This window comes from Rhipicephalus sanguineus, chromosome 3, assembly GCF_013339695.2.
Source record: "Rhipicephalus sanguineus isolate Rsan-2018 chromosome 3, BIME_Rsan_1.4, whole genome shotgun sequence".
Classification (NCBI taxonomy): Eukaryota; Metazoa; Arthropoda; class Arachnida; order Ixodida; family Ixodidae; genus Rhipicephalus; species Rhipicephalus sanguineus.
In genome coordinates, this window is record NC_051178.1 from 169,473,029 (window position 1) to 169,539,145 (window position 66,117).

Sequence of the window (66,117 nt, forward strand, 5' to 3'; positions counted from 1 at the left end):
GTTTGTCCCTATCTGGAAACATTCTTCGTTGGTTCTTCAGGTAAAGCCAGGTCTCCGTGAGTATTATTATGTCTGCATCACTATCATCTAATATAGAACACAATTCATCCCCTCTAGGGCGGTAATGCTTTGAATGTTAGTACGGACACAGATAAAGATGGTGACTTCGCTGTACACCGCTTACGCGTGCGCGTGTTAACCTTAGAGCTATCTCATGGACAGCACAACTGCGTTGCTAGAATGGATAAAAAACATAGTGTTTGTGTCAATGCGCCGCTTATCATGGATAGCTTAAAGGTTTGTTTTGAGCCTCGCGTATTCAGAAGCTTACGGCGAGCTTGTCGCCGTAAGCTGGCGCCCATCTTGTCTACAGTGTTCTTTGTCTCGTCTTCTTTGCACCTAGATGTTTGCACCAGTGCTCAAAGAGGACACAAGAAAGTAGCTTTGAAATGAAATTTCTACGAGTTTCCAAAAGAAGATCAAACCTTCAGATTCTGGAAAACGACTAATGCAGTTAAAGGAGCTACTGTAGAACCAACACACACAAAGGAATCTTACAGTGGGAACCACTTATTGATTTTTGTCACAGCCAATGTGTATAGCATTGTACTTACCTGCACCATCCATATTCGACCGAATGGCGCCTCGACGATACGCCGTGAGCGCTGTAAAAAAACGCGCCAAGCGGGTCAATGCGTTTGCTTGTAGGCGGGACGCTTTAAGGTTCTATTACGCCTGGTGACAATATGCACCTGTGCTCAGTATATGTATACACCATCTGAATTCGGTAATAGAGGCCCAGGGTTCAAATCCAGTTGTCAGAGCATTTATCCTATTTGTAAGTTTATCCCGTGTAAATGTGCGCTAAGGTGACGTCACTCACTCACTCACTCACTCACTCACTCACTCACTCACTCACTCACTCACTCACTCACTCACTCACTCACTCACTCACTCACTCACTCACTCACTCACTCACTCACTCACTCACTCACTCACTCACTCACTCACTCCTCACTCCTCACTCACTCACTCACTCATTCACTCACTCCTCACTCACTCACTCACTCCTCACTCACTCACTCACTCACTCACTCACTCACTCACTCACTCACTCACTCACTCACTCACTCACTCACTCACTCACTCACTCACTCACTCACTCACTCACTCACTCACTTGTGGCTCTAACTTAGTCTTTGGGAAAGCGTGAAACAGAGGCGATAAATAACATAAGCACGACGATCCCATGGCGCAGCAGACGTCATGGAAAGCTTCCGCGGAGCGGCGCCAGTTGCTTGGGGAGTAGAGAAGCGGGGTGTTCGCGTGACTCGGCTTACCGACGTCTATACGGATCGAAAACCACACAAAGAGAGTGAAAGCATGGCTGTGTATATAATCATGATAACCAAAGAAAATTGAGTGAGCGGTGAATTAATTATGGAAGGCTGATCTGTCGCCGGCGAGTCGTCTTAGGCGAATGCATAGGACACCGTGCGAGTAATTTTTTTTTTTTTTGTGGCTAGGTTTCAGGAGGAGCGCGTGAGTGTCCTGCATATGTGTATGTCACTGCGTCAAAGTGTAATAAAAAGTTGATGCAGAAAGAAAGGAGGCCACTAACTGTTTTCTTTTTTGCTGCTCTATTTGAGATGGCACTTACCCACTGCGGAGATCGTTCAAGAAGCTTGCGGTGGAAATGTAGTGGAGAGGTCAAGTTAGGAAAAAGAAAGTAAGACATTTACTATGAAGATTTCAAAGGTAATAGAGGTAGAGTAGTTATAGAGATCCTTTTGAAATATTCTGGTGGCTGCTTGCTTCTTCTTTTGCTTCATTCTGGACCGCGACACGCGCCTGCGTGGTCACGATTTCGACGGCCAGGGAACAGTCGCAGGCAGCCATCACCAGCGTCGGGCGAGCGCAGGGAGTGCGACTGAAGCGGTGACCTCGGGGCCTTGCTATCAGGACCTGCGACTGCGAGACGCTGAAGCGTCGGTCCCTTGTCGACAAGCTCGCCTGCACCTAGTCTCGGAAAATTCCTAGGGACGTCGCCTCGCTCGCAAGGCTTCGAGTTCTCGACGGCAGCAATGAGTCGTTCTGCGCAGAACTCGGAGACGATCATCTTCCTGACGGCAGCGCCTCGCGATGAAGAAGAGCCACCAGTCACCGAGACCAGGCGACCCAATAGCAGGAATCAGATGTCGCGCAAGGCCGTTTACAAGATCGTGCAGCAGGCGCCGCCCCCCTCTCCGCCGTCGCCCGAAGAGGACGAAGAGCAGCGCGAAATGAGCGTGAGCATCTCCCTGGAAGAGACCAACGCGCCGACGGGCAAGGCGCCGGGGCTTCCGAGCGGATCGCAAGTTCTGCGTGTCCTCCGCAGGGCGCTAGCATTGTGCTTGAGCAGGTAAGCACTCAGTCGCCGCCGCGTCCACCGTCCTCGTCGATGCCTCCGAGGCGCAAATCCCTTTTGGCTTCGATGCCGCCCAAGAGCCCCAAGCCCCAGTCTCGTCCGCCGTCTAGGTCCAAGTCGCGACCGCTCTCCCCTCCCATCATCGAAGTTGTCCAGAAGCAGAGCTGGTACGAGAGCAAACCCGAGACCGAGCCGGAGCCGGCGCCCGAGCCAGAGTCCTCGAACTCTGAAGAAACAGAGTTGAAAATCAAGTTCGAGATCGGTGGCCGTAGCGGTTCGGAAGAGGGAGGGAGGTCTGAGCGCCGCAGGCATTCGAAGTCGCCCGAACCGTGCCTCGACTGCTTGGAGGAGTTTGTCCGCCACAAGAGAGCCGAGAAGCAGCGACAGGGCACGGACGCTTCATCGCAGGTGGAGGTGACGATGGGCCAGAAGCGCATCTGCTCTCGTCGCTCGTCCAAGTCGGTGCCGACAACATCGTCAGTGCGGAGCTACCGTTGTCCCAAGTGCATGGCGTGCAAGTCCTGCGGAAGCGTAAGCATCACCGTGCCGATAGCCAGGGAGTAATCGGCTCGAAGACTTCGACCGAGGAGGAGGGCTGAACTCGTGACCAGAGATCCATTCACACGTTCACGAGCCCAAGAAAAATTATTTCGCAGGAAAGATGTTGATTTTGTGCAGGCGCTACCTGATAAAGTTTGTCTGGTCTGTCGCTGCAAGGAACCTTTCGGAGGCGAGGACTCTCAATAGGACAGTGTCAGTAACCTCGGCTACCGAAGTCTCTTACGAGGCCTGCTAGTTTTGCTTAAATTAGAAGTTTACTTGGTTGGTCTATTTCTCAAATCTTTCAAGTTGATTACGATCTGCATGGCTAAATAACTTCTTGTCTACGCGCAGGACATGAGTATATTTTATAATAGATAGTTTCTTCTTTTTTTTTATATATGGTTCTTCCTTTTATATATGAAAGTGGGAAACACACGCTGGAGAAAGAAGGGCCGTTTGACGTCATTCGAAGTCCTCGTGTGAAGTGCAATGCAGCTGCAACCTAATCTTTAATGGGAACGCGTGGGAGGGTATTCCATTGTTCACAGGTGCCTTGTCATCAAGTATGTTGTTTCGACGCTTATCTCGTGTTTGCTTATTGAAGGAATACTGAGCTCATGCTGTATGCCTGATTGCAAAAAAAATCACAGCATATCCACGGAGTGAATGATGATGAGTGGGCGAAGCTGCGGAGGTTCATCGGTAAACCGTGAATCTTCCGTGAATTCTGCCCAGTACATCATCACCGACGTGAGATCGGGCGCGTTTATACTAAAGGTTCGATGATTTATGACGACTTGCAGCTCACTTTAATTTTACATGTACGCTGGGAATTTTCATTGTTTAGAAAACCATTGCTTTAGAAAACATCTGTCGTCTTTCGTTAAGCAGCTGGCGTCTTTTCGTTTTGCTTTAGAAACATCTGGCGTTCTTTCGTTTTGCTTTTACAAAACATCTGGCGTCTTTCGTTGGTTTATTTCATCAATCAACGGCGTTTTGAACAAAATTTTTATTGTTCAATCACGCACAGGAGAAATCTCACCAGGCACTACCTTGGAGGTAAACAATGGCTGCTAATGGGAATGAGAGACAGAAGAAGTCGGCTTTTAGCTAACACTTACACTTCTACTTCTACAAACGTTTCCTACTGGAACATGCCAATAGCTGCTAATGGGGAATGAGAGACAGAAGAATTCGGCTTTTAGTTAACGCGCACGCTGCGAATTTTTTTATTGTTCAACAACGCAAAGGAAAAATCTCCCACCGGCACCACCTTGGAGGTCAATATCTGGTACTGGCGTTACGACTGGTTACGCACTACGACTACGACAACTACGAGGGACGAACGGGTGCCGCCTTAAGGAGCTTCGCCCCTAAAAAGGACATGCCATTTGCCTTCAATTGTTAAAGGGCCCCTAAACCAACCAGAGGTCAAAATTTAGTTGTGGCGTTGCAGTGGTGCACGAGTCTACTGCGAACGCGTTCGTCGGCTCGTCCGACCACCTCGCCGAATGCCATTCCTCAGCGTCTGAGGTGTAAACGCAAGGAGCGCGCGCATCTGCCAGGAGAGGAGTACGGGAGCGCGAGCGTGTGTTGGTGGTTTAGGAGCCTGGTGTCTTGCGTTTACTCGACGAAATTTTCCGACCAACGAGAGGAATAAAGCTTCGCTGTCAAAAAAAAAAAAACACTATTGGCGCCTATCTTGTCTACAGTGTTCTTTTTCTTCGTCTTCTTTGCACCTAGATGTTTGCACAAGTGCTCAGATGAGAACACAAGGAAAGTAAGCTTTTAAATGAAAATTTTCTACGAGTTTCCAAAACAAGATCAAACCTTCAGGATTCTGGAAAACGACTAATGCAGTTAAAGGAGCTACTGTACAACCAACACACACAAAGGAAATCTTAAAGTGGGAACCACTTATTAATTTTTGTCACAGCGAATGTGTATAGCATTGTGCTTACCTGCGCCTGTTGCTGGTCTGTTGGGTGGTTTAGTGGCCCTTAATGCATCTCATGACATCAGCTTCATGGGGCGTTTGTCCTTAAGTCGGTAAAACTATCAAGATGCCTTTCCTGCGTTGAGAAATTACAGGAATGGAATTGAACTGCCCAGCCATTCCCGGAGTGGGAGTGGGCCGAGTTTTTTTCATTGTGAGGAATTGAAAGGAATGGTATTGCGGCAGGTTCTAATTCCCCGGAATGGAATTGGAATGGAATGGAATGGACGCGCCCATTCCGCAACACTGATATGCGCCACTGCGCAGCTGCGATAATGCCTGGTTTAACTGCAGTTGCGATTCGCCGACCTCCTACTTACATTACAACTTGTAGGGGATCTCTAAAGGAACCAGAGGGGATCTATGAAAGCAATGTGTTCCACATAATTTTTTTCCTCCTCGGATATATGAATTGGAACTCTCGCTTCGCGTTATGTTTACAGGTGTAAACTATTGAATCATCTTTCAAAGATATAACATACTGCAAGACTGACCTACACAAAACACAAGCATGATCTGATTTATTCTTATTCTCCACCCAGACCCTCTCCCCTCGTTTCCACCACATCTGTCGTTGGTCACTTTGGCTCCCCATACGCTCTCCCAGGCTTTGTTTTATCCCTCCGCTGCACATACGCGATCACGTTGCTGATGGCTACTATTTCCATCGCATCGTTTGTTGTCGCGTTGCCGCTGTGGTCCCGATAGCTCCATCTTCTTGTATCAGATTGTATAACCTTAAACGAACCCACGAGTTTGGTGCTAGGACTACCATATCCTCTCCATACTGTAGAACCATATCACCTAATGCAAGTGCATGTTATGTTTGTCAAATGCTCGCTCCATCGCTCTTCTATGTGCATCGTTTGCTTTTCTGACATTTTCTTCGTCTCCTTCAGGTGAAGCTTCTCCGTTAGACCGAGTATGTAATTGTCTGCTGGCAGATACGAAGGCTCACCAAAGGCGGCGTATTCAAGGCTGCGTCCAAGAGCGCTGACACTGTTGCCTGTAGAGCACACTTAATCAGAGCCCCTGGGAATCCTGGGTCCATACTTATAGGTTGTTTCATATCTTGGATGACCCGCTTTTAGATTCCACTAGTTGATGGATGGTACGGGGCTGTAAACGTCGTAAGTGATGTTTCTTTCTTTTGCAAACTGTGAAAGTGTGTCTCTTGAATGGAGGTGAATTGTTGGATACAGCAGACTTAACTCCCTTAAATACATGTCTTTATATTTTTTTTTATTTGAATATAATGCAGGCCCTTCACGGCCCATGCAGAAGTGGGTATACAAATACATGAAAGCACATAAATTGTAAAAAAATCACCGGGATAATTCGCTACACCGAAGATGTTTATGAAGGAGTGTCGTATTGCAACACACAATATTGTTAGGTCATTTTAGATTATTCCAGTTGGAGATAACCAACGGAAGAAAGGAGTGTGTGTGAGCGTTAACACGATATAATCGTTGGCGGACTGCTTTAGAATGTTTCAGTCCCGATGAGTGCTTAGGGGAATCTTGAAGGTAATGATAATGTGATATTCAGTAGGGATATGACAATATCCGCATTCTTTTGACAGCTCTAATCCTGAAGCATTCGTCAATGCACACCAAAAATGTCCCTCTACAAGGCATCAAAGACGTTTATTTATTGACCAGCGGCTACCGACGAACTGACCTTTCTTGGCCTTGTCCACAGCGTGCAAGTTTCATCAAGTTACGTAACCAAACTGTGTGGATGAATGCCACCGGCGTAGCGCATCCAGCGCAGTACGAAATAACAACATAGAAACGAACGCACAGTGTTTTCTGTGTAGGCATCTCGTCCTGTGTAAGATGCGCTATGCCGGCAGCATTTTAGTTATTTGACGTACCAACGTACAAATACTAAGCGGCTAATTGGGATTTTTCTGAAAAGAACCCGATTCAGTGATGAACGTTTCTTTTTATTCTTGGCACATGCTGACGCAAAGATCAAGCTTTTCAGGAAACGTTTACCGGAAAAATAGCATAAACCATTCACGCAACACATGAAAGTTGCATAATTGAATTGTGCACTCTTAGGTCCGAGTTCGGTAACTGTCGATCTACACAACTGTTTCGTTAAACGAGATTCAACAGTTGATTTTCAGCAGTACAGTTAGCCCATTTCTGCTGTCGCCACCACTATTAATGCAGTTGATCTTTACCGCGGCATTAGACCACGCACCGTCGACATTGGCTGTTTACTTCGACAGCACGATCTGAGTTACCCGACGCATGCACGCTCTCCAATCGCGTTTTATCAGTGTGTATGTACAGAATTCGGTTCCCGCGGCCGCCCATAACTTCTTATCGTTTCCTGTCAGCCCAATTAACGGGATTACACCTTCATACGCCAACACATTGCACAAAAGAGTTCCAACACTCCGGTTGTTCTTGCTGGTGCAATAAGCGGTGCCGTCGCAGGGCGCCGCATGCGGCGCCACACTTCCTTGGCCAGAAAAACAAACGTAATATTACAGCAACCGGCCGGCAGCCAAAGTCGCATGTTTTACATCACCATTAGCTCGGTCAATTTTCGTGTCGACGCTGCAGCACCGAGATCTGAGCTCGGTTTGCCATTGAGGTAGACCATATGTGTATATCACGGAAGCACAATTCAAAACCAATTCGGGCCAAAATGAACTTTTCCTGGGCTCACGCGTGCTACCCTTTATTAGTGAAAAAGGTTGCAACCCCTGCCTTCCGGTAAGACATTATATGCTTTCTGTCGACGCACTGGTTGCTCTTCTTGGCATGCCTTAGTGGCTCACTCGATACTGGAGGCGGCTCTTCTGCTTTTTATCAACGTTAGAAAATTCCATTACAGTTTTTCCTGGTTTGACACACGACCAACAACGGCAACAAAAGAAAAAAGGCTTCTGTTTTCACCATAAGAGTATATTAGATAAGAATTGAAGGAAGGCTAAAAATTGGTATTTGATTTTTTTTAATGCTATTCTGATATTCTGTCTTGATGTGTGTCCTTAATTCGATAATTACGTTTAGTGGTAGTCAGTGGAGTTGGCAATAGTGATGCAGAACTATCGGTAAATTGACTCTCGATAGTATCGGTAGTTTCTATGAAACAATCGATGGTGTAAACAAACTATCGATTGTGCAATCGATAGTACAATTGGTAATATTACTAGCGATATTACTGCCAGGCGGGTTTATTGCTTTTTTTTATGTATTCGGGGTTCACCAACAGACTGTTAGCAGCCTTTGACGCAGACCGCGCGATTGTTTGAGATCTTCGCGATTGTTTGAGATCATTTTGTTAACATTACGCACCAGACGCGAATATTCAAGTTGATTGGAGAGCTTACGCTAGCACCAGCGATAATGCTGGCAGGTTCGATGACTGATGTATAAAAGACGAAGCGTTCTACCGATTATCAGATTACTCGACGGCCGGCGACTGTTCTCGCCGCAATCAGTGCACAGCGTGTATCACTTGTATTTTGAGTTAAGTCCGACCAAATAAAGAGCTTCGTATTTCACAGTCTTGATGCAGCATTCTTTACCGTCACAACCACGTGACAAACTATCCGTAGTGGTGCGAATAATAATGCCGTTTCGGGCTGGCCAAATTGCCCAAAATATTCGAGATAGCCTACTATTAGCTTCGCTTAACTTATGAGCAAATTTTTTGCGAGAGAAATTATTTCCGCTGTGAAAATGGCAGCACATATCGATCAATAAATTCATATTCAAAAGCAACCAGCTCCAACTTACAATTAGCAAACTTAGTTCTTGATAATTTTTTTATTTTGAAATCAAACAGTGCTATATAAGTTTGAAGCCGCGCAGTTCCACCCCATGTAACGGCTTCCTTTCCGCTACAGCTGAACAGTTTGACTTTATGATCATGTCAGCGAAGCACTCTCGAGAAGAGCACAAGCATCTCAACTTTCTTGCCTTTCAGCCTGCTCATCCGGCTCCACTATGTACCACGCGCGCGGGGAACCAAGTTTATTCTGCAATGAGTTCGCGCTGTTGATTTTATACTATCGATACTCGATAGCGCTATCGATAGTGACTCAGCTATCGATAGTATCGCTAGTACCATCGATAGTTCTGCATCACTAGTAGGCAGACATTTGTTTTGGGGGGAGCGGGGGGGGGGGGGGCACGCCCTTGATCCGACGTGGGGTCTGGTCAGGTAAGTGTCGAGTGGTCGGCTGTCATTTTGTGCTCTTTATCCCAGAAAAAAACTTGAAAGGGGGGGGGGGAGAGACACGGGCCGGGTGTGCCACCACCTGGCTAGGTTCTTATTATATCTATTGAGCGATTCTTTTATAACTGGCCTATTTCATAGGGCTTTAATTTTGTTACAAATTATCCGATTTCAGTGCGGTTTGTGGTAAAAGATTAAGTAAGGATATAAATTTATTGGCTCTTCCCTTGTCTTGACGTGCAACACCGAAAAAAAAAGATGAATATGAAATAACGAAAACCGCGACATTCCGCGGAATTCCATGCAATTAAGATCCGCATAACGTTGAAATCAGAACAGTTTGACGTTTCGGATGGCCATTTCAACACCTGCTGCAGGGTAAGTGATTTATAACTTTTACAAACCTTTACGAGCCACGTTTGGCATGCCGCGCGAGTCAGAGTTTTTAACAACGTTTTATAGGCGCAAGCCTTCCTTCTTTGCATAGAATTTCCGCGGTTTTCGTTACTTCAGATTTGTTCTTTCTTTTTCGGCCTTGTACGTTAAAAAAGGGGAACAAGCCATTAAATTTTCGACCTTCCTGGGTCGTTTGCCGCAACCCGCATTAAAATCAGATTTCAATTTGTAAGAAAACTACAGCCCCATGAAGTATAGGTCAGTTCTGAAAGAATCACCGTGTATAATGATTCCCCGACAGCACAAATTTTGTTTATTGATGTGAACGCGTGCATGTCTGCTCCTTGTGCAAACAGTTCATGTGGTGCATTACGTTTGACAATAACATCGTCGATTAGTCCTGAGAAGTCTACCATCAGTTGGGGTGCACTATATATCCGCTCACAGACCACGAGCGCCCGGCCCGCGGATCGCATGTTCTCACAATTTCGCCCTTATTTGCACGGTAATAAAAGAAAAAGAAGTGAAACCCTTATAAACTCGTTCAAAAATCACGATTTCATTCATAATTAAGAAAGAAATATTTAGGAACACCGTCGGCAATTGTAGTTTAATGGTAGCATCGCCATGGGGGCTGTCATTAATGCGCCGTTGCATTATTGAGGGAGACCTCTCTGAAATAATGAACTGCTCGGGGAACCTAGAGCTTTGTTACCACAACGCTCAAGCTTTCCACAAATGTTCCCAAATGAGTATCTTTCATGTATTCATATTGATAGTTTCGTTTACTTGAGAGATGGAGGTATCAAACTTTAGACTTGGATATGCGCTGTTTTTAAACAATAACGACGAAGACGACGCAGACACTAACAGAGGTAAACGGAACAAAGCGCATATCCAAGACTTCGACATGAACTAGCCCCAGTCATCGCCTTACTATCAATCTTTAAACCGCGCTGCCCAGTTCAACAGGCTCAACAGGCGTCTCAGACACTTCACGTCCAGCATTTGCCAACCATGCAGTCCAAATTTTGTCTCTTTGTTTAGTCCGCCGCGGTAGATCAGTGGCTACGGAGCTCAGCTGCTGACTCGAAGGTCGCCGGTTCGATCCCGGCCGCGCTGGTCGCATTTCGGTGGAGGCGAAATGGTAGAGGCCCGTGTACTGTGCGATGTCAGTGCACGTTAAAGAGCACCAGACGGTCGAAATTTCCGAAGCCCTCCACTACGGCGTGCATCATAATAATATCGTGATTATCTATCTGGTCATATCTGGTTAAACCCCAGATATTATTTATCTCTAGATTTAATATCTCGAACAGCGAAGCATGCACTGTTACTATGTGTACCTTACAGATGAAGTGGCGTTGTCTCCACCAAGAAACCTCTAATTGGAACGACGACTGGCAGCAAAAGTATCACGTACACTGTGTACAAGATGCATGTTGAAAAGGCTCAGGATTGAAGCGCACAGAAAAGAGAAGGAGCGATGGAAGCGAATTGGCAAGCCGTAGATTGGCAAGCCTGAAAACCGCGCACTGCAAGCACCTATACCACCAATGTTGCAGCAAAACTGCACGTATGCAAACGAAGAATAGCACATAACTTGTTGCAATAATTTATTGTCCATTATTTCATAACCTCACATGACGTGTACACATGCTGTTCGGTACGAACACGTATACGCTCGCATAAGTTTACGATTGACGTGAACACACGACTTGCGTCGACACCTCCTTAAAACTGGCCCAAGACGAAACCACGGAAGTTAATTACAGGGTTACCTTATAAAAACCTAAATATCTTCATCTTGCAACCAACCGTCCGCCTTTTTCGGGACAGCACTGAAAAACAATGGCACGGCCAAGCTTGCGAACAAGAACCGACTGGAAAGTCGGTAGCGCCTTCTATAAGCACAAGCAAAACGCAACGTGCAAACATTTTCACAATTCGATGAACTTTTTTTCTTTCTGAAATAGCTACGCTCATCAGGCCAAAAATATAAATACATTCGTACATTCACAACACTTTCGTAACAGCAGAAACATACAGATACCTTTACACTCTGTGCACGAAACAACAGTTTTGGTCACTTTAATATCGGCATCGCTTGTCTTACACATCACTGTATACGATGAGAATACAGAGTCACAAATGCTCTTTATTATTATTTTTTATCCGTTGAATGTAAAAACATACTAGTCTTGAGCACACACAAGTGCATAACCTTTTAGTAGACCACCTGGGCCCCGTATTCAAGAAAGCAGCTTACGCTTGAATAGTTTGTATAAGGGGAAAATTCAGCCAATTCAGTCTGGACATATTAGCGAAAGCGCAAAGCCAGTTGTGAACGAAAGAACTTCAGAACGAAAAAATTTTGTAAATTAAGTGCTTGACCTGAAGCTGTACGACACACGAAACGGCACAGAAGGAGCATCTCTGCTTGTGGGTGTGCCGAACTCTACAAGAGGCAAGACCGACGGGTGAGTGGCCCATAGATTACCCTCACGCAGCTCTGGAATCTTTCCTAGCTTTGGCCAGGGAATTCTCGCTATTCCCGCGGTTGTATTTTAAACGGTGAGCGCCTCCAGCTTACAACAAACTCCGTCTCCTTTATCACTCACCGTATTATGTCAAATAACCATCTTCTCAGTAACCAAGAAATTTGTCAGTCAATCAATTCTACAGAAATCGGTGTCTTTTCTTTCACCGATGCAGAAGGGCAATCTTTTTCTTTTGAGTTCCTGGCGTGAATGCTGACCAATGCGAGGCACGCCAGCCGGGGTAGAGTTATGTTATATAGTAGTATATAATACAGATGTGTAACGCTATAGGTAAATGTTATATTCCATTCGCGTACTTATCGTCAACATTTGCGGGGATCACAGTAAATGTGGGGCTGTTTTGCAGTGAAGTGGACACTGGATATGTGAGCGTCGAGGGACGCGTAGCCTCGGTATACACCGTTCCATAGATGGCTCCTTGGGCGCCGCCATAATCATTTCTAGGCTGCTCTAAATAGGTGTGACCCCCAAAAAATGCACTGCCGAGACTGTGACGTCAGCCTTTGTACACCCTCGCGCAGCCCAGCTTGGCGGTGTTTTTTCTCTCCTGCGAAAAGGTATATACGTTTGTCTTCTTCGGCGCAGCCCAGACTTGAACAGTAGAGTAACGTGCAAGGGCTCACGGACTGGATTACTGCGTTATAAACTAGTGGCGGTAATAACACGACGCAGGCGTCAAATACTTTCGACTTCCAAAAAATTTTATCTACAGAGGCGGGCATCTAACTGTTCTATTTTCGGGGAAGTTTTAGAAGGTACCCAGTTCGGCTTCTGCTCTCGGCTTTTCGACAATAAAATTCCCTTTGTGTCAATAGTTAACGTGTTTAACTCGATTGCGAGTTGTGGCCCCGCATGTGTTTACTTATATATTTAATACACATGTGTTTGACTCAGAGCCATTCAGCTATAAAAAAAGGCTCACCTGTCTGCAAAGCACAGGTAATTTTATTATCCGTTATCGACGCACGTGAAAAAGGAATGTTTTTCAACATAACTACTGCGCTATGTGCCACTATCAACGGGGTTTGACTCTGACATTGCACTGCGCTTGCGCGTCAGAAAAATGACAGAACGCTAGTGACGTCTTTAACGCTGCTTTGATAGAGTGGCTTACTGACGTGAAAACGCAGTAGCGAGGCAATGAATCATGCCAGGAATCCAGCTTTAGTGTAAGCAATAGCATGCACAAAGTGTATGACGTTTCGATGGAAGCATCACGTTGACATAAATAGAGAAAGAGAAAAAGAGAGAAAGAGAGGGGGGGAGGTAACGGGGAGCACGCCGTTGCTCGCTGGAGAAAACGTGCTATATACTGCGTTTTCGTTCTCGTAGCATACACTAAGCTTCTGAGGACGCTGTTTTTTCAATACATGTACATTGCCCTAAAATTTCGTTCGGAAGCGACAGGAGTAGTGGTTTGTTCCTGCGAGCAGCTGACGTTACCCGGTAGCGTTGCTATGTTTTATTATTACGTGTATGTTATAGACAGTAGCCTTGTTGACACACCTGTGTGGCTTCCACGTCGGAAATTAAAAAAAAAAAGAACACGCTTCTAGCAGTGATTCTTTCGGCCGCGTTTTTGAACACACTGCAAAAATGGGAGCGGGAAACGAACGCGCACTGATTTCGCTGCCGTAAACATCGAAACAGCCTTTTCATCGAGGTTTTCGAAAATAAAAGGACAACTTAATAAAAGCAGAGATAAAACAAACAGATGAAAAATATTTTAAAGAGACAGCTTGCAACAGGTTGCAGATCTTCGTCCGTAACATAAAAATACTATATATTGAGCAATCTTTTTTGTTTTTCTTATGGGACGAAACATAAACGACTTAATTGCACTGAATTACTCTTAAATGAGCAGCTTTTATGGGCCCTCTATGTATGATGCGGAACAGTTCAGACACCGGCTTGACGACATTATTCACTGAACACAACTTATAAAGTCGTCATCCGAACCTGTATTTACCTAGAGCGCTTGCTTTAGAATTGTTCGTAAGAACAAGTTCCGGCCAATCCTGTGATGCTGAACATATTTTTGGCGATCGAAGGCGATGGGTCAGTGGCAAAGAGCAATTACGAATGATAATTACAGATGGCTTGCGCTGACGTCACTGAAACCGCCATGTTGGTGCACTGCATGGTAGGACGCGAGGTGTTTGTGACGTCTCGTTAGTGCTATCATTGCATCTCTTCCAAGTTATTTTGTTATTGACGCGTAGAGGCCAATAAAAATGTGGCCACATCGTTATCATATTGATGCATCTTAAGCGCAGTGTGATTATACTGCCTTCCGTAGCGTTGTGGGGAACCGATACACAACAGTTCGCAGCATAGTCCTTAACAATTCTTCTCATTTCATTTGCACAACGGCCACTGGTATTCAACATGGGATACAACACGAATACGCGCTTTATGCCTTGCAGAAAGTTGGGCGAGTTCGTTACCGGCGCTGTGAAACGTATCAGCAGCGTTAGGGAGGATGGGATACACAACGCGTTTGTACGGCTTGTGCATCCGTCATATTTCTAGCATTGTGTTTAACATTTTTCGCAACGCTCTCATGGTCCCCATACATACGTCAATCTTTTATTAGCACACCGACTGAATAAATGCATCGTGGCTAACAGCGCGATTAACACGGACGAAGCCACTTCTCGTGTTCGTCCGTGTTAATAGCGTTGTTAGCCACGATGAATCTGCACCAACTCGCCCAGTATTCTATCCTACTAAAATAATGCGATTCGAGGCTGATGCGTAGCCTTGTAACGTTTTCAACGACAGCTGTTCTTGAGGAGCACTCTGTAGAGTAAAAAAAAAAAAGAGCGCGTTTGATTTCTAAGTCATATTTCGCATATTCGTCAAATGTGGCTTTTAATGGCGCTTTGTTGTAAACAAACAAACGAGCAAACATACAGCATATTTACTTTCTTATTTCGTATTCGCCAGTCGCCAAACAGAGCTTAGATCAAGCCTGTGTCCTGCACAGCGCTGTTCGTTCTCAGTCGAGTTGTAAGTTCTTAATGGCTACGTCTACAAAGCGTGCATTACTTGCATGCATGAACCAGCAGTTCGGTGCAGTTATCTCGCTACCCTTGACGTGACTAACATAAACGTGCAAATTTTCGTGTTCTTTGGCGAAAAATGTTTTCGGAGGAAGTTCTACTGTCATTTTTAGCGTACAGATTGTGAGGTGATATGCACTTTCAGCTGATATATGAGCAGTGTTTCAGGCCATGTTGATCATATGCATAAAATACGAGAAAAAAATAAGTCGTCATACTACTTGCACTGTTTGCCTCTTTCTATTCTATAGTGTTATTCATGTAGAACAGACTGGTACTATCGCACATACACACAAAAAGAGAGTTACCGAAACGCTCAAGACGTGAAGCTCGGGTGTTTGTCGTAAGTACACAGTATTGGTTGTAGGTATTTAAAACTTCACTCCAAAAAGCAGCGCGGATCATCTGACACATTTACAGGACATGGAAACGGACGTGCTCAAAACGTCCCGTATTCTTGCCATGCGTCCATTTCTCAGCGCTATAAATGCGCCATTATATTCAAATCAACCAGCCCGCCTTTCTGCCTTAACTACACAGAAGGCCGTCAGGCGTCAGCTGTGTATGTGGCACGCAGCTGCGACTTCGCTAGCCATACGTGCATAGAATACACGAAGTCTATGTACTCGGATCTGCTCGATTAACTTCACACTTATACCTCTGGAGGGGTGGGGTTGGGAGGTATAGTATGGGAAGCTGGAGGAGTAGCTAGCGAGATTGCTCTTTCTTAAGTTATTATTCTGGCGCTCACCAGACGACAGTGCGTATGAGCGGCTGAGCAGAGCTTTCACAGGTCCCTTAGCACGGCACCTCCCTACTTCAGATCATCTTCAGTGCAGAGGTCTCTTCTTTGACACGAGGATATCAATAATGAGCACGTGAACTCTATGTTTCTTTCTACCTTTCATTTGTTGCCGACAAAGCAGCCTTTTTTCATCGCAACAGGCGCACAGCGCAACGTCTTACTTTCTCATACCAAGTGCGTAGCCGCGAACCGGCCTTCAGAATTGACGCGGCTATAAGCTTGTCAATAGCTCCCAGCACTGTCTATAGTGCATGCATGAATTATTGTAATGTAGCTTTTTCGTCCTCCCCTATCACTTTATTCGACTATTTTGTGCAGGCAAGGAGAGCTACTGCAGCATTAACATAAGTAATTAACTGAAACGCCGATTAGACTGAATGGGAGCGCGGTGATCTAGTACCATGATCACTAATAATTTACTTGGTGTAGTTGTCGCTTCAAGATAAGTGGCCGATATATAAACCGTACCGGATATGTTTTTCCGGGATGCATATACACGTTTTTGTATGCGCGCACTTCCTTCAGCACATAACTGGGGCGCAGTGAAATTAGCTGAACATCCGGACCATACGCGCAGACCATCCGGGCCATATACGCAGACTTTCCGGGCCGTATGCGCAGAATATCCGGGCCATATGCCCCGACCGAAGAATAAGAGGGAGCGCAAACAGGGGAGGAGAGATGTAAGCTGCCCGCACACGATCTTCTCCTTATCAGGCTAACAACAGTCGTGCACGTGTCTGAACATACGTGTTCGTCCAATCGCCCAGCGAGAATATACAACAGATACGTTCCAGAGCTTGAGTCATATGCTCGGACTTCCAGCGCAGCATTGAGTTAGACCGAGGACGCCGAGAGGAAACCTGCCTTCGGCAAAGTTACACCCCGGACCAAGCGACGTTTCGCTACGTTCCGCCGAACCCACCCCGCCAAAAGACATACACGTGGCGTACGCGGCTTTGTCTTAGAAGGCCGAGAAGTTGAGGTCGTGCTGCGCGAATATCTGCTCGAAGCGGGCCGGCACGATGGCCTTGCGGTAGCACCGGGGCACGCGCATGTGCGACTCGAGGCCCAGGTCTTCGGCCAGACCGACGCCGTCCGGGTTGCAGTCGACCACCATCATGGTGAGGCTGACGCGCGTCAGCGGGTTCCCATCCACCAGCGCGCGCAGCAGCACGTCGGCCGCACGGCGGTCCTCGGCGTACAGGGGTCCCATCATGGCGCCGCCCAGGATGTTCGTGCCAATCTTGCCGAAGCCGCATACCACTTCGCTGCCGTCGGGCCGCCGCCGTACCACGGCTCGAGCGAACCCGTCCGTGTCGTAGACGGTGTAGGTGACCGCCTTCTCGCGGTTGTAGCAGTGCACCAGGGCGTCGTAAGCGATCACCTGCGCCATAGAAAAAGAGGACAGAGAAAGACGGAGAGGTAAATCATAACCGAAATGCATGGAGGTCTGCGTGGGTTTATTGGTGATCCGCTAGCTCGTGAAAAGTTCACGTACTACGTGAAGCCAGCTGGCAAAAGTGTTATCTACACTCACCGTCACGGCTGCGATGGCGCTGGCCAACACTCGCACGTTTACAGAAATACCCAATAACGTGGACGGGGGGGCGACCGCCAACGTAGCTATACTGGCAGAGCATCGTACTGGCACGGCATCGCCTGAAGCATACTGGCGGAGCATCGTGTGAAGGTTGCAGGTTCGGTCCCTACCAGCGGCAAGTTGTCTGTTCGTCCACTTTAATTCCTTTACGTTTATATCGTAATTACTACACTACAGTTAAAGTCAACAAATAACGTTCCCTATACCTTTATGGGCTTCATCGTCGGTTGGTTTCATTTGGCCGTGTCTACTAAAGAAAAATGAGCACTTGACCAATACCCCTTCCCTTTAACCAAAAAAAGGCAAGCCTATAGCCTTTGCAATTCTTGTATTTTTCGACTTGCAAGTTTTCATCCCATTTCAATAAAATTTATTGTGGGTGCACTTTTGGCCACGAAGGCCTATAGCCTTTGGAATTTTTCTATTTGTCTAGTTGCGGAACTTTATCTCCATTCCAATAAAATGTATTGTGGCTGCACTTCTGGCCACGGAGGTAAGCCTTTGGAATTTTTGTATTTATCGAGTCGCTGAATTTTCATCCCATTTCAATAAAATTGATTGTGGGTGCATTTATGGCCACAAAGGTAAGCCTTTCGCATCCTTGCATTTTTCGAGTTGCCTAATTTTTAGCCCGTTTCAATAAAATTGGTTGTGGATGCATTTCTGGCCACAAAACGCGCGAAGGGTACTCGATTATGGGGAGCCAAGTATCACCGCAGCCTCCACCCCTCTTCCTTTTGTTTAGTCCGAAAGAAAAAAAAAGCTTCTCAATGAATGCAAACATAAAAATGAAGCGATGACGTGCTGCTCAAACGCCTGCCTGGTCGCCTGCTTTCTGGGGGTGACAGCGGGAAGTTAACAGTTCTTCGAATGGCGAACATTAAACGATGACTGTACAAGTCCGGCTGAGTAAAGGTGTGGGGCAGACTTGGTGCCCCCTTAGATGTTAGGGGGGTGCAACCTCCCCCCCTTGCCCCCCTGTGCGCACGCCTATGACCCCAGCCTACCTGGGGCAATAGGTTGGCAGTGACTGGCACTGCACGCAGCTCCTCCGTGGGCCGCGCCAGCTTGTCGGTGCTGACGGCAGTGCCGCTGTAGACCAACGTGTTCCAAGTGTCGAGGTGGCCAAAGCCCGCGTGGTCCCGGTACGTGCTGAGGTGCTTGGGCACAGCGTTGAGGCCCGCGTTGCAGTCTCCCAGCCGCCTGGCCATGGTGCGCCAGAGCCTGATGCCTATGCCGCGTCCCTGTAGATGCTTGCGCACCGCGTACATACCCACGAAGAAGAGCGACTCGTGCTGGCGCACGCAGGCGCACGTGGCCACCACCCGACCTGCGCAGAGAGACATGTAGTTGGGACACGAGGTTGTCTTATGTGGCCACTAGACCCTGAATGGATACTGAGGGCTTTACTGTAGCACACGTGTAAGTGGAACACAAGGTTGTTTTATGTGGCCACAGTACCCTGTATAGATACTGAGGGCTTTCGCACAGACGTGCAATTGGGACACAAGATAGTTTTATCGCACTGGACCCTGAATGGATACTGTGGGGTTGACTGTATAACATACACGTGTGATTGGGACACAATGTTTCTTATGTGACCGCTGTACCTTGAATGGATACTGAGGATTTTCGCATAGACGTGCAATTGTGACACAAGGTTGTTTTATCTAGCCACTGGACACTGAATGGATACTGAGGGTTTCAGCATGGATGTGTAATCCACCTTTTTCACGATGCCACCGCGCATGCGCCCTTTTCCCACCGGAAAAGTCGCAAGACGCCTCTTGGTCTCGGAGGTTTTCGTTTTGGTGATACCATTTGTTCCGGCCCCTACCAACACCCTACCAACACCCTACCAAAACGGCAGAGGGCAGCACAGGAAAATGTAAAAAGACGAATTGGGACATTCCTTGGCTTGATTGTCTGTTGGTTCTCATTGAGGTTGTGTCTAAGAAAGAAAAGAGAATCCTTTATTCCCCTGCTTTCGTTGACATAACGTTGTTTTACGAGACCACAAGGCCGTGGATGAATACTAGCGCTTTAGTATGAAATACGAGTGGAACAGTGCTGGCGATTCGGTAATACACTCAACGCATTTTATTACATTTTTAGTACAGCTCAAACAGTAAGGTAAGTGCGCTTAACCACGGTCTTCAGCTGACGTAAGGAAGGTGGAGGACACAGCGACCTAAGAAATAGGAGAGCGCTGTACAATCCCAGCCATCCTGCGATCATTCTAAGGTTCTAAGGTTCGAGACGTCTCCAGCTTCTCTAGTGCAATTGGGGGGGATGTTATTAATTATCTTGTTTAATATACCTTACGCGTTTTAAATATCCTGATCGGAACGTATCGCGTGTCCGCAGTCGCGTGATGTGTTTTATAATAACAATCAACATTAATGCTCTTTTCTAAGATGCAAAAAAGCAGGCGCTCAAAAGGTGCTGCAAATATCGCAAGCAAAAGAAAAACAGAGTCCTTTCCGCAAAATTAACTTGTTTGTCGTACGTGGTGACGCTGATCTATATGCATGTCCTGGCTAATCAATAATCGATCGCAGTGCATTAGATGCTGTATCGACATGTTTGCATAGCGCAAATGGAACGAGGACAGAGGAGAAGTTGTAACCGACCACAGTTATTAGGGGAAGGAAATGGGCATATATTTAGGGGGATGTGATTAGTGGGCATACTGTCACAAACGTCTGGAATTCTCGCTCGCGCGAACCTTCGTGCCTTGGGAAGGGCGCCGTGCTGTCGGCCGCGGCCTCCCAGGCGCCAGGCTTCGAAGTCGAAAGTTGAACACGGCAACGATCGGTTCGAAGGCGGGAGGTGCGATGACAGGCAAACACCTCTCGCTTTCCGGAACCATTTCGAGGGGAGAGCCGCGGTCTGTTCACCATCAGTTTTAACGACTGAACGCGGCTGTCTCCGGCTCACGGAGGAGAGGAAATGGCGTGAAGGCATCCGGGGCAGCAACAGACATATATCTCAGACGTAGCCCCGCGAGCCTGCTGTCACGCCACAACGCCGAGAAAGAATTTGACTGCTTGCGGCAGTTGACGTTGAACCAGCGAAGAGCGCGGTCATCGGTGTCGCGAGTCTCGCGTAGGTGGCGAGCGCGGAGTGTCCCGCGCAACGAATCGAGTCGGCTGCAACACCGGGCACCCTCGTCGTCTACCGAAGCTGCGAGACCATCGGCGGCACCACGTCACCTCCCCTACGAGTACCACGAGCTGGAATGGTCCGTACGGAACTTTTTATTGTGTTTTTTTTGTTACCGTTTTTTTTTTGTATTTTAACCAGCTTTAAAATATTGTATCATGGTGCGCTGTGTCGCATAAGAGTTCCGAAGCGGGAGCGCGTTACCTTTCTCATAAGTTGTCCTTTAATTTCTGTTAGCCACAATCATGTCTATAATCATTTTATTAACATCCCGCGTTGCCTCTAAGTTGTACCTGTTGTTGTTCATTTAGTACGTAGTTTGCTCTGTAGTTGTTCTTTTTAGCGCGCATATTTTTTTGTCTCCTCTTAGTGCACATTGTACCTCTTGCCGTTGCCCTTGTAATAATTAAATGCTTATTTGTTCCGTATCAAATGTCCGTGTCCGCTCAATGCGTGCGTCGGTCATCCTGCACACCACTACACGTGCAACCCCGCACGGGTCGACCGGCCATTACAAATTCGATATGCACCACTCCGAGGCCTTTCAGGCGTCGCAGGCCTAAGCGTAAAGTGGAAGCCTGCGAGTCTGCCGCAACGCCGTTGTTAGATCGGCGGGGGCCTCACCGAAGTGTGTGACACATACGCAGGCTACATAATGCGTAGGACAAACAGGTGGTCGGTTAGAGTAATGGAATAGATACCAAGAGAAGAGCTTGTGTCGCTGGTTTTAAATAGAAAACTTGAGCACACCAACAAATTTTGTCCAATATCTTGACACCATTACTGATGCCAAAAAAAAAGGCAATTGTATTCAGAAAACGACGGACTTTTATTTTCCTATATGCCAAGCAAGAACATTAGCATAAAGAAACTACTTGTGTTTTGGATGAAACCAGCTGGTACATCTCTGTTACAGAGGTGAAGACAGGCGAACCGCCGTTTTGTGAGCGAGACATGTGTATTCATTAAGGGGAAGACCCCAGATGCCTCATCAAACGCGAAAAGCGACCGCCGGCGTCAACACGAAGGATGCAAAAAGTCACGTGTTGACACATGACGCCATCATGACGCCACAGAGCCCCAAAATTTATGACATCATTATGACGTCATCACATGACACCGTCGCTTGGCCAAAGGTGGGCCGATCCCGGAGGCTGTACAGCACCACATGGCGTGCAGAAACCTTCAGTGGGGGGAGGGGGAGGTTCAATACAATCGATTGAAAAGAAGAAGACAAAAAAGATGGCTTTTGTCTTCTAGTCGGCGAATGCATAAGGGACCCTGTGACGTTTAGCAGGGGTGAGACAGCTGCGCATATTGCGCATTTTTGATACGATTCCGTTTTCCTGCGCCAAGCTGCTCCGAAAGCATAAAAATTGCAACAATTGCGCCTAACTGAGCCGAAACGGCCCCGTAAACAAGAATTTTCAAGCCTGCATCTGTTTCAGCGTGGGAAAACGTACCTAACTTTAGAAGCAGCGCCAGGGATACGTTCGCAGGACATGTTAACGCGCCCAAGCGTGTCCTTCTACGCGCCTTTGTAATGGAGGCTTCCATAGTGCTGTGGTAATCGCCTCTGAGTGGTTGTAAATATATGTGACCCCCCCCCCCCCCCATGCCTTCATCGGTCGCCTCCATACCGCTTTTGTTCTTTCCTGATGTTACACGTGAAGGCGTCGCCGCAATCGCGTGCTAGTAAGAATCGTTCATTGACCGTTCAAAGACCTACTGCTATGTGACTACAATTCTTGTGCAATCAGATTTTTTTATTATTTGAAAAATGTGATGTTTTTTCTTTTTTTATTTTCAAATGTAAAGTGAACCTAGTTAAAAAACTTTTTTCATCTATTTCATATGTTGTTACCCGGGTTATATAAATTGCGTAGTTTGTAAAAAGGTAGTGTAGTTCATACCTGGCAATAATATGTTAAAAAAAAGCTTTCTCCAAAGGCTCTTTGAACGTTATGTGTATTCTAAGCCGATTAAAATGTGCGTTTCTTCCTCCAAGTTGCTACAAATTTAGTTTTTTTCAAGCTCCAAAAACGACATAATAAATGCCACTAACTGCTCCCAAACAAGGTTCTCCTGCTCCTAAATTGAAATTTTGCTGCTCCCAAAACTGCTCCCAAATCGATTTCAGCCGTCTCACCCCTGCGTTTAGGCTGTAACCGAGGTGCGAGGCCCAGCACTTGAGACCCAGTAGGGATGGTAAAACCGATGAACGATTAATCGATTAAAGGTCCACAATTAATCGATTAATCGTCATCGATTTCCGGCTTTCGATTAATCGAATTAATCGATTAAAACTACTCGATTAATCGATTACGGCACCCCCCACTCGAACCCCCTCCGAAAGTTTTCAGTTTTGCGTGCGTATATATACAGGCACACATACAAACGCACGCACGAACATACATAAAGTATGGTTGAACCCCCCCCCTGAAAAAAATTTCTGGCTACGCCCCTGCAGTGGATTACTATTGAAGAAGTGACCTTGTAGCATTTAGTAATACGGTATGGTCGCATATTTAGGGAGAAATACAGCTTTCAGCTAGAGGCCCCGGTCTTCTGCTGTGACAAGAAAGGACCGTCGCTAAATTTATGTTGTAATGTCGATGCACTAGATAGCGCTCATCGTTCAGGCTGTACGTACGATTGAAAAGATGTGAGTGGCGCCGTGTTAAGGCAACGATCAGATGAAACCTGCGGAGTATACTGGCGCAGCTGATGTTTATTCTAGCCGGGAGGCAGAAAGTCATGTCACTCCCGCAGTTGCCTGCACCGATGGTTTGTTTGAGGCCAGTATGTTTCTGTGTAATCTCTGCATGGGTGACCTCAAGGAAAAGATCGCGTCAGTCCGCAATTATAGTATTATGTAGGGCTTCCACAATATCTAACCGACGAACCGAGAAAAGATGCCGTGCTTACGAAAGCGAGCGTCTTATTTAATTTCTCTTCCTCCTCGTCTCTCTTTTACCTTTCTCGGGATTTCCTCACCCTCCGCCACACTGCATGTTTCAGCTGCGACTTTCCAACCAGTGTGGTCCCCGAACGCGCCTCCGGTTTCGATGAGCTCGAGTAGGCAGGCTTCGAGAAAATACGATGTCGGGCGGAGCAATGCGGCGCCTGCGACTCGTATAAACAAAACCGAGCTGCAGGCGAATGCCGGGGGTCGGCACGTATATCAGCAGGCTTCGGCGGCGTCTTCTTGGAAGAGCGCCTTCGGAAACGCGTGGTGGTGTTGGCCGGAACATCTCCGTCAGCGCCTCGTATTTCCGTGTGCTGGGCGCACGCCGGTGCGTGGGACTCGGACAGCGACGGCAGCGAGGGTCTGCTCAACGAGCTCGGAGCTCAGATTTACGACTTCAAGTGCTCGCCACGGACTGCGACTCTGCGGAGCTAAATGACCCGACGACTATGGTGTTCAGATCTCGATGGCTGGAGGCATCCGAGCGCCGTGCTCGAACCGTGGGAACGTGACCTCCGCTCGAGAGTGCCGTGCCTGAACGTGTGAAGACCCCGTGCAGCAGTGTTTTAAGAGGCCTGAAAGGAGGGTCCGGGGAGAGACGGATTTCGGAACGCGCTGAGTGCGCATCGGAATAAACGAACTGCATTTTACCCAGTCTAAGTCTCCTCTCATCAGCGACATACGAGAGCCGGCTTTCTCGGTTCACACCGGAGAAAGGGGCAACACGAACTTCACTTACGACACTTTCAAAAGTGGGAATTTTCTATCGTCAGCGCGTCTGATAAAAAGATTTGGGTGTATATCAAACACGAACGATGCCTCTCAAACAAAGAGATATCGGTTTTAAAGCACCCACGAAAAATGTCGATTAATCGACTAATCTATTAAAACATTCCACCGAAAGCAATTAATCGATTAAAGGCTAAATTGATTACCGATTATTCGATTAAAAATTTTAATCGCCCATCCTAAGACCCAGGCCCTACAATCTTTGTTACGTACTGAGTTGTATGATGCCACCTAATTCGGACGAAGGGAAGCTCACGGCCGAAACGCGTTTTAACACCGGAGCTGTTTAAGCCGGCCGTAATCTGTCCAACGCGAACGAAAATCTCCGCGCCGCGATGACGTCACCGCGTGCTGCCTCGGTTGCACAGCTGTGCGCCTACTTCGCTAGCCCATACACTACTCCGCCATCCAGCCCGCCTGCCTGGACACTGCGAGGAACCGCTCGGTCGCGCCAGATGTGACGTCACGGCCAACTGCGCATGCGCTCCTTCGTTCTATATATAGCTGGAGCGTGGCGGTGGCGCGCGGCTCCAGACGCAGACATGGGGAGACCTAAGAAGCATGGGAGCACGGAAGCTTGGACGAGTTTGTAAGACATCATGGAACTTCAAAACGCCAAAAACAAGGACAGACGAAAAAGATTGGACACAACGAGCGCTAACGACTCCTTGTTTTTGGCGCTTTGAAGTTGTTCCAGGAGACCAAAGAAGGCTCGCACTGCCGATGAGGAAGCCGCTTACTGAGAACCGCGGTGCGCTGCCAAGCGAGACTGCTGGACTCCACTCGTTTAAGTAGTACGGCCGAAACGGCGAGAGGCGACTGCGCTGGACTAGACTCGTTTAAAGTAGTCCACGACGTAGTACGGCCGAAAAGGCGAGAGGCGACTGTGCTGGACTCGATGAGAACTTGGCGTCACTTAGCATTACTTCGTATAACTTAGGATCACATTACAGGACTTCGTATAACTTGGCATCACTTCGTAAGACCAGGACAAGCTACGAAGTGATCATCTCCGATGTGCCTTTAGCCTTGGGCCACTAGTGCAAGCTACACCCGGCTTTTTTTTTAACGCGACAGCGTTAAAGAGCTCGTATCGCAGAAATTCCGCCGTCGGCGTCGGCACCGTTGGTTGTGAGCGAAAAATCATCATCTTGTCCGTGACCGAAAAATCGAAAAAGCTGCAAATAAAATAAATAATAAAAATGTTGGGTGCGAGTGAGGATCGAACCCAGGCCGTCTGCGTGGCAAGCAGGTGTTCTACCACACAGCCACTCCTTTGCTTGGAGCTGCGCTGAAAGTAACTTTCATGCTTCCCAAAAATACGCGTCCTGTATAAAGGTGTCACAGTACGAGATGTAATATCGCAGTAATATTGCGTGGTACAAGCGTACACTGCCATCGGGCGTCACACCATGTCAATATCATAACGACTTGGTGGTTTAAAGACAGCCACCCATTACAAAAGGCACACACATTACTGCTCGTATTCCCTTAAGACCACGTAGTGGGTGCATCGCAACTTCGAAAAAGTTTCTCACGCATAATTGCTCCTGGTTTAAAGCATGCTACCCATTACATAAGGCACACACCTTAGTGCGCGCATTCTGATAAACACTCGTAGTGTTCGAAGTGCGCACTAGGGGCAGGAGATCGCTATCGCGTTCAACTCTTAAAGGCGAAACTTAAGCGTCCCCCAATTTTTTTTTTTTAGTCGCACGAGCACCGAGTGACACTTTTTACTACCTTCCAGACTACCCTTTCTAGCTCGGTGCAAGTTGTCAGATGACCCAGTAAAAATAAGGACAATATAAGAGGGATGGAAAGGGTTAAGATAAGCGTTGTATATGCTATAGAGTGGACACTAAGGTATGTCAGAAGTTAAAATACGTCAAAGGATTGCCAATATCTGGAGTGTTCATGGCATATCGTCCACGCCCCACGCTCTCGTCCAGTCCTCCCTCCCGTTGCGCCATTTGTGCGCCGGTTGACACAGCATTTGCCTCACGTATCACAGGACAGTGCTCCAGTAGGGTGCACTTCCTCTGACACTCGCCAGGTGTCGCGTGCCTCGCCCTCCCTCCTCCACTTAACACATAAGAGCGCGCGCCTGCTTACGTCACCAGTTGCTCTTCTGGGCGTACCGTTCTAAAATGAACTGGAAGGAGGGTAGCGGGCTCAATGGCCTCGAACGTGTGACGATACCGATGTCTCCTCGGGCGCAAGCGTTGCTCACAGACGCTACATTGATCTCGACGGTTGTAACACCTGGCGAACAGCAGTGTAACCATCTTTCGTTCGCGTCCTCCCTTTAGCACTGCTGCCCACCACCTTTCTCGAACGTCGAAATCAATATAGTATGTGACAACGGGCAACATAAATGGCTTCACCTCCACCGGTGCCGCTGCCGCCTAGCGGCGTTGCACGTGCTGGCGTCGAATACGTCAAGCCGGCGATATCTCCTTACCCAAGTTTACCCAAGAACCGGTGCACAACAGTAAGCATGTACAAACTAGCCCAGCAACAAGTATTACTAAGTTACACGAATAGTATGCGTTTGATGAAACGTGACAATCTTCTAAAGTTTGTCAGTCCCGTTCCTGGTACATATCACGCCAATTTAGCGTATTTTCAACTAGTATCTTCTCTGTTACTTCACTGAGTGGCAAGTTACTACGACAAAGAGTGCTTGGTTAGGGTTATAGTGACCAGAATTATCGAACGACAACTATTACTTTATTGAGCGGCAAGTTACTCCGACAGAGTGCTTTGTTAGGGTTATAGTGACCAAAATTATCGAACGACAATTGTGAAACGTTCAACACATAGCAGGAGCTTAGTATGTTCACTCTATGTTCCCAAGTTTCCGTTCCCTGACGTACTCTGGCTTTCCCAGTGTATCCACCCCTTGATCCTTCTTTCTCACCACCTGGTTCTCTAACAAGGATCAGCGAGACACATATCGCTCACGTGCGTTTATCTCCGACCGAACGAAACAATGGAATGATTGTTTGGAGGCACGCGCTGTCAATTTCGAAGCCAAGTTTGAACTTTTCCGCTCCAGATTCCGATATCACAAGCCTTTGATGTCATAACCAAGTCATTTACTACTTCGTTTTTGCTTTTTCGCTTGTCATTCGCTATGACTCTGCCTTCGCTCAGAAATGGGGGAAAGAGAGAAAGACCACGAAAAGCACAGACAAAACACGAAATAATAATTTATGCCCGTTCACCGGTATTCTCATTCCGGTGCGGGGCACCGACATAAAACGAAGCACCCTTTCGCTGGGCTCCGCACTCATTTCCGCCGCTTGCTGACCGTCGGCGGACGACAGTCGGAGAGAAAGTGGGAGGGAGGAGCTTCCCTTCAGACATACCGCGTTCCATATTCTGCGAATTAATCTTCGACTGGGAAAAGAGGAATGGGAGCTTGAGGGAGCGATGTTGGGAGAGGATCCCACATTCCTTCGGCGAACAGCCTTTATAGTTCACGACGGGCCGATAGAGGGAGCTATGAAAAGAAAAAAAAAGCTCGGGTAAAATATATATATTAAAACGGGTCAACTGACGAAGCTAACTTTGTTCAGGGCCATATTGGAGCGCGCACACGCGCCATGGAACGTTGTTATGAAGAGGCATGCACGAGTGGGAAGGCAGTGAAAGAATGAACAGGGAAAGAAAATGCACAATAAATAAATAGGAGGGGAAAGGAGAACTCCGGTTGAGTGACTGCGCTCACAACGGGCACCACCACTGCATAAGCTAGCGCGAACTGCTGAAGCCCGCGGGCATACTGGCTTTCCCATGTGCCTGCGTACACTGGCCCAGAGGAAGAGTATGCGATGCGGAGGAGAGAGCATTCGAGGTTATGAGGATGTGTGCCATGCTTAGGGGAGGATCTTTGGACCTGCGCGCTCTCGCTGTGGCGGTAGCCAGCCTTACCGACCCGGACCTGTCCTCAAGCCTTGCCTCCGTTTCGTCAGCGCTGCCCCTCCACAGAGGAATGTCGGCAGGCTGCGGCACTTGCCCTTCGTCGTTCTCCTTATCACCCCTCTCACCTCTCTCGGATCACTTTCCGGGGGGCCACGCCATAATATACTATATACGGTGTACAGTACAGGCCATCGATTCTTGGCTCACGCCTTTCTCCGAAGCCGTACGCGCACTCCCGAGTTTTGTGCGCCCGATTTCGATTTCCTTCTTTCTTTCTTTTATCTTCGTCTCGTCGTTTTGCTTACACTTCCTAACAATGCCATCCCTCTACGGAACGGCAGCCTGTATAGTTCGACCGTTCGACCTTTCATCGCACTTTCCACCACGCTGTCTCCTCCGAGGCACGGCGTTTAATTTGGCCTCCCTTACCCCAAGGTCTTTGTCATTGTGCTGTTTGGTGGTGCGCTCTCAGTGCGGCTTCGGTTCCAATCTTCAGCGCCGAGCGCGCAACAACACATCTGAAAAGCGAGCCAGAACCGACCGCGGGACTCCTCCGGGAGATCCAACTTTCTCCTCTTCCTCATCCCGCGCGCTTCCTTCTCGAATTTTCCCTCGGAGTTTTCGCCAATGCCCTTCTCCTCCAATGCTTTGCGCTCCCGACCCTGACCGTGGAACCAACGTCGTCATCGTCTTACACTATACAGCTGGCCTCGCCGCCTAGCCCCGGCTCCCGCGTGGCCCTTGCTTGGTCTGTGGGAACTCGAATTGCAGTTGACAGCCGACGTCGGCGCATGCGCGGTGCGGTTCCGCGCTTGTCGGTAGGCAGGGTGGAAGAGAAGGAGAGAAAGGACGTCTTTCTTTCTTCAGCCGGTGACTTCTTTCAATGAGTTCTCTCGGTAGCTCAGACAGTCCGCACTCTTCGACTACCTGTCTGTTAACCCGTGCGCTTTCGAAATCGTGAGTGCTAACGAATGTAAAGGAAAGAAAAAAAATCAGAAGAAGCACTTTTCTCTTTTCTGCTTTCTTTCTTTCTTCTTGATATACGCCGTAATTGCACTGAAGCGCAGACGGACAGCCTGTACAGCGCATTTGCTTAGTTTTCCTTCGTTATTTAAAAAAATGTTTTAAGCAGCCCAAGTAGGGTAAAGAATAAGAGGGCACTGCTTGAAAGGCATGCTTGGCAATTATGATTCTAGACAACATATTTCAACAACGTAAACACTGTAAGCGCCGTAAAAGAAACACTTGTGAGGTACACTAAATATGAAATTAGTGTTTTTACATTTGCGCATCATTTCAATACACATATATGCATACGGAAAAATAATAAGAGCAAGAAAGCGCCTCTGAAACTATATAAATCAGAGAGTAAGCTTGCCAGAACATCGACAAGCAGTTCGTAAAGAAGGCTATTTATCAATGATAATAGTCAAATGTAAATGAAAGAAGACTATTCGGCAATATATAGAAGACTATAGTCTTAGTGCAGGGAGAAAACGGAACGAAGACATCTGAATGATTAGTCGGGCAATGAATGCTGAAGCTGTCACAAAATTTAGTAGGACATTGCTGAGACACGGTGTACTTTGTAGGGTCACTTCATTGCCGGAACACCCATGGCATGTGGCAGAGCGGATTAATTAAACGCACCAGTGCTTCCGTAAACGCGCGAAGGCGATGTTATTGTGCAATGAGTATGATCACTGACTGGAAGCTTTGAAGTAAACTGATCACTTGCCTATTGCCTCGAATAATGGTTGTGAAATTACGATACTAAAGCAGGACCGCGATGAAAGTTTAAAGGCTGAGGTGAATGATGATTATGTTTGTGATCATGATGATGATTAACATGGTGTTTCGGGGCTGCAAAGCATCTTATGTCCAAATAGTAAAGGGCTGAAATGAAATATTTGTTATATTTATGTTATGCTTGACTTTTTTTTTTTGATAACCTCTTGCATATCGATTAAGCAACGATAATGCGGATACCAGGTGGTAGAAACAAACTTACTCTGAGTGCGAACTAAATGTAAGTAGGTGTTTGCGTATGCCAGATGGAGATCTACGTAGGGTACAACGCAAGTATCCCCATTGGACCGGTATCATTAGCGCGTATAGATATTATACTTGAAGACAGTTAAAGATTCGAGTTTAAGTTAACGGACCCTAGACCATATGTTGCTCCCGATTTCCCAATTACAGTAGAAACTGCTATGCTTTCGATTTAAAAATTATGAATTCGAATTTCGTTACGTTCAAGGTCATAACCCGCCTTTACACCAACTACTCATACGTTCAAGTTTTCGATCGAAGCATTTGATAGTGACCGCCAGCAAGAGAGTCATCGTCAAGACGGTATGTTACTGCGCAAATAAGTAACGTAGATTAGAAAGAGGAACACTGATGAAACACCATTAGTGTACCCCTCGTGTTTCGAATATAAGCTCGTGCAGAATTGCGCATGTCGACGTCTGTTTTAAACGACTACATCTATAACTACATGAACCTGGCGCTCATATTGATACGAAGATGTATAACTAATGATCCAGATGGTTAAGAGGGCAGTGCTCGCTCAGCACCATTGCTGAAGTTAGAATAGAGATTGTGAGCTCAGCAAACTGTTTAAGTGCAGGGTGAGAGATGTGCTTTTTTTTTTTTCAGAGGGAGCACACAAGCACGGAGGTTATGTAAAATAAAGTCATCATCGCTGTCCACAGCGTCACACCACTGAGCACCACAAAACAAAATACTGCTTGCATGTTAAGAACTATACGAGGAGGTCGATGTGAGTGAGGGACCGGCTATCAATGACTGCGGAGGACATCTGCACTCTCGTACCAAATGTCAATGGCAGCAGGTGAAAGGGACAAATGAGGTTAAATAGGGGCTACATGGCACTGCAAAGCATCTTATGTACTCCACAAAAAAAAAACAAAAAAAACGGATGATTGTTATAAGAATAATCAAACAACTGAGCAATCAGACAAATGACCAGTACACAGGTTATCCATTCTCGAGTTCCGGTAACTAATTCATTTACCTGCCTACAGCGCTCTCAACTAATAATGACATCCACGGGACCATTCTCTCGTAACCTTGGCCGCTGAAGCACTAGATGCTCCGCAAAAACATTCTACAGATACTCGCCACTCAAACTAATTATGTCATATATAGCGTAAATTTTATGTAGGCGCACCCATGTTTCTGTTAGTTACGGTTGAAAAAGAGCGACCCATTTTCTTGACGTATTAGGTCTTAGAGGGTCGCAATAAGACGCTCACATCCTGCTGTACTTGTGGGGTGTAAAATGCACATCTTTTGGTCGTGTTTACAACGTATGTAGCAAAGTCCTTAATCTACAAGTCAAAGCTATGGCATAGCGGAAACGAAAAAGGCTATAGTTTTGTCAGAAGGTATGTTCCTTTCAAGACACGCGAACGCGTTCCTATATGGGTCCTACTGGAACAGACGTATGACAGTGTGAGTGCGTGGAATACATGATAATCGTACAAAGTATGTTGTCTACACAAATAAATGCCCAGGGGCTATGTATATTGACAGTCACTTCATAAATTTATGTCAGCTTGAATTGCACACTCATCATAAAACTCTTGAAATAGACTATGGTCAGAGTGTCTCCATCGATTTCACTAGTTCCAGCGATGCGCATGTAAAAAAGCGATATTATCAATGCTACGCGTGGAGGTATCTGAACGTTTTGGCGTGAGGAAAACACTTTCCGTCGTACTTTCAACATTAAACCTTGCCGTTACGCCCCTGGCTCAGCTGCGTGATCGAGGACGTCGGCTGTTGCAGTACTAATCGATACATGCAAATGATGCGAAGAAATCAGCGCACTGCATAGTCGGTAATGAGATGCTAATGACTTTCCGCCGATCGCAGACGATGTTTCGTTATGCTTTGGTGCTTCGGATTCAGTGCAAGCGCTAGTTTTATTTCCATTATTTTAGCTGGTCTTCGTCCCTTCCTCGTAAGAAGCTTCCTCCCTTTTTTACCCTGATGAGCCCTTCAGCCTAAATCAACATCATAGGTTCTCGATAAACAGGTCTTGACTCGTAACAAAGAGGTCGAGTTTGAGTCTGTGCTAACGTTTTCACGGAAAACTCTGTACTCTAGCATAATTTATGTACTTCCGTGCGCCATAGTCGCAAAGGCAGCCTGTGTGCTGTTAGCGTGCCAGTGCGATCATTATTGCGCAGGATAGAGAAAGAAACCCTGATCTAATGTTTCGTTTGGCCCACGACAAATGAAATGGCTGACATAACGCAACCTAAATCAGCGCTTGGAAAATTCGAGGAACGCAAACGTATCATACTCTTAAAAAAAGAAAAAAAAGCCAACGTGTATCGACCAGTCATGAAGCCTAATGCTAGCTGCTCGTGGAAATCATGCGCAAAACTACGGTAACACCCAAGCTGACAATGATATAATGATATTCCGGTTGTTACACACTGCCAACAACAGTAATGGCTAGGTAATTGGCATAACTTGTCTGTCTGCTACGCAACACGTCGACTGTTTCTCATGAAACAGTACAAAAAAAAATGTAGGGGTACCTATATAGGTGATACATAACTGTGGGTACAATGGGTATCACTGGTGTTTTTAGCTGTCGTTAGTATTACTATCGTCAACTAGCTTTTACAGTTGATAGTGCTATATTTATGTTTGCACTTGACGGCTTGAGACATTACAAAAATTTTTGCGATAACCAACAACTAGCTACACTTCGATGACTTGGGTGCGCTTTGCAGACGCGGACAGGGGAGAGACAGGACACACACTGCGCAACTTTCAACTTGTTTATTAGAAAGAGAAAAGCGTCACATATATACGCTGAAGCACGTGACCCAGAGCATGCGCATTACAAATCACTGAGCATTCAAATACTGAATCGCTTTCTCTGGTAATGACAATGAAAATATGCTTACGCATGAATCTGCGCGTTACAAAATTGATTTGGTCTTCTACTATGAGACTCGCGGATTGATTATGGTTGCGAGATATGCCGGTGCACTGATCAAATTTCACGTGCTTCATTGTACATATGTGACGCTTCCCTCTTTCTAAAAACAAGTTGAAAGTTGCGCAGTGTGTGTGCTGTCCCCTCCCAGTCCGCGTCTTCAAAGAGCACCCACATCGTCGACATGCAGAACCAACTGGCCCAATTAAGTGCGCTGACTAGCTACACTTTGTTCGTGCTTTCTTACTGAACTTTTTCCCCGACCTATAGCACGGACTGGCCGAGAAAGAAAATACGGCAAAATAACCAAAACATAGTTAAGCCGGAAATCGATTAAAATGTGCCCCTCATTAAGGCCTCTTTAGGCACGATTCTCTTAGGTCACGCGGCTTGGTTGAGCATTTTCTCTAGCTTTATCCACTTGTTGGCGTGATTGGCGAGGAGGAGAAGGACGACAATGTAACTGTCATTTTAGAAAAAGAAAAGGAAGGTGCAATGATGGCTTCTGTGTCCCCACGTGCTGATCGCGACTAGTGAGTGTAATGAATCTATTTGCCACCAACGCGACCAACACCAGCGTTCATCATGTGATGCGGGAAGATTGCGGGCTCCATCGCGAGGCCTGGGCCATTCCTTCCCGATGTCCTGATAAGAAATGTAAAACGTCACCATTACCTAGCTTAAGCTAGTATCAATGACCACAATTGTAAGGATGTTTCCTCAAGTCTCTCCATACGAAGATACAATACTGTAAACTGTTATATTACGGAAAGCTGGCTTTTCCCCATAAAGCCTGTTATTGCGGAGAAGCGAGAGAGGACAAGCGCTCCGCGTCACTTCTGACGATACCACGTCGATGATGGCACGCCACAATCAGGATGAAAATGTTTATTATTGCCAATTATATAGACACTTCAGGCGCATTCTTGTCGTCGGCGTCGCCGTGAGGTTCTGCTTAAAGTCCAAATCATTGTAATCACCCGCTGGTTTGTTCCATGTGCGAGTGAAAGCGTGCGGGGGCAGCCTACGCCCGCAGCTCAAGCGGAACCGAAACGCACCGGCCGTCTTTCGTCGCGCGAAAGGCCTATGGTGGATCCCCAGGAAACCCCTTCGTGGCTCCGGCAGGAACTGTATACTTTGATAAGCCGGACGCGGGCGCGCAGTATCTCGACAGGGATCGGCAGATGGCCAATACCTTTGTATGTGCTGTGTTCTCTGTTATGTTGCGTTGTTGTTGGACCGCGATGAATACGGCACCAGCCCAGTCGATAACAGAAGTGGAACTGTTTATTCTACATATACAGATTGCGGAAGCGTGACGTAGGTGGCGCTAGTTGCTGTCTTTTAGTTTAAGGGCAGCGCATAGATGGCGGCACTAGAGGAATGGCTGGAATATCGCGCGCATGTGCAACATTCTGGACGCTTAGTTTGCGGTGAAGCGACAGACAGCACGAGGGACGCTTTTCTCGCTGTAGTGGCCGCATTTCCTTACGCCAGCGTTTTGCTGACTTACGCCAGGTCGGATGCTAAAGCGGTTAGCTGCTAGCCTTACTTCGTATAACATTTCAATTTGGTGCTATTGCATTTATTGATTCGCCGTTGTGGCGAAACTGTGGCCTTTCTTAAGTTCACTTGAAAGAATGTTACAGGGCACGCAGACGCATAGACGAAGACTCCATAGTCAACGACTGCAACGGGGCTTTTGGTTATTAAGTAATGCAGTTAAACTATGTATCATCACGCCTACTACATCTGTGATGTGAGAAACAACTCAGGCTCGGTATGTGCAGACAGCAAAAGAAAAACCATGAAACATATATACACAGATATACAATTGCAAGAGCAATCTCACAGTATCATTCTAAAAAAGGAACAGTGGAAGGAATTAGCAAAATCAGTTATAAGTATACACAGAAAACGTGTAAGTATGTAATTTTAAAAGCCAATAACAACATTTTACTGCCTGGAAGAAATGTTTTAAGCGCATGTTTGATTACATAAAATGATGGCACCATGTTATTGGCAGAGTATTCGAAAACTTGATCGCTGAGAAGGCCAATGAAATTTTCTTACAATTGCGTCGACCTTTGCATAAGGCAAAGTTATTATTATGTGCAACTCAGGTGCAATTATTCTTTGTTAGCATGCCAATGTTTGTAAACTCACAGCATAAAGATCTTCCTAATAACTTGAAAGGTAGCAAGAATTAAACAAATTGAGAATAGGGAAAACGTTATTAGTGCGGAAATTTTTTGTCGTATTAGTGAGAGAAGCGACGCAATGCGTCTGACAAAAAAAAAAAAAAGCGCGAACGGGCATATTTCACTTTTACTGCGGATATGGACATAGTTATGATTTAATCAAGAGGGAGGAATAAAAAAAATGTCACTCGACGTTTTGTTTAAAAGACGATATTTTACAACTTTCTGTAGCCACACTGACACTAGGACAATTATCAAAAGCAAACCTTGGGGTTTTCTCTCACCCTTGACTCTGAAAGTGGGCGGACGTCTCGAGGAGTCAAATTGCGCTTCCGACACGCGCCGAGCGACAGACGCGACAGGGCTGTCTCCACCGTGACACCGTCGCAGAGGAAATTGCTCGGAGCACGGTACATTTACACAGATAGGATGCTGTGCTGCCTCTGTGTGCTTCTCCCTTCTTTATTTTGCTGTCAGCGCTAGAGAGCGGAGGCTGCGGGAAACAGGGAGTGCGGCCTTGACGTCTGTACAGGAAAACTTGACATCCGAGCACCGCAGCCATACATTCTTTTTCTTTTGATTCTTTCTTTGCTTTTTTTCTTCTCTGTCCTTTTACCCAGTTTTTATACCCTGTCCTTGTCCCACGACCACCAACGAACGTTCAACCTCACTGTCGTTCAGCTCGAGCAACACGCTCGACGAAGGCGGCGAGGCGAAGGTACACACATAAATTCCATAAGGGACTCGGGAAGCGGAAGAAAATCGGGGAGCAGGAAGTGATTCTGGAAGGTAACAATTGCTTTCTTTCCTCCCGACACATTTGTTCCCTACGCATCGATTGTCGGTGTGTAGGAAAGAAACGAAGCGATGCAGTCTTAAAAAGAAAAGAAAAAAAACGCAACGAAATGAACAACGAGCACACAATGTCAATACCAAAGCGAGCAACAATCACTCATCTGTTGCGCGCAGTTTCCTTCGTGTTCTCTGCGGGGTTTATTCGGCTGACCGAGCAAGTTTATAGTTTGTTGCTACCACACGTTCTTTCACGATGTGATTTCCAGTTTAGCGCGCGATTCTTTCGCAATTTTAACCGCTCAAGATATAACAACGAAGAGAGGAGGCATCACAAGGAATGATAAGGAAAGCAGGAGAAAGAGAGTGTCACAAGCAGTTCCACATCAATCAGTCAGCTGCGATGTTAATGCATGGAAAATGCTGCTGCCGTTGTAAATGTGTCGGGAGACGAAGAAATCGCTGAAGACTGTTGTCTTCTCACACTTACTTAACCACTTTCCTTCTGAGTAAACATACCTGAAGGCCGGAGTTACATAGCTAACTGGTAATAACTAATAATAAGAAATGTTCTAAAAAGGAGTATGTGGAAACAGTTTTAGGGCATTCTACAACATGTTCAACAGTTTGCTTTACGCATATGTCGTACGACAGGGGCCGCTGATGATGACATGATGAACGAACCGTTTCTTCCTGTTTTAACAGAGATGTGAGAACAGACGTGCGTGCAAAATCATATACCAGGGCAGGATGTAGATTCGCGATTCCTTATGGGCCGTGCCACATAGTCCCAAGTAGCCTCCAACGAGATTACTTTATCTGAGGGTACAGGGGAAGTTCCTTCTGTTTCCTAGCTTGTTTTTCTCCCCGTTGTGGCTCACAGCCCATTCTAACAATAAGAAGAGGCACGCGCTAGAAGCCAATGTTAACGGGGGTGTTCAACTATATATATTTTGTCATGAACGAAATGAATTATACGTTATAGTCATGTCCATAATAAAGGTAAATTGCATCTTGAAGACAACCCCCGCCAATAAAATTGACATATGTAGCTTGTTCCCTTTCATGAACTCTCAGTATTACATGGACCACTTTTTTTTTTCTATCAGAATAATTGAGCCCCTACCATATTCAGAACACAATATTCTAACATTGATCTCGTCTATCTTTAATTCCTTTCAATGTCAGTAAATTTTGGCGCGTCTTTGGTGACATTGACGCGTTAACTATAAGAACTCAAGAAATCACGTACTGTCATAAATCATGTTATAAACTTTAAAACACAAGTGCACGACAGGAAGTTCATTCACCGTCCTCAGTTATCCCCACGCGGAAAGTTTGTTGCCGCTCCAGCTTCTGTGCAAGTTGGCAATACTCTAAATGAATTATAGGAGAGAAATGTCACCCGGCTTCCTCGTGTAAATTTTAAAAATGTAACTCGACGATTTCAAGGACTCTTCATCGTCTAGTGTGATGGAACACGCTGGAGGACTAGAGACTGACCTTAGGTCACGTCGCTAAGAAACCATTCGGATTTTTATTGAAATGAATGAATGAATGAATGAATGAATGAATGAATGAATGAATGAATGAATGAATGAATGAATGAATGAATGAATGAATGCGTAGTGCACAAGCCGTTCGTGAGGCCAGCCGCTGCTTTTTCAGATTGCAACACGAGTGCCTCGAACATTGCGCATGCCATCGACTCTGAATTGCCCGAAAGCGACTCCCTCGCCGACGTCTTCGACAGCCACCGCTGACACCCAAACACGTGTCACTGCCGGCGCGCGCGTGCACGCGAGTGAGCCGCGAGGAAAGGACCGTCTTCGCGCTTCTATGTAGTACTCGAGTTTCAGCCGCTGCATGTTCCTTCCGAAGGTGAGTGCAGGGAGGTGCGCTTCAGCTCACCTGTCCTCGTGTCGACGGTGACGAAGAAGCCCTCCGGGTCGACCTGGTAGAAGGTGCTCACGTTGTTCTCGCTCTCCTCCAGGCCCTGCTCCTTCCAGATGTCCATGGCCTGCTTGAGCTCGTCGGGTCGCATGTGCCTGATCAGCAGGTGCTCCTCCTGTTGATCATCGTCGCCGGTGGCCTGGTGCCGGCGTGTCTCCGTTCCCGCCGTTGCTGTTGGTGCCGCTGCCGCGTCGGCCATCTCGACGAGCACTCGAGCGCTTCCTCGGGCCTCTCGGTGCTGTTTGCCGCGGATCCCGGGCCGCGCGCTCGTCTTCTATCTTCCGAATGCCGCTCTCCCTCTTCTTCTTTCTCCCTCCATGCGCTCCACTTCGCCACCTTCTTCTTCGACAGCCGTCTTTCTGCCCTCCTCCGTGCGCGGGCCGTCTAGAGAAAGAGAGGGACAGAAAAAAGTGGAGAAGGAGGAGGGCCGAAGCTGGCACTCCTTGTCGTCGAGCGATGCATCGCTCGCTCCTCGCCGCCAGCGGTGGCGGGTTTTCGCCAGCGCGCGAGAAAAGCGATCGATCTGCCTGCCTTCCGCCGCCGGAGTCAGAGCTGCCTTGCCACCACCGCGCCTGCGGCTGCAGCTTCTTCTGCTGCTGTCTGGGTGCATTATCTTCTGCCGGCCGCGCGCTCCGCTTGACGATCACGTACCTCTCTCTCTCTCTCGGCACGCCACCACCTTCGCTGAGTGACAGACCCGGAGCCGATTCTCTCCGTAGCGCGCGCACGCAGGGTGGCTTGGAGAGGTGTGGGAGCACGCGCTCTCTGCAGGGTCGCCTACACGCTCGTTCTCCGTTGCGAGTGCTTACACTTTACCCGTGTAATAGAGTTGGGTGGCCGTTGTCAAAAGTCTGTAATCTCTTTAGTACATGCGTGACCAGAAGAGCTGTTGCTGGATTAGTAGGGATGGGCTTTGTTGAGCGCAACTGGTGTGCAGAGGCTTTTCATGGAGTTATAAGGCAGCTGACTTCTATCGGCAAACGCTGTCTGGCTTGGCACTGCTTCTTATTCAGTTCATCCTTTGTGAGATATTCTATTAAGGCGAAAGTCTTAGATGTCTCACCAAACGCGAAAAATTTGCGGTCGGCGGTGTCGGCGTCCCGCGTAGGCGGCGTCAACACGAATGGTGCAAAAATCATCAGCACGTGATAACGTCACAATATGACGTCATCGTGACGTAACAGATCGGCAACATTGTGAATTAAATTATGGCGTCATCATGACGTGACGTTCCGTGATGACGTTATCACATGAAATCGTCGCTTGATCAAAGGTGGGCCGATCACGGAGGCACTGCAAAACCAGGAGTTAAGTTCGTCAAGCCGAACGTTGGCTCGAGTGAGCCCTCGTGCAGTGTGCAGAACACGTGTTCCGATTGTTAGAGGTTTAGTCACAGCCGACACCGCGCAACTGTTCACTTGGTCCGATAGTGTGCTGCTTTGCGGTAAAAGAACCATTAGTTTCAGAGACGCGCGGTCGTTCCGCCGTGTCATCTGGAGGGGCACGTGAGAGTGGACAAAGAGCCTCTCCGACGGCGTGCGCCGTTTGCGGCTTCGGGGGAGATAAGAGACACGGGCCATGGATTGCGCGGCGCGGAAGACGAAGTTGCTTATGCATTGTTGGCGATCCTCGGACCAATTTGTGTGTTTGCGAGCGATGTCGCCGCGCCAGACCAGCTGTACGGCGGTCGTCTCGTCGCGTGTAGGCATGCCACATGCAGCAGCCCGAACCCTCTCGGTGCCGGCAGCTTCATTGTCTGAATGGGGCCTGGATGCCGACAAGGCGGACTCTTCGGCGGCGCGGGTCTATGACTTCAAAAGGACAACAGTGAGCAAAGGTCCCGCGTTGACATTGCGTGGGGCGAAGGGCGAGATAACTTGTTCATTGTTGGCAACATTCGAACCAGTGTTGTGTTCGCGAGTGATGTCGCCGCGCCAGGCCAGCTACACTGAAATGTACGCAAGTGTAAACAGGAGAGCCCTGGGGCACTGCTGTAAGTGCCCCACAGTGTTACTTGAACGATGTGTCGTGGAAGGCGGGCTTGAAAGGGGGCGTGTACACTGAAGGTGCCCCGCCTCTTTCTTTATCATACGATATGACGCACTCATTGGTCGAAATTGAGTGAGGAGTTTAAACAATGGTTCCGCCCCACATCGCGAGTGTTTATAAACGGGTGTGTATGTGAATGAGGGGGAGCGAGCCGGGCATCGGCCGCCGCTGGATAGTCATATGTTGATATGATCTGATCTTGACTTTTTGCTTCTAATAAACAGTTTTGTTTTTGGAAGTTGGCCTCCCTGGTTGCAAGGTGTCTCCGGACGATAAGGAAGAGGCATCCCTAGTAGCGGGAAACGCCTAGCCTCCTACCAGCCTGGACAGATCTTAACTCCAGATGAGCTGCAGAAAGTTTGCAATGGCACCGATCCTCGACGCAGTTTAAAACCACGTTAAGTGCAGAAGGGTATCGCAGAGAGGCGTGGGAGAATTAATTCATTGACTAAGGAGAAAAAATGTTTGGCTTAGCTCGGCTATGCCAGGATAACGTAGCGTCAGCAAAGGTTCAGCTAATTATTCTTAGCTTTCCTGATTGTCTAGCATTAGCTTTATTATCATGCTTACTGCTGCTCCAACGACACACACATGGTATACATATTATGTGGCACATGTATATTTATTTTGCCAGGCTTCGGGATCCGAACTACTTCGGGATCCGATGAGTCAAGCTTCTCCGCTCTTCTGCGCCGTTGAGCAGCATTTGCGCTCTCCTTCTCCATGTCGTTACCCACCTGCAAACGCCAGTCAGAGGCGCTATCAAGCGGCTCCAGCGCAGTGTCAGACGGCGACTGCACAGCGATGGCGAATAGCTGCGCGCGCGCCGGCGCCAGTACGTCTACCTCGTCTACGACGTCACTCCTCTGGAAAGCGCAGACCGGAGGCAGCGAGTCGCGCGGCAGCGGCGGAGTGCGCGGGAGGTGCCGGCTCCGATGCGCCAGCTGTGTGACATCTCTCATCCTCGCGCATGTACAGCACGGCTCTTGAGGAGCCACGTGAAACTGGCTCGGCTAGGCCAGTGTAGCTAACGCTACAAACGAATAAGGAGATGACTTTCGCCTCCAAGTCGTCTTACGCGAATGCATAAAGACCCCCGTGAGTATTTTCTCATCGTATAGAGTGGGAGAAGGGGGGGGGGGGGGGGTTGAGGAAAGCGGGTGGCATCTGGGAAGAGGCAAAGAAGTGCGGTATGCGAAGACCATTGCCGTATTTTTGGAGAGTTCGACTAATGATACGCGTTTTTAAGACAACATTCGTTCGCATTCCCAGGCATGCCTCTCCCTCCGATTTTGCCGAGTGTAGAAGACAATCGGCATTATCTGCGTAGACTTCCAAATATAGATGTACAAAAAATACGTGTGTCCAATAGTCAAGCTCGAGCAGCGCTTATATTGATCGTGAGACAAACGGTACACAAGGAGGTGCAGTCCGAGCGCGCGAAACTCTTACCATTCAAAGTGAAATTCATCTTGACCCCTTCTCTTTACGCGTAAGAACCCTTCGGCCGGCACTCTGAGAACCACCACTTGTTACAGTCATTGGCGTGATAACTATATGATTGTTATGCTAACAGCCAAACAATGATGGCGTTTAATGAAGAAAATAATAGGGCATATCTTGGCACCCACAATCCGGTCCATAGGCTAATGCGGCCCGAAATAACGGGCAATGACGGGTCGTGGGAACGTATACGACAACAACGAATGGGATTGGATGGCGATAAAAAAAGCTGTAATAAATCAACAGCTTAATGAATTTGGCGCCAGATGCCTTGACGAAACAGGCTGTGCAAACGGAGGAACACGTGTGAATCTAAACCGCAGTAACGAATCGCTCATCTCTGATTGGAATGCGGTCTGGACACTTCAAAAGATAGTGTCCGTGAGACAAAATACGAATTATTTATAATAGCTGCGCCACCCTTAAAAAGTGCGCTTTGTACACAGCTCTGAGCATCCGCCAGCGCGCCTCGTTGAACGGTAAAGGCTGACGAAGTTCCCGCTTGAAATTCGTTAACGCAATCAACACGTATAAGAGCACATACAGTATACAATAAAACATGGACACAACGATCGAACAAGATAGTGCACAGAGCATTGCGCCCGCGCGAACAAAATGTGACAAAGTATTTTGTCAGTCAGACACTGAAATGTCTAATTGAGCATTCCATAAATTATTAACAGCGTGCTGCAATATCAAAGTGTCACTCAATTAGCCACTCCTTTTTTTTTTCTTATCCTGATAGTGATTGCACGAGTATTAGCACACCGTTCCTTTTACTTTGTTCTCAAGTGTTAACTGGTTAAAAAAATAAAAATACGGCTGATATTTGCAGACACCACACTGTGTCGATAATTTAGTCACAACATCGTTGTATATGATCGTTGTATACGATTATCCTTTACACGGTGTCTAGACTACCTTCCTGTATTTGTCAAACGTTGGTGACGTTCAAAAACAATGATTTGTCCATACTTCACCCCGTGCTTCTTGCCACATTTTCCCGAGTGCGCACTGCGGCGTGAAATACGTGGGCGCCAACCTGGTTCAGTGAAAGTCGTAGCTGCCTCGCATTAATTTGCCAGCTTCTCGCAAGGGACGCTGTATTCTGTGCACGGAAAGGTGTTGTACAACCCCTGCCTTCCTCGTAGGCCCTAGTGATCCGGAAACGAGTGACGTCAAAGCTTAGAGACTGCAGAGCTTAGAACGACATGAAGTTTAGCTGGTTGGTAAGGATTCATGAGTAAACAATGTAGGCATGCAAACACTGACACAAGAGACGAGATGAAAACACAAGCGCGTGTTGTCTTGATTCCTTCTCTTGTGTCCGCGTCTGTAGAGTTTATGCTATGCGGGACAAGTTGAGGCGAAGTAAGCCAGTGGGAAAACTAATAACAAATCACTCCCACAGCTGTGAGTGAGGGGAGGCACGTCGACACAGCGTCCCTAATTAAATTGCTTTGCGCCACCTTCTCTTTCATCTTCCTGACGTACTTTGCTGGTTTGCATAGGTACCCTTACGCATGCTCAATTCTGCTTCTTGGTGAAGGCAAAAAACCGCGAGGCACTGCGCCGACCAAAATGAAAATTAAAACACGCAGAAAAGGACGTTTCGCTTCTTCTGCTTCTTCCTTCGAACGCAAACATTGGCTTTTCCGTAAGGCTCTGTCGCTTAGCGGTTGAGCTCGTTGAGTACCGAAGCATGCCATTCGAAAAAAAAAAAATCAAGAAAGTAAACACGAATTTTTATCATATGCATGCGTCAGAATATAAAGCAGATTGATTTCTCAAAAGGAGGCGTTTGCTCGGGGCCGACTCGGATGCCTTATACGTAAACAGATGCAAAATGCAAAAGTCGTTTTTTTCTTCTTAGACAGCGTCTGCATCACTTTTGAATGAAGTTTTTTAATATTTTAGAGAGAAAGTTTATTTATAGTCACTGTGAGAAGAATGTCAATGAAGGGCTTGAAACTTGTCAAGAAAAGTTACCGGAAATTCGCAAGTTAAACAAAGAAACTCTAACTTTACAAATTCTTAAGTGGGCACCAAAAAACAGACATTGCACTTCGTAAGCCAGTACACGTTAGGACATCTGAGCGGGAATTTCGCGATACTCGTGCAGACATTTTAGCGATATATTTAGCAAACGCGTGTAGCATATGCGTCTTAAGATTTTGGTTAGTTATGAATTGCACTTTACGGCATTCTGATACCTTTCATTGCTTAGTTACGAAGTTGTAAATATCAGACGTTCGTTTTTTTTTAATTTTATCAATTTTGAACAATTTTTGTTTAAATATTAATGGCCTCAGCTTTAAAGGTGTGTTTACTATAATATCTGCACTTTAAATTCTTGTTTTAAAACAATTAATGCAAGTAAGCTAATAATATTCTGAACAGATGTTCCTGATCAAATTGATTTCTGCGTTCGCACACATGCATGCATACGCATAAAATTGTAGTATTAAATAGTGTGACGCTATGCACTGCATGTTCATATGAAATACTCGAGATCCTAGACATCAATGTTTGAGAGGCAAACTAAGGCTTCAGTCCGCCCCTATCAGATGAACTCAGTTATAGGGTCTCTGTTATTCAGACCTAATGAATGCTATCATTGTGACAACCCAGCCCCTTTTTGCTCTTCTTTAACGATACGATTTTACTACGTGAGGTGTCTGGAATAAGAGCCGACACGCCACATGCGACAGTATAAATTCATGAAAGCGACGCATGCCCGAAAAGTACAACTACACGAAAATGAATGAGAAACAGAGACGATATATAGGTGGTTTGTAATCATGACAGACCCACATAAACAAGGACATCATCATCTGACATGTCTGTTTATCAGGAGCGTAGCCACAAATGCTTTTCGGTGGGGAGGTAGGGGGGGGGGGGTTCAACTACCCTTTTCGTATGCTCGTGTGTGAGTTTGCATGTGCGCGTGTATATATAGCTATGCAAAATTGAAAAATTCAGGGGGGGAAGTGTTGAAACCCTCCCTCCCCCTCCTGCCCACTTGCCACCCCCATCTGGATAAGTGCTTTGACCTCGCTTATTTTTATTGTACATTTTACGAAAGAAGGGGAATTGTTCGAGGGGCTCGTTTATTTGTGAGACACAACTAACGAAACCAACGATTGTGTGTTGGTTTCATTCGTCATTCTACGTTTTGTGACATTAGTGCAAAAGATACAATCATGAGATCGTACATTAAAATAGCTTTGTCTTTAGAAATAACTTTTCTTCTAGTAAACATGCATCGATATGCGTTAACTGTTTATACCGGACGAATCAGTGCGTTCACGTTCGAAAAGCATATTTTTTTTATGCTCGATACATGGCTGTTACTTACTCCCTAGACAAACACACTCCAATGTAATTAGTTGTCCGATCTCAGAAAGTTCAAAGTTATGACGACGCCCCATACAATACAAACCTATGACAACGAAACGTTCATTGAGAAAGACCAGGCTTTTTCTGTACACAACATTAGGGAAGCGGCTTCTCCACATCCACCTTGCGATTCTAAAGCTAGGCAGCGTGTTCTGTTAAAGCCGCACTGCTGTCTTTTGTTGTCGGAGTTTAGAGGGAACAAACTCAATTTCAAGCTCGAGTTGCCGCGAATGAGCCGCACATGCCGCTGCTGCGGAGGAGCGACACCGGTCGAGTGGTCTTGAACCAACTCGTTAGCTAATCCTTGCAGTCCTTGTGCTGTCTCAGAAACGAAGTTAGCGGTAAACGGCAGAAGCTGGTACTCACACGTTTTGCTGAGGCAGTTCTGAAGACTGGGCGACGACGACGATGGTGACGATGGTAACGGTTGTTGTGATGGTGACGATGCTAATAATGTAGTAGCTGTTTTTTTTTTGTATTCTTTATTGTTTTCTTTTTGCGAAATGCTTACATGTATTATGAGGGATCGACAAGGTTTTGGATGCTGATGACTTTGATGCTCTTGTGGTCGTCGTCTAAGTTGTAGATGACCCCCTGTGTTACGTACGAAGTAGAGCGCACTCGCAGTAATGTATGGGATAATTGGTTTATGTAAATCTGCTCTATTCCAGTGATGCAAGTAGATGCATACCATCTTATATGGGCATGCCAAGGGTTACTGTTAGAACTGTCCCGTTACATCCTGCAAGCCGGCCTTCGCTACTGTGACACAACCATTTATGACCGCTAGATACATGACAAGATTCTACAAGACACTGCTTCACTTCATACACAACACCGGCCTAACGGCGCACATCTAATACACGTGTGCACACAAAATATTGTGTCTTAAGGGCAGGTCTAGTCGCAATAAAAAAAGTAAACCCGATCCCTTAAAAAAACAAAAAAGAAAGGAGGGAGAAAAGGCAGTTTAAAAACTTTGTGCGAAGACATATACTGTCAAAAGAACGAAGACAAATGAAGGGTCAGGGCACGCATATAAAATTATCTGAAGAACCAAACAGTGCACGTAGAAAGAGACCTCATTGCACGAAAATCAGAAAAAAAACGTTGTTCTAAATAACGACGCGGAAACATAGAATCTGTCTCATTTCTTTGATACTTGCTCTAACATTCTACGTGCTATTAAGGTGAATGCCTTAATTACACGCATAATGCATAATGCACGGCACGAAAAGTAGCATAACCTAACAGACACATCAAATGATGATATGAGCAAACTGTCACATGATGTCATCAATGCCGCCATTTTATGACGTCATAAATAGCGGCTCTTTGTAACGTAACCACGTGACATCGTCGCCTTACTAAAGGTGGGAGTAGTGCAAGACCGGGTGAGGTGCAGAGATCATCAGGAGAAGGGGTGCGGAACGATGCATTTGACTGAGAGCGTCAAGGTATTCTAACGAGTGCCTCGTGAGGGCATAGGCTTTCGCCCTCCTTAGCATTGCCTAATGCGTCTGTCACTTTTTAACAGCGAAGTTGTTTAAGCTGTCGGTAACTTGTGCTCCGTCGTAAAAAAAAAAACTATCATCATCATTAACCGGCCCGCGCTCTCTTCATTCTCTTTACTGTGAAGCTGTTTAAGCTATCGGTAAACTGTGCTCTCCATATTATTCTTTCTTATGTCGGCTACTTTACGCCTATTTATTAACTTCGAAAGCTCCGCCAGCTCTATTTTGTATGTTGCATTTGAGGCTTTCATGGCTTGACCTTTCTTAATGAGGTTTTTCGTTTGTTGGGATAGCTTATCAGTGTCCTGTCTAACGACTGTACCTCCGACTTCCACTGCACACTCCTTAATGATACTAGTCAGATTATCATTCATTGCGTCAACGCTAAGGTCGGTTTCCTCGGTTAAAGCCGCGTACCTATTCTGAAGTGAAACTCTGAATTCCTGTACTTTCCTCTCAGAGCTAGTTCATTAATCAACTTCTTGCGTATCACTTTCTGCCGTTCCTTCCTCAAGTCTAGTTGAATTCTAGATCTTACCATTCTATGGTCACTGCATCGGATCTTGTTAACTACTTCCACATCCTGTACAATGCCCGGGTGGACGCACATTATGAAGTCTATTTCATTTTTAGTTTTGCCATTAGGACTTCTCCACGTCCACGGAACATACTCTAAAGAACGGACGAAGCCCCAAAGCTATGAAGACAAAACTGTGCATGGGCAAAAATCAGATGTATGCATTAAGGGACAAGGAAGGCAAGGTCACAACCAATATGGATAGAATAGTTGAGGTAGCGGAAGAGTTCTACAGAGATCTGTACAGCAGCCGAGACAGTCAGGATGATAACGTAAGAAGCAGTAATAGCCCAGAGGAATCTGACATCCCACCAGTATTGACAGGAGAAGTAAAGAAAGCCCTAAAGGGAATGCAAAAAGGCAAAGCCGCTGGTGAGGATCAGGTAACATCAGACCTGTTGAAAGATGGTGGAGAGATTACGTTAGAAAAACTGGCCACCCTGTATAAGAAGTGTCTCTCGACGGGGAGGATACCAGAATCTTGGAAGAATGCCAACATCATCTTGATCCATAAGAAAGAGGACGTCAAGGACCTGAAAAATTACAGGCCCATCAGCTTACTGTCCGTCGTCTACAAGCTATTTATAAAAGTAATTGTTAACAGAATTAATACGACATTAGAGTTCAATCAAACCAAAGGACCAGGCAGGATTTCGTACAGGCTTCTCAACAATAGACCATATTCCTACTATCAATCAGGTGATACAGAAATGCGCGGAATACAACCAACCCCTATACATAGCCTTCATAGATTACGAGAAGGCGTTTGATTCGGTGGAGACATCAGCAGTCATGCAGGAACTGCGGAATCAGGGCATTGACGAAGCCTATATAAACATAATGGAAGAAATCTACAGCGGGTCCACAGCCACTATAGTCCTCCATAAAGAAAGCGACAGCATCCCAATAAAGAAGGGCGTACGGCAGGGAGACACGATCTCTCCAATGCTATTCACCGCGTGTTTACAGGAGGTTTTCAGGGCCCTAGATTGGGAAGAATTAGGGATGAGAGTTAATGGAGAGTATCTCAGTAACCTGCGATTCGCTGATGACATTGCATTGATGAGTAACGCGGGAGACGAATTACAGCTCATGATTACTGAACTGGATACGGAAAGTAGAAGAGTAGGTCTGAAAATTAATATGCATAAAACTAAAGTAATGTGGAACAATCTCGCCAGAGAACAGCGCTTTGCGATAGGTGGCGAGACACTGGAAGTTGTAAAGGAGTACGTCTACTTAGGACAGGTAGTAACCGCGGAGCCGAACCATGAGAGTGAAATAACTAGAAGAATAAGGATGGGATGGGGCTCATTCGGCAAGCATTATCAAATCATGAATGGTAGTCTGCCATTATCCCTCAAGAGGAAGGTATATAACAGCTGCATCTCACCGGTACTTACCTACGGAACAGAAACCTGGAGACTTACAAAGAGGGTTCAACTTAAATTGAGGACGACGCAGCGAGCGATGGAAAGGAAAATGATAGGTGTAACCTTAAGAGACAGGAAGAGAGCAGAGTGGGTCAGGGAACAAACGGGGGTTAAGGATATCATAGTTGAAATCAAGAAGAAATGGATATGGGCCGGGCACGTAGCACGTCGGCAGGATAACCGGTGGTCATTAAGGGTAACTGACTGGATTCCAAGAGATGGCAAACGCGTGAGGGGGAGACAGAAAATTAGGTGGGTAGATGAGATTAAGAAGTTTGCAGGTATAACGTGGCAGCAGAAAGCACAGGACCGGGTTGATTGGCGGAACATGGGAGAGGCCTTTGCCCTGCAGTGAGCGTAAACAGACTGATGATGAACCTGTGCTACGAGAGAGAGAGAGAGAGAGAGCTTTTTATTACAAGGCAGAAAATTTAGCCGGTGTGTGTAAATTCGCTGACTTGCTACGCTGCGTGGGGAAGGGCATTGGGGACTGAAAAACACAAAGAGAGAGAGAGTGAGAGATAGAAAAAATATATATATAAAGTTAAAATAGAATAAAAAAGAGGTAAAAACACAAACTGAGTTTTTTGTCTCTTGGGCGAGGATGTGTGCTGACAGTGACTTATTACGTGCTTTCAAGGTGCCATTAAAGTTTGTCGAGCTCCGTCGTGCAAAACTTCTCAGGTGGGTATGCACCACAGGAATTGGGCAAGCCCCACTACCGTGTACAGCAGGGGCGAGCGTCAGACGAAAACAAACACGTGAAAAAGATAGAGAGAAAGAAAGAAAGAGAAAAATGGAGAGAAAGAGGTAGATATAAATATAAAGAAGTAAAGGGAATACAGGCATAAAAAGATTAAAAGACAGAGGAAGACCACAGAAAGAGAGAGAAAGAGATAGACAGAAACCGACACGAAAAAGATATCGAAAAAACAGAGAGCAAGACAGAAAGACAAGAAAGAGAGAAATAAAGAGATCAAAAAAAGAGAGAGAGAGAAAGAAGCAGAGAGAGAGAGAGACAAAGAAAGGGAAGAAAGAGAAATAAAGATAAAAAGAGCGAGAAAGAGAAAAATAGAAATAAAAAAGATGCAAAAAACAGTGAGAAGGAGAAAGAAAAAAAAGAGAAAAAGAAGGAAGCCCAGCCAGCTGCGCTCTTCCTTCAGGCATGGCACCACTAAGCGAAGCTGCTATAGTTTTTTTTTTTTTTGGGGGGGGGGGGTGTAGTCTTATCAGAAAGAAGATACGCAACCACCTGCTCATTTGCCAGTCTTTCGTGGCGGGCAAAAGCCATTGCTGCGAAACAAACCAAAATAAAACAGAATCGTCATGACACTAGGGAATTCCAGAGGGCATTAGGAGAGAGTTTGGGCCAGTTGGTGTTACATACATGGTGAGGTGAAGCGACCCGCCGCGGTGGTCTAGTGATTATGGTGCTCGACTGCTGACCCGCAGGTCGCGGGATCGAATCCCGGCCGCGGCGGCCGCATTTTCGATGGAGGCGAAAATGCTTGAGGCATGTGTACTTAGATTTAGGTGCACGTTAAAGAAACCCAGGTGGTCGAAATTTCCGGAATCTTCCACTACGGCGTCTCTCATAATCATATCGTGGTTTTGTCACGTTAAATCCCAACAATTATTATTATTATTAAAGTGAAGCGCAATAGACGGGACATAAAAGTGAGACAGACGGGACGAGCGCTACTAACAGCTGTGAACATTTATTGTAAGCATCGCTGCCGCTGGACAATATGCGCATGAGCACAAGACTCTCGGTGACCAGCAGCAATCAACAGAGCCAGGGGCGAAAAACCACTGTGACGACAACAACACGCAGCAAAAGTATGCAAAAAAAGGTCGACGGAAATCTGAAGCGCTGGTACGCAATTGACCACGTAAAACAGGCAAAGAAGAAGTAAAAAAAATAAAGCATAAAATTAAAAAAAACATAAAAACAGAAGTGAAAGGAAGAAAACCAGCTTAAATGCAGCTACTCATGGATCGCACTTCCTTTTTTTAAAAGAGCAACCTAAGCCACGCTAACGCACTTTTTGGGTCCACAATTTTTAATTAAAACGTCTTCTAAGATATCTCGTTCTAATTTGATGCGTCCGTGGCCTGCTACATCCGTATTCATTAGTCAAAGGTAACAACCGCAACCTTTGCAGTGTATGGCGAGGCTCAACCCCTCTCCTGACTTCAAGCACCTAGTGCTGCCGCAGCCTATCCTTAAGACACTGAGCGGTCTGCCCCAAGTAAACACGCACACGACAGAATCATTGCGCGTGACATACGGATATTCGTGCTTAGGAGGAGGAGGAGGAATAAACTTTATTAAGGGAAACCAGCAGGTTTAAGTGGCCGGGCCTAGGCCTCCCATGAGGGGACGTCAAGGGCTTGCCTCAACGCCGCCTCACGGGCGTTTCGTCGAGGCTGCGCGAGGCTCTGCGGAGCTCCGCTCTTGACGAACAAACCTGGTCGTGCTTAGTAGTGCGTCGTTTTCTTTGGTTCGTGTTTTGCTCACTGGCATGGTGGGGAAAAAACGAGAGCCATCCAATGCCCTGCTCCGACTTTCTTCAAGTTACGCGACAGTTTATGCACATACGGGGCAACCTCGCACGCACCACTCTTCGGTGGAATGCCTACAACGCCTACCACGTGCTCTTCGCGAAACTAGATTGCGAAACATCGACTGGAGAAGACCTACGCGGCTGCCAAAGATGAAAACAACGACGACAACAAAACATTAACAAAGATGCAGTCCGCCGCGGTGGTGTACCGGTTACGGTGCTTGGCCGCTGACCCGAAGGTTGCGGGTTCGATCCCGGCCGCGGCGGTCGCATTTCGATGGAAGCGAAATGGTAGAAGCCCGTGTACTTTGTGATGTCAGTGCACGTTAAAGAACACCAGATGGTCAAAATTTCCGGAGCCTTCCACTACGGCGCGCCTCGTAATCATATCGTGGTTTTGGGACGTTAAACCCCAACAATTATTTTATACATTTCTCCCAAGATGACCCAAAATATGAATTGTACCTATTCAAGTACCACTACTTCTGTACCTGTTCATTGGTATATCTCTTAAAATTAACAGAAACATGATTCAGCGTATCAAGCTCCTTTATTATGACCACTCCGTAAAGAACAAGGCTATCACATTATTATCTGATATTTATGCTGTGGGTTATTGTTTTGTAAAAAAAAAAACTATGTATGACCTTGTATTCTGTACTCCATCACTTTAGAGCAATGTGCGGGTGGCAAGGCTTTAATTAGCCAAGCAGACAATGTTCTGCCTTCAGCCTTGACATCCAAGACCCTCTCTGTCTGATTTATCTAATTATTTATTACATAATTAATATTTGGTTAATTGCTTATATAATATCTCTTTACAAAACCGTTCAGATTTCTTCTTCTATTTGTCTTTCTTCCTGTCGCTGATGGCAAGTTTCCGTAGTGGGGCGCCATCATACCACACACCAGCCTACGAACCACGGAGGAAAGAAAAAGAAAGGAGGGAGCATTACGTCACGCAGCCAACCTTGGCAAGCCAACTCGTTTTGAAGCAAACAGTGTCGGCCCAACACGTGTCCTTTTGCGTCAAGATAACGCAAGAAATGAGACTTGCCGAGACTTCGGGTATAGCGCCCGGTAGCTTTTCGATATTTTGTTTTAAATGCGAAGCATTTCTTAGCGAACCTCTGGCACTTTGAGCGTTTCTATCTACGTATCTATCTATCTATCTATCTATCTAGCCGCCTACGTCTGGGTGCTCTCATAATCGCCTCCTTAACTTGGTGTAGACCAAAATTTGCATGGGAGGGTAAGAGGATTTGACGAATATGATTGCCGGGTCATGACATGAATAACGTTAAAATCCTGTCGCGTACGTCATCAAACCCTTTCCACTAGTCACGTGTGGCACATACCCGTTTACCACGGGCCATCGTGTACGGGTATGCGCCACAGGTGATTGACAGTTTATATCTACCTAGGAACGGCGAGAACATTGGTAACTTACATGCTAGAGCGTTAAGGAAAACCAACATCGGCAGCATTGACTCAACGAATGGAAAGAATGAAAATTAAGATCGCAGCAGGAATCGAACCCAAGCATTCTGCGTGGCAATCAGGTATTCTACCCCTGAGCCACGCCAGGTCTATAAACTGAATTGGTAAAACAGCCTACGTAGGCGTAATAGCGGTGACAGTCAATTGTGGTTGTGGTGCTGGCTATCTAATTTTACAAGAAAGCAATAAACACTACATGATACTCCTACGATGGGTACTCCTACGATACAGGCATCATATCAGATCAACGTCTGTAGTTCCAGTGTTGGCTCCGCTTTTATAGCAGTCTAACAAACTTTACGTTTGTATTCTATGATTCAGCAAGCTATATTGAAGCATTGCTCGAGCCCGGAGGAATGCGTTAACGAAAGTTACATATGACATCCACATCACCGCACCGTAAAGTGCACTTCGTCCACCAGAACGACGCAGTGGCCTCTTTATTTCTAACGAGGCTGGGCGATGACGCCCTTGTTCAAGAACTGTCAAGAACTTCTTGCACACATGCACACCGGTTCGTAAAACGTGCGTGAGTTTTCGGGACACGTATAAGCACTACATATCAGCTTACCGCTTCTGGTGTTGGTAATACCCACGTTGCCAGTGGCAGCGTTCCCAACCGTAAACAACTGGTTATATAACACATATGCGGCTCTTCAACATATATATGTGTGCGTATAAAATTTATACAAATCTTTAGCGTCATTTTGTAACGTGCCGCTCAGTAAAAAAGTTACGCCACAGTCACCTACCCGCCGCATGCTTCGCATAACATCAACTCCCACGGTACGTGGGATCTGCCGAATTTTTGAGTTCCTGTTTGTTTTACCGCAATACCTCTTGTTACCTACATTGATGCCGGCCGATTCTTGTCCTACTTTCCTTGGTGGGTACGTGCCATAAGATTGGACAATCACTATCATCATCATCTCACTCGTCCAGCGTCGCTCGGTCGCTGTCCATAGCGGTCTGCCCGAAATGTCGCCGAGGTTGTGCAGTGCGGTGCGTTCGTGACGAAATGAGAGGAATCGGCGAGTGTCGGCCCAGCCGCACGCGGCCGTTTCCAGGCTCAACGACTCGTCCACGGCCATTTGTCACGGCTTTCGTCGACGCCTGTTCTGAAGTGAGCGCCCCGCGTTTCGGCCCTTTTCGTTACCACACTCGGTAAAGGTACGTCATCGAGCTATTCTCAGTCGTTCGTAAATCAATACGCGCGTGAATCGAGCACGGTCTACCATTAAACACACTTGTCGCTAGCGTCGTAGTCAAATAAGAACGCAAAGACCAGCAACGACATGCTTCGAACACATAGGGCCATTACACCTTTAGCTAGCACCTTTGGCTAACACCACTACCCTTAGCTTATGCTTCGCAAGCGACATTTGCTGTACAAGAAGATATCGTCGCACGGACTCTGCTCAGTGGCCACGCTACCTGTAATACGTATCCTGTGTTCATTATACGTAAACCAAACACACGCAAGTAGGACAGAACATTGAGGCTTGAGTGTATCGACGAATCGCGAGCAAAGGAAACCTAATTTCATAACCATCGTTTGTATATTAGGAGAGCAGAGCCCTCGTCAAAGCAACACACTTTTTTCTCTGTCATGTTGTATGTACAGTCGTCGTCAAAAGTTTAGAGACCAGTCGGTCCGAGAAAGCTTTGAATCTCGCAGCAATTTGTGACTGTATTCGGTGGAACTACACAGTACAAGTTGTTAGCGTGTTTTAGAACAGGCAAGAAATTTAAATTCAAGGCTGCCTGCCGAGGCAGCAGGAACATTCAGCTTTGTATTGTGTCTCTTAGCCCTAAACTTTTGTCGCTGGCTGTACATACGTAAGTACCAAAGTCCTGCATTCGGTGTTGTACTGGCCAACAGTAATTCTTTGTATGAATGTTCATAACGCTACAGCGGTAATGTCTTGAGACTGCAGTCTTCCATGAAAATTTCCTTGCGACCTTATTTCCGAGTGAACTACAATGTGGTGTCTGGGGGCAGAATATTGAGTCCCAATCGTCTTCCTCAACGACGGAGCTTAACTATTTTTCGAGCGTAGTGAGCCTGCTACAAAGGTCCGAGCAAATGTAGAACATGTTTTTAAAAAGCGGTTTCTGTGATGACGAAATTAAACGTACATGTTGAACAACCTCCTGGAGAAACGTTTAACATCTCCGCATTTTTGCTGATACAGTAAGTGGCGCCGATGATTAGCACTTTTTTCAGTCATAACAATGCGACAACAATGTGCACGCAAGGTTTTCAGAGTACATTCAGAAACATTATTCCCACAACTTTTCGATATTTCGAAATACTCCTTTAATAGTTTCGCGGCCGCTGCGTTCTACAAACCTCTTATTGACATTGTGGTAATTATGCTGATAGTAACGCTTATTATTAACTGATATTAATTACTTTATTATTGCAAATGCTACAATAAGTGATACTTATCTACAGGAGGTCTATAAAAAGATGTTGCTTGTTTCATCGGCACAAGAAAGGTTATCGTTACGTTTTACATATTCTTTTGATTATACACCCTGGGTAAGCGTATTAGGCTCGGCGGCAGGTCGCTATCAATGCTTACAAATACCGTTACGGTCGACGAATTGGCGCAGGTATCCAGTCGGCCGAGGGGATGCTAGCCAATACCTACACTCGCATCAGACCCGCGCGGCCCGAGGACATCCCGGGGCTGCTCAACATCAAGAGGACGCTGAGACAGCTATGCGGGGAAGCAGCTCCGCGAGCGCTCCAAACCCTCGACCCGCAAGGCTTTCTGGTCGCAGTCACGGACGCAGGTGACCGGAGATTACGCGCGGCTCGTTTGCAGCGCTTCAAAGCCGCCTGTTACTTGTGGTTGTAAAGTCGATATTTAATCGTAACAACGAATAGTTCAGAAAGTGAACAACCGAGTAACGTTTTATTGCCATTGCATATATTATTAGGGCGTACCATTTGGTTATCGCGATACATTTCGACGTATGCAACGCAGTTTACGCACACTACCTGAATCTTTTAGAAACAGACTACACGGCTCTTCATAGCATCCAAACGAGGACATTTGTAAACACCTCGCGGATATTGTGTTCTAGACTGTTAAGATCTCTTGGTTTTTAACTTGTACACTTGTCCCTTAGCCCATCCCCCTCGAAGAAAGAAGTCGCGGGGAGTTAAGTCAGGGCTGCGTGCACGCTGTTCTGACGGTCCCCGGAGGCCAATCCATCAGCTAGGGAAATTGTCATAAATCCATGCTCGCAGTGGAATTACAGTATTAGAAAACAACCTCTGATATCATAAACTAAACATCATATTAGTCAACAGTATTACACGCCAAATAGAGCTGACGCTATTTTATAGTAAAAACTAAATTAAAAGTAGGTATTGACTTTACACCAACCCGTAAACCTACTATCGTAACTTGCTGAAGTCCCCCCGATTTCTTAACACCAGGAACCGTGGTATATGTGCACTTACGTAGGTATGTTATTTCTAACAGCAGTGGTGTTTTCTGAGGGGGTACAGCCTGACCCTCCCCCGCCCCTCCCCCACCGGAATTTGTCCAGTTTGCGTGTAATATAGGGCTGTACACGCACAGTTGTAAGCACACGTACGAACGTACTTCAAGGAGGGTCAGAGCCCCACGCCCCGTCACCAAATCATTTTCAGGCTACGCCTCTGTCTTCCAGCCATGACTAGCTCGGCGCACATTGAAGGGGTACCGAAAATGGTCGCCCGAATGACGTATACCGTTTACCTATATAGCGTTTCGTCGATACATTACACCGAGACATTACATTACATAGCGTTCATCGAAGTAACAAGGATGAAGCATCTCGTTTGCAATCATGTATGTATACATTGATCCAGCGCTAGCTTCCTTGAGAAAAAGTTTTTACCTTGGAAGCTGCTGAATGAGTACATTAAAAGGACAAAAATATATATTTCACGTTCATTGAATCAATCCAGACGTTATTCGTTTTTGTTTCAAAAAGAAAAAAAGTGTTGAAAAAGGAAGTTGCCGTTTACCCGTTTGTAGCAAAAAGCTACAGAAAATTCATACTGATTTCTCCAATTTTTCTTTCATAACTCTTCGTCTACCTTTCGGGATTCCGGGGAACTGATTCGCCAAAAAGAAAAAGCGTACAGTGTGCTGCCAGTAGATATGTTCGTTTAGAACGTGCATTCTACGACCCGCCTATGTCGCCGACGTCACGCCCAGCTCCATCCACTCGCCGCTCTCCGTCTCCACGCCGTCGCTCACTGTCACCAATGCGGCCACGTTCTGTCGCACGAGAGCAGGAAAACTAGTCGTCGCAGTCCACGAGGCAAGGGCTGCGACGCTATCGAACTGTAAAAGCCCTCAGCGAAGTCCGTCGAATGTCATAGATGTGTTTGTGGACGGTGTTCGCGCATCTGCCCTTGTCGACACTGGAGCCGCCGTATCCGTTATGCACGCAAAACTTAGCCGCTTACTTCGAAAAGTGACGACGCCACTTTCGGGGATGTCCCTCCGTACCGCCAGCTCCCAGAGTATTAGGCCTACAGCAGTATGCACTTCTCGCGTCGTCATTCAGGACGTTCTGTACGACGTCGAGTTCATCATAATTGCTGCATGCTCCCACGACGTCATCCTAGGATGGGATTTTCTCTCCCGCCACGACGCCATAATTCACTGCGCACCAGCCGCCCTCGAACTCTCACCGTTCTCACATTTGACGCCGGCAGACAGTCCATCGGCATTCACCAAGACCCTCGTCAAAGACGATACCAAAGTTCCTCCGAACTCGTCGACGGCTGTACCAGTTTACTGCGCCGGTCTCTGCGACACAATTGCACTCCTTTCACCATCTGACCGCGTTTGCACTATGAAAGGGTTGCTGGTACCTTTCGCGACCGTGCAAGTCACTCAGGGTAGCACCGCTATTTTTGTTACCAACCCATTGTTACGTTGGTGCGAGGGGAATGTCTCGGCAGAGTGGAGCCCCTCGAAGACGCACAAGTTCTGGACGCACCCGATGACTCGCACTGCACCAGTTCCCGTACCATCAGTGCCGTTTCCACGTCTGATTCCTCACCCGCGGATGTATTTGGTCCCTCCATTGCTGACAACCTTACGTCGGTCCAGCGTTCCCAGCTTCTGTGCCTGTTGGAAGAATTTCGTTCTTTTTTCGATGTCGGGCAAACTTCTCTCGGCCGCACGTCCGCTGTTACGCATCGCATCGACACTGGCGCCCAACCACCACTGCGGCAACGTCCATATCGCGTGTCTCCCACAGAACGTCGGGTAATTAATGAGCAAGTCGACGATATGCTTCGACGCGACGTTATTCGACCCTCGGACAGCCCGTGGGCGTCTCCTGTTGTTCTCGTTGCCAAGAAGGACGGTTCTGTGCGCTTCTGTGTGGACTACCGAAGGCTCAACAAGATCACTCGGAAGGATGTTTATCCGCTGCCGCGAATCGACGACGCGATTGACAGCCTCCAAGGAGCAGAATACTTTTCATCTCTCGATTTGCGCTCGGGGTACTGGCAAGTACCCATGGCTGATGACGCTCGACCGAAGACAGCCTTTGTCACGCCCGACGGCTTGTACGAGTTCAACGTCATGCCGTTTGGTCTGTGCAATGCGCCCGCGACCTTCGAGCGCATGATGGACACCGTTCTGCGCAACTTGAAATGGCACACGTGCTTGTGTTACCTGGACGACGTCGTCGTTTTCGCCCCGGACTTCTCCACGCATCTTCAACGTCTGCGGCATGTTTTGACGCGTTTGACCAACGCCGGCCTCCAACTGAACCTGAAGAAGTGCCGATTTGCAGCACGGCAGCTGACAATCCTAGGCTACGTCGTGTCCAAGGACGGCATCCTTCCCGATCCGGCCAAGCTTCGGGCCGTGGCCGAATTTCCCAAACCAACGTCCGTCAAAGAACTGCGCAGTTTCGTAGGACTGTGCTCCTATTTTCGACGTTTCATACGCAACTTTGCCACCATCATATCGCCGCTGACGAAGCTCCTTGGAAGTAAAGGACCCCTACATTCGTGGTCGTCCGAATGCGACGACGCATTCGCAAAGCTCCGTCGTTTGTTGACGTCTCCTCCCATACTACGCCACTACGACCCTACGGCCCCAACAGAGGTACACACGGACGCCAGCGGTGTAGGCCTCGGTGCTGTTCTTGCGCAACGCAAACCAGGGTTCCCCGAATATGTCGTCGCCTACGCAAGTCGTACGCTTACTAGAGCCGAGACCAATTACACTGTCACGGAAAAAGAGTGTCTGGCGATCATCTGGGCCCTTACAAAATTCCGACCTTATTTGTATGGTCGCCCATTTGATGTCGTCACCGATCACCACGCACTGTGCTGGCTGTCGTCATTGAAGGATCCCTCGGGCCGTCTCGCCCGTTGGGCACTTCGCCTGCAAGACTACGACATCCGCGTGCTGTACCGCAACGGACGTCAGCATGCTGACGCCGACGCCCTCTCGCGCTCCCCCTTGCCTGACGACAATGCCTCCTGCTCAGTGTCTCACACTGCTGTTTCTTCTATCGATGTTCACACCATCGCTACCGAGCAGCGCAAGGATAAATGGATCGCTTCGCTAATAGACTTGCTCACTGATCCGTCGACAACACCAACCACTCGCGCGTTGCGTCGTCAAGCCCACCATTTCGCCATTCGTGACGACCTACTGCACCGACGCAATTACAACGCCGACGGCCGCCAGTGGCTACTTGTGATACCCCGAAGTCTGCGTGCTGAAATATGCGAGTCCTTCCACTCTGATCCGCAATGCGCGCACTCTGGGGTATCCAAAACTTACCACCGCATTCGACAACGATACTTCTGGCGAGGGATGTACCGCTACGTGCAGAAGTTCGTCCGCTCCTGCCTCGATTGCCAACGCCGAAAACCTTCAACGCACGTGTCACCAGTCGGTCTACAACCATTACCTTGCCCTAACCGTCCGTTTGTGCGCGTGGGCATCGATTTGTATGGACCACTTCCTCTGACGTCGGCTGGTAACCGTTGGGCCATCGTCGCCGTTGACCATCTAACGCGATACGCCGAAACCGCTGCCCTCCCAGCGGCTACAGCGCGTGATGTTGCCTCCTTCCTGCTACACCGATTCATGCTGCGTCACGGTCCACCCCAGGAGCTTCTCAGCGATCGAGGCCGTGTCTTCTTGTCGGAAGTCGTCGAAGCCATTCTCAAAGAGTGCCATGCTGTTCATCGCAAAACTACTGCTTACCACCCGCAGACGAATGGCCTAACCGAACGCTTCAACCGCACGCTCGGCGACATGCTCTCAATGTACGTCGCCGCCGATCACACAAATTGGGATGCCATTCTGCCCTTCGTCACCTACGCCTATAATACCGCCCCTCAGAGCACTACTGGGTTTTCACCCTTCTTCCTGTTGTACGGAAGGCACCCGTTGCACACCATTGACACGATACTACCCTACAAGCCGGATCCATCTGATTGTGCGCCTATTTCTGACACAGCCAGGCTTGCTGAAGAGTGTCGCGAGCTTGCAAAGGCCTTTACAACGCACGAACAAGAGCGGCAGAAGAGCCTTCGCGGTGGCACCACCACTTCTGAGTCCACGTTCCTCCCCGGAGCGCTCGTATGGCTCTCGGTCCCTACCACTGCAACCGGCCTCTCCTCAAAACTACTGCCGAAATACGAAGGTCCCTACCGGGTCGTCGAGCGCACATCCCCGGTCAACTACCTGATCGAACCCATCGAACCAGCTTCGGACATGCGCCGTCGAGGGCGCGACATAGTAAACGTGGAGCGCCTTAAGGCCTACTATGACCCACTCATAGTAACGAGCTGTTAGGTCGCCGGACGGCTCCCTTTTCGTACCCGGGGTAATTGTGGCGAAGCAATTGGTGCTGCTTAACGGTTGCGCTCTCCAGCGGCTCCTAGTGGGTCGTCCTCTTCTAAACGCCGCTCGCGCTCTCGGAGCCCGTGCTTTTGCCTTGACTGTCGCCATAGTGCATTGTCGCCGAGTGCCGTCCAATAAACAGCTTAACAATAGCAATAGTTTCACGCATAAGTTCAAAACTATAGTGATCATAACTTTTCACTTTCAACTGTGTAACAGATGCAATGCGGAGAACTGAGATGCAAGCACGTAGGCAAGGGGGGGAGGGGGGCGCCCCCCCCCCCCCGAAATTTGTCCAGCCTTTTATGTTCCCGGGCAACTTTTTTCTTTTTGCCATGAAAAGACTTTCGAATAATTAGGCCTTGCCCCCCCCCCCCCCCCCGAAAAAAAATCCTGGCTACGTGCCTGCTGAGATGTGCGGTTTCTTTTTTATGTAGACTCGTAGAAATGTTAGTACAGTGATTAATTTTAGTGCCTTAATTTAGCACTTCTTTTTGCAAGATCCTAGATTAAGGCTCACGCTCCTATAGGCCAAATGGAATGTAGCCTTCAAATCTAACTCGGTGGTGGTCGCGTCTGTAAAGTATGAAACGCCTTTGTGACGCTGAAAGTGGTCTAAACTTGAAACAGAACGCCGCGGGCCCTTGTTTTCGCGGAAGCCGCACTTCGAGAGAGAGAGGTAGAGAGAGAGAGAGGAGAGGGGGGAATTGAAAGCTCACACACGCACATGCCTACGTAGAACTAACTCGCTGGAACATGCACGGTCGGTTTGGAGTCTCGAACGCCCCAACACCGGCCGTGAAACGTCACTGACCACGACACGTGACTTAATTTCTTCATCCAATTACAGAGCGCGCAATGCCGCCACTACAAGTAAGCCGAAATGCAAAATAGAAAGACAAGAAAAAGTTTGTTTCGATACGAAAACTGCGTAATAATCTCCATAATCTATAAACCCTTGAAATATACAAACCTACATTATGAAATTCGGAGTTCCTTTTGTCTCTTTCTCGTGTCCCAACCTTGCTTTATTTTAGTTCTCAGCGTCATGTACGGTCGCGCTCAATATGACTTGCAACACGGGATCGTGTGGCCTCACGAGCTCCAAGATTGCGCATTGCTTCCACTAGCCTTTATGTCTACAACTAAACGATGTTCTGTCACTTCGGGATGATCCCCAACAAGGAAATATCATTTAGCTGTAGAATTAAGCGCGATTTGAAGCCATGCACAATCTTTGAGCTCGCCAGGCCACGTGCTCCCGGTTTGAAAGTCATACTGAGCACGACAGTACCCACTAACCCGACAGTGAGTGCTCCTGGTGTTTCAAGAAAAGCGATCCGAACCGCTTTCTTAACCGGGACACGCAGGTGAATTGTGCGGCGGCTGCTCCATCAGCATCCTCTCCGACAGTGTGGCCATGGTGGGTTTCTGGTGCGTGCGGCCCGAGTTTCGACACAGCACGCTGCCCGAGCAGCTGTTGCGTGCTGCACTCAGAAGGGCCGGCGGTAGGAACGTGGTGCTGCGCAGCGACGGCTGCACCGTGCGCGAGCTACAGCGCGCAGAGCTCTTCCCGCGCGTGGGCCGCTGGCTGTTCCACAAGGTGGGACCCGCAGTGCCGCGCTTGGATGCACTGCCCGAGAAAGTCGAGGGCGTGCGCGTCAAGGACTTCAACGCCTACACGCACGCAGGTCCCGTTGGCTCGTACGCTACGGACGTGCTCAAGATGCCCATGACCGGGTACCTGAGGTAAGCGTCGGGATAACCTAGGGCTCGAATTCACGACCACCTTGGACAAAATGCACGCAGCTTTGGTGTTCCAATACTATAGGGCTTCCAACCCTTATTCCTCACACGGCGAGGAGGAGGCCTCGTCGACGCAGTGGCCGACGTGCCATGGGACAACGTCTCGAACGCTGCGCATCCCGTGACCACTAAGACGCGTGTTTGGCACCAAAATTTCGCAACGTTTGAATTTTCCTTGTGTGTACAGTCTTGCCTGACGCCTTTACACCTTTTCCTTGCTACAATTGTTTTGCACCGCCGGTACAACGCATACATGTAGGTCACATTTGTTCATGCTTGACAAGTATGGAATCGTAGCCTATAGTGGTTAAAACCCTCACCTTTGGAGCGCGAGGGCCGGAGCTCACATCCAAGCAACGGAGTGAACAATCATTTTGTTTTATCTCTTTGTAGCGGTGATTGTCTTACATGACAGAAGGCAGGAAAGAAGTGTTAATTTCAAGGGCTCGTTTTCTTTGTTATACACAATATTAATGAGAACTAACAGACAATAATGCCAAGGAAAGTATAGGGGATGTTTTTAGTAATAAATGTAAGGTAATTGTGAAGAAAGAAAAGTGGACGAAAAGATAGCTTGCCACGGGCAGGGACCGAACCTGCGACCTTCGAATAACGCGTCCGATGCTCTACCAACTGAGCTACCGCGGCGGCCATCCCCCCGTCCACTTTATAGGGTATATGTGTGCATTTGAACGTGGGAGCGTCAGTCAGCGCCGCAAGTAGCCATGACGGCGAGTGTGGAACACTCTTTTTCTGCCTGTTGGCAGAAAAAGAGCCCGTGGCAAGCTATCTTTTCGTCCACTTTTCTTTCTTCACAATTACCTTACATTTATTACTAAAAACATCCCCTATACTTTCCTTGGCATTATTGTCTGTTAGTTCTCATTAATATTGTGTATAACAAAGAAAACGAGCCCTTGAAATTAACACTTCTTTCCTTCATTCATAGCGAGGGTCTCGTTCTGGCAGACTTGATGCTTTCAGGTAGTATGCGAGGGATTATTGGTCAGCTGCCAGCTCGTAATACGTTCACGTGCTACGTGACGCCAACAGGCAGAAAAAGAGTGTTCCACACTCGCCGTCATGGCTACTTGCGGCGCTGACTGACGCTCCCACGTTTAAATGCACACATATACCCTATAAAGTGGACGGGGGGATGGCCGCCGCGGTAGCTCAGTTGGTAGAGCATCGGACGCGTTATTCGAAGGTCGCAGGTTCGGTCCCTGCCCGTGGCAAGCTATCTTTTCGTCCACTTTTCTTTCTTCACAATTACCTTACATTTATTACTAAAAACATCCCCTATACTTTCCTTGGCATTATTGTCTGTTAGTTCTCATTAATAATGACAGAAGGCAGAATGACGGACGGACGAAGAGTTCTCTCGTTGGGTCGGCATACGCATTGGCTTACGCATTAAAAAAAAGAACTAGTAAGGAGCATCACGTGCCTAAGCTGAAACCCAGCCCAAAAAAAACAAAAAAAAAAAAGAAACAAAATCATGCTGGGAATTCTACCGTGCAAATTGAGCACGAGAAGGAGGAGGTTGGCTTGTAGACAATGGGCACGCTCCCTCCTTAGGTAGTTTTTTCCCCTTCATGTTTGCTGTAGACCCGTGCACAGCTGCAACGCAACAATTAAATTTCGACCTCTGGGTGTTTCACCATCAGATCAGCTATAAAGCCTAACCTTAATGAAACACTGCGTGCATATAGCCTTTGCAAAACCAAGCCAAACATAGTTTTCGCTCGAGCTAACCAGGTTTATAAGTGTTGAACCTCAGCCAACTTTTCGGGGCACGCGAACGCCACAAAAAAAGTGAGTGCACAGCCCGCGCACCTCGAGCCACGCTTGAGAAGCCACGTGGTATTTTTAGCGCAGTTTCATGATCAGGCCGGATGTTTTGTATGACGAGATATATAGTAAGCGCTTCGCCAGTAAAATAAAATAACGCGTGTTATGCGTCTGGTCGCATTGCCTTTAATTAAAACGAACCAAGGAAAACTGCCCTTAACGCATGCTCCAACAAGTTCCTTCCTGATTCCGCAGCGTTCTCCTTTTCTTTTACTTCATTTCAACGCAAGAATGTACTACCTGTGGCTGTATTGAAGACTTAAGCATATAACAAGTGGCAAGTAGCATCGCAGCAGCCTACATTATCTAGAAGTTGTAATCTCTGCCGACGAACAGCTCCGCTGCACCTGCAATGCCTACGGCGCCCCCTACTTCCTTTGTATCGCTCTCTCTCTCTCTCTCTCTCTCTCTCCACTCTCGCGGGTGATACCAACGGCGGAATCCGCCTTTTTTACGGTGCCACGGTGCATGAGCCCTTCCCCTAGCGGAAAAAGCGCGAAACGTTTTGGTATGGCTTCCGCACGTCTCTCGATCTCGGACGCTGTCGTTATGGCGATCCCGCTTGTCCCAGGTCGCCACGCAAAGCTCCTCCAGCTCATAAAGACCTCCCCCGACATGATGCCGTCCTGCGGCGCAAGCGTCAGACGGGTGTCTTTCTCAACCCCTGGCTTTATAGCAAGGTATACCCACACCTCGTGACACCACACTGCAGATACTGCTCACAGTCGGCCACCCTCATAGACATGGCGTGGACGTGCCCACAGTACGCTGACGCTTCACACATAGAAGATACGTGGGAGTCCCTTCTGCGTAGCGCCGACTCGGCACAGCAACGCCGGGTAATCTCACGCGCATTGGAGGCCGCGGCCAGGGGCGTAGCCAGAAATTTTTTTCGGGGGGGGGGGGGGTTCAACCATACTTTATGTATGTTTGTGCGTGCGTTTCTATGTGCGCGTGTATATATACGCAAGCAAAACTGAAGAATTTCGGGGGGGGGGGGGGGGTTTGAACCCCCCAACCCCCACCCCCTTGGCTACGCCCCTGGCCGCGGCATCCCAAGAGATTCCCACTGACCTCCTTTAAGCAGCGTAACCGATCTCTGGGTCGGTCCCCTCTTTTGGGAGAAATAAAGTTTTGATCATCATCATCATCCGACCCGCTGCCAATACCTAGGAAAACGGTGGACGGCAGCACAAAAAAACTTGAAAAGGAGGTTCATAAAACGGTGTAGTGAAGGGTCTTTAGTGTTCCGTTGTTGAGCACGAGATCGCGGCTTCGTTTATCGCCGTCAACGGAGAAAGGCCAACAAGAATGTCCATGCAGTCCCAACGTGTGGTCTTCTATGATACTTCATTTTATTTATGTATTTTTGGAACCGCCGGAAATGTCTTGAATGTCCAGGTGTCAACAACCCAAACTTTCTGCATAGAACAAATTGCAGTTAGTTGCTGTTACCTTGATGGTAGTATACATTATGCTCGTTCATATTATCCTATGACTTGAAAAAGAAGTGAGAGGATATTCTTCAGAAAGTGGGCCAACGCAAACGCTTCGTGCTGTGCTAACGTTTGAGCACACACAATGCATTTCAACTGTGAATGTGGTAGTATGTTTCAAGATAACCCTCAGGGGAAGGGTAGCGCAGTCGATAACGGC

The 66,117-nt window shown here is 47.3% G+C and overlaps 2 protein-coding genes across 2 annotated transcripts in view; both read right to left on the reverse strand.

The window, feature by feature from the left end:
* The window catches only part of LOC119386078 (uncharacterized), a 34,723-nt gene extending 34,096 nt beyond the window's left edge, over positions 1–627 (reverse strand). The window contains exon 1 of the mRNA XM_037653426.2: positions 615–627. Coding sequence (XP_037509354.1) covers positions 615–627 — 13 coding nt within the window. The remainder of the gene's footprint in view (positions 1–614) is intronic.
* A 14,138-nt stretch (positions 628–14,765) lies between these two features.
* LOC119387648 (uncharacterized) lies at positions 14,766–38,695 on the reverse strand. The gene is made up of 3 exons (XM_037655110.2): positions 38,323–38,695; positions 18,590–18,912; positions 14,766–17,366 (listed from the first exon to the last, which is right to left on the reverse strand). The coding sequence occupies exons 1-3, from the start codon at positions 38,561–38,563 to the stop codon at positions 16,944–16,946; spliced, it is 987 nt and encodes a 328-aa protein (XP_037511038.1). The 5' UTR covers positions 38,564–38,695; the 3' UTR covers positions 14,766–16,943.
* Between the last annotated feature and the right edge of the window lie 27,422 nt (positions 38,696–66,117).

Coding starts and splice junctions, on each gene's coding strand:
- LOC119387648 (XM_037655110.2), bottom strand. CDS start 38,563: ATGGCCGACGCGGCAGCGGCACCAACAGCAACGGCGGGAACGGAGACA. Junction 18,913..38,322: donor CACCGTCGACACGAGGACAG/GTGAGCTGAAGC, acceptor CTCTCTGCGCAG/GTCGGGTGGTGGCCACGTGC. Junction 17,367..18,589: donor CTGCCAACCTATTGCCCCAG/GTAGGCTGGGGT, acceptor TCTATGGCGCAG/GTGATCGCTTACGACGCCCT.